We start from the raw sequence: 72,089 nt of genomic DNA on the forward strand, positions 1-72,089 counted from the left end.
TTTTTACTCACATTTACTAATTAATTAATTATTTAATTAATTAATTTCACGGGTCTTACAACAATCGCCTTATGTGAGAAGACAAAGGCACATTCCTCCACACCCTAAAGAAGTTAGGATAAAATTGCCTCACTTTCATGGTAGGGATAATGCAAAGACATATCTTGATTACGTTGCAACAGTTGAACAACTTTTTTAGAGCCATGTTGCAGAGGAAGAAAGGCATGTCTCCTTAGCTACCCTTAGCTTTCAAGGACATGCTTTAAATTGGTATACTTCCTTAGTCCTCCAAAGAAGGAGAAAAAGGCTTCCTGCAATTAACTATTGGTTTGATCTTAAAGAAGCCCTTCATGCCCATCATGGAAAAACTCTAAAGGCTCCAACAAAGGTCTATGGCAATAGAAGAATATAGACAAAAATTGGAGTTATACATTTTGAGAGCTAGGATTGAAGAAAATTGGGATCTTACCATTGCTAGATTCTTGAGTGGTCTCAATTATGTAATATGAGATAAAGTTGAGTTGTTCCCCTACAATAATTTGAATGATCTTATGCAAATGTGCATTAGGGTTGAGCAATAACTTTTAAGAAGACCTTCTTGCAAGGATTCTTCTCCCTCTTATCCCAAAAGTGAGCCACAAAAGGATTTCAAAAAGGATTTTTCAAAAGCAAAGGAGTCTACTCCTAAGAATCCAGCAAAGGTAAGTGACAAAGGTGAAACCTCTAACAAAAGAGGTAGTGAAATTAAGTGCTTTAAGTGCTTAGGCCGAGGTCATGTGACTGCCCAATGCCCTGCAAAAAATCTATTATGTTAAAGGGCAATGACCTCTATAGTAGTCAAGGTGAGTCTTCTTCTTCTAGTGATTTTGAGGGTAGCCATTCATAAGCATCTTCCAAAGAAGATGCTTATCCTAATGAAGGTCGTTTTGTCATGATTATGAGGCTTCTTATTAATCAACCTAGTGCTCCTCTCAATGATCAAAGAGAAAACATTTTCCACACTATATGTGATGTTTGGAAAAACACATGTTCTCTTATCATTGATAGTGGATCGTGTTGCAATTACTGTAGTACAAGGTTGGTTGAGAAGTTGAACTTAGCCTTGATACCTCATCCCAAACCTTATAAACTTTATTGGCTTAATGAAGATGGAGATATTAAAGTTAAGCATCAAGTGGATATTAAGTTTTCCATTGGAAAATACAAAGATAGGGTTTTATGTGATGTTATTCCAATGGAAGCTTGTCATATTCTCTTGGGAAGGTCATGACAATTTGATCGCAAAACCACCCACAATGGCCATACCAGTGAGATCACCCTTCTACATAAGGCTAAAAAGTTTGTTCTTCACCCTCTCACTCCTACTTAAGTTGCTAGTGATCAAGATCAAGCTCAAATGTGAGCTACGAGAGAGGAATAGAGTTCCAAGAAATCTACTTTAAGTCCAAAGAGTGAGGTAGGGGATTCATAAAGTTAAAATCCTAAGGTCATTTCTCATGAAGTACTTTTTACTCAAAAGTCTTTATTCCATGTGCTTCATGAAGAACAACCTTCCTATCTCCTTGTGTCACTCTTCACTCACTTGTATTCCAAGTTCTTCACTTCAAGATCTCCCTCCTTCCATAGTTGTTATTCTTCAGGATCTTGTCATGTTTATTTGATTTTAGGCCTGAAATTATAAATTTGTGATTAAGTCTGAAAAAAGCAAGTTAAAATGACATTTAGAGTTGGATTGTCACTACTTTGGTAGGGGTGTGTGTAACACCCGTAGAATTTAATTAATTAATTAAATAATTAATTAATAAAATGCGGGAGGGGAAATAATTATGACATTAAATTATGGTTGGTATGACGTGGAAAGGTGCTAGCTCATGTGGTTGAGAGCACTTTGATTGTGTGAGAGGACTTTGGTTCGAGTCCTATGTATGCTAACTTTTGTGTTATTATTTTATTATTTAAATCTATGAAAACAAGTTCTGGTATGTTATGATGTCTGAATTATGATTGTTAGCATGAAACATGATTAGTTGAATTGGTTATGCACTTGAATGGTGACTAAGTGGTTATGGGTTCAAACCTTGGTAATTCTAAATGAAACTTATTTTTTTTTATTTTGCTAATGTTAACTTTGGAGGGAATTGGAAAGGTTAACAGAAACCTACTGGAATCAGCACGGCCAAGGGGGGGCTGCAATCATCATTCATGATGAGATATGAATGGCTATTAAGAGTTAATAAGTTGAATTTTCGTTTTTAATTCTTGGGTTAACCTAAAGCACTAGTTTAAAAGGCAAAAGTGAGAGTTTAGGCAAGGTTTTGCAAGGCTGAACTTAGACCTAGAAAACAGAGACAAAAGTGAGTGAGAGGGGTCTGGCGTGAGTGAGTTTGGAGGCGGGGTTGAGGATATTCAAGGGTGGCCATTGGTGATCAAAGGAGAGAGCTTGAGGATTTCAAGTATAGCAAAGGAGATCAGGTTAGGGGAGCTGGACTCTGTAATTTTTTATGCATATGATTAATAATGTGTAACTGTATGGTATATTGGTTGTTTTTGCACTGTTAAATCCTTTATAATTATGCGTTTCTGGAATTTTCCAGAAACCACCTGGCGGGTGATAGAACCACCGCCAGGCAACTCATACAATTGCGTGTGTTCTGGGTTCTTGGAAGAGGAGTTGCCTGGCGGCACACTCCCGGCCACCAGGCAATGCAAAGCGTCTTGGCTATTTTCTAGGTTTGCTGATGAAGCACCTGGCGGGACTGGTTGAGCCGCTAGGCGGCGCGGGGTAATTTGACCTGTTTTTGGGTTCTTGGAGTTCTGGGCTAAATCTAATCGGGGCATAAGTCAGTGGTGAATTGTACAGAGTGATATTGTTAACCAACAGTAGGTATGGTCATCTAATTAATGGCTTAAATGAATGGAACAATGTGTGTAAGCTTAGGGTTGAAGGTGTGGTAACTTTGATTGCTCGTTGAACTGAATTATCGTGAATTGCATATAGAAATAAGGATCAGTGTAATTAAAATATGGAGTCATTGTGATTGTGCTAGAACTGGTAACTTTGATTGCTCGTTGAATTGAATTATCGTGAATTGCATATAGAAATAAGGATCAGTGTAATTAAAATATGGAGTCGTTGTGATTGTGCTAGAACCGGATGGCATTGTAGTGGGAATTCACAAAGATGGAAAAATGGTGGGGTTTTGAGTGCGGGAAAAATCTGGAAAATACCCAGATGGTAAGCACCGCCTGGCGGCACGGGGGCTGGCCGCCAGGCGCCAGCATAGTGACAGAGATGCTGCAAGCTGAAGTGTTGTGCGCTGAGGTTGGGTACTGTTTCCTTTGGGTTAGAATCAACATATGGGAATTGTGATGGTTGGGGTGGTTGACGAGGGAGTTGTGTATGAACCACAAGGGTGAGAAATTCCTTAGGTGGCGGTGATGTCGAATATTGGAGGTCTTTCTATCTTATGGCACAATAGAGATTGTGCATACTAGTTAAGTTGGGTACGAGGGGGTTTAGCAATTGATCAATTATGGTGAATGAGAGTCCAAACAGTGGAAGAGGTTTGATAACAACTTAGTGGTAAAGAATCTAAGAGTACTAATAGGTTAAGAAGGAAGGAGTTTAATATCATTACTGAATGAGTTCTGTTATCAAGCTAGGGAGTGGGGATTTGACCTCACCATTGTTAGTAACCATTTAAGTAATAAATCGGGGATTGATCAAATGGAAATGTGGTAAGAAACTATGTTAAACTTGAACAATAAAACTAGTGTGTGCTGTACTGTCATGGCGCCTGGCGGTGGGATTTGGATCGCCAAGCAGTAGCGGGATCACAGAGGGGTCTCGGGGCTTGGTGCGCCTGGCGGCAGAGGCAGTTCCGCCAGGCGGTCGCTGTTGCGAGAGAAATTTAAAGGCGTTGTGCGCCTGGCGGTACGAGACACCCGTCAGGCGGTCTGGAAGCTGGCAGCGCCTGGCGGCACGTGTCCCCCGCCAAGCAATTTGCACTGCTGCAGCTTTGAAACTTTGATTGTGTATTTGTGATCTACAAGGCGTCTAGTGGTGCTTTAAAGATGGGGTTGCTGGTGTTCCTTGAGTTGTGGCTTAGAGTATCCCTTGAGTTGTGGCTCGGGATAAGGGTTAAGCACATGGTATTCCTTGAGTTGTGGCTCGTAATAGCATTTATTGAGTTATGGCTCGGGATGGTGGATGAGCACGAGGAACCCTTGAGTTGTGGCTCAGGTTGGCGAGTGTTGCCGGTGTGAGTGTGTTGGTTGTGGCCAGTACGAATGGGTCCAGATAGATTGCCCTCCTCAGTTGTTGGCTGACGAGTTTGGTAGTCTTGGGACGATATAGACTATGTTCGTATATGGGAACTCTACTTGGCGTTGCGGTGTATGGTCCGTAACATGTTTTCCCGCACGTGCTCTATCGATTGTGGCCGATGGGTATGGCAGCAAGTCACCTTGAAGTAATCCTTAGACGATGTAGAACACGAATGAGCTGATTGGGGGTCAGATACTAGGAATTAAAGGATAGAATAATGTAGAAAACTTCAAGTTATGTATGGTAATATGTGTGTATGTGAACATGTACATATTTGTAATATATACATGATTTATCTGTTAAGCTCACCCTATCTACGTGTGTTTGGCGATGATCGTGTACGCGGTACACGGGAGCAGATGTTGTTGATGCAGGTGGCTTAGGTGGAGCTTAGTTGCGAAGAGGGGTTCGACTTGGGAAATTTTATGTTTCTTTATTTCTTTTGAAACAGTTGTAAACCCATGATGGGTGATTTTGTAATATTGTTCTTAAATTTTGGAACAGATGGATTATGAACTTTTTATGCTCATTTAGTAAAGTTTAAATTTTCCCGCGTTTTGGGAAAATGAGGTATTATTAAATGCGTTGTTATTTATTTATTTATTTTATTATTTATAAATCTGTAATATCCTGACGGGATGTTACAGTGTGTCAATTTACTCTCCGTTTTCCAAAATGTTTCAATTGCATCCCAACTTTTGTAAAAGTGTCTCAATTAGGCCCCTTTTGAGAAAAAAATTACTAACATCGTGAACTATGTGTCATGTGTCAATATGTGATTTTTTTTTTTTATTTTCTCTTAATTTTTAAATTTTTCTTTTTTTAAAAAAATTTCAGGTCCCTGATGTGACATGTGGTATGATTGTCTTGATTTCAATTTAGTCCTTATTTATGTGCCTTTAATTCAATTTAGTCCCTATTTATGTTTATTTGATTCAATTTTGTCCCAATTTTTTTTAATAATTGAAATATATTTTTTAATCTATGTTTTATTATAAGATTAAAACTAATTTAAGTATAAATATTTTAAAAAAATTAAGTATTGATATTTATATTAAAATTTAGTAATAAAATAAATTATTAACAAAATATAGGTTAATAATATACAACTATGTAATATGTTAAAAAGTCATTTTTAATAAATATTATTAGTATAACATTTATACAAATAATAAATTCGGTCTTAAATTGGAGAGGAACAATATTATTCTATTTTGAAAAAAAAATTTGGATGATTAACGAAACATGAGTTAACAACATATAATGATGTAATATGTTAGAAAGTTGTTTTTAATAAAAAATAATAGTATAACATTTCTACAAATAATAAATTGTCTCAAATTGAAGAAAAATAAAATTGCTCTATTTACAAAAAATAAAATTAGGACCAATTTGAATGAAAAAGACATAAGTATGGACTAGATTGAATCAAATAGACATATATGAAGACTAATTTAAAAACAAGATAATGACATTTGATAGTTATATTGACATGTCATATTATATAGTCACATGAGACTAAGGACCTGACACATTGTAACAAATTTTAAAAAAGTATTACAAAATTAAAAAAAATTAAATTTAAAAAAGAAAATTAAATAAAAAAAATCATATAGTTAACATATGACAGTCGGATAATAAGCTAAAAAAACAATTAATTAAAATACTTTTTTTTCGAAAGACGCAATTAAAACTTATTTTGGAACGGGACCAAATTAAAACCCACCAAAGTCGACAACATCCAAATAATTAACCTAGTCCATAAAAGGCAAATATCTACTGGAAATGAGTGAAAAAATGACGCTGGTAAGGAATATTTGTAGGTTGTAGGTTGAGAATCCTTTGACAAGGAAGGTGAGATCAAAGAATCAACAACGAAGTTTCTGGTTGTCTTGAAGTCATTATATTATCGTAATCATACCAACATTTCTTTCTCTTCTGGAGACTCTTCCTTTCGCATTCGTCTTTCTCACTCAACAAATGAGGTTTTTTCTTTGCTTCTTTTTCTGTTCTCATTTCATTGTTTGACTTACTAGTAATTTTCTAAAGCTTTTTCTGATATCTGCTGCGACACGAAATGAGAAAACTTCATCACTTGTAAGATAACTTAATTTTACCAGTACCCCATTTCTATATTGCCTTTGCCGCTTCTGTTTCACATCTTTTGCGGCAAAAACATTGTAATACAGTTGATCCATTTGGTTGTAACTTGTAACAGGTTAATATTCTGAGCAATTTACCCATTTATTTGTAATGTTGTTGAAAAGTTGTGTCTTTTTTTCTTTTTGTGAGATTAGTCGCCATCCTGAAGTTTTGTGGGCTCAACGTTCTGATAAGATTTACCTTACTGTTGCTCTGCCTGATGCCAAGGATGTTTCTGTGAAGTGTGAGCCTCAGGGTTTGTTTAGTTTCTCTGCTTCGGGCACTCAAGATGAATCCTACAGCTTTAGCTTAGAACTTTATGGATCTATTGAACCTGAGGTGAGGGAGATTATGGTTGTTTTATTAAATTCTTCACATTAGAAAAATGCCACACTGTTATTTGATTCTGTCCATACTTTGTGTGAAGTCGTGTTTTGTGGCTATGTAAGGATAACGGTGATTGTAGTGACGAGTATGATGATTTTTGAAGGATTTGGGATTTGGGGCTGGCTATATGTTTTCTAATTACAATTCTTTTGTACTTTCTTTTGAATTTGATATCTCCTTTTCTTTTTCTCCATCAAATACCGTTCAGCTTTTGATATTAATTTAACCTCTTGGGCCGAAAGTAGTTGTGCCCTTCTTAGCTTTTGGGATTGTTGGACATATTATCGTTTGAAATTGATGCTGTGCTGGAAAAAATATTTGATGAAATGATTCCTTTTAATCATGTTATGTTAAAACTGTTCCAACCTTTGGGTTTGGGGTTTCCCTATTGTCTAATCCCACATTGAGCTGTACAAAATCTCTATGGTAATTTGGTGGACAATGGTCATTTGTGGTTAAGGCATTATGGAAAGCTTGTAAATCCTGAATACTATTCCTTATGTATTTTTGTGTATGTGTGTCTGAAATTTGAATATTTCTGCAGCATTAATGCATGCAGCTCATGTTGTAGTACACTTTTCAGTTAACATAGTTATGTACAGGATCAGAGATGTTAAACTATTGCCGTTTCTCCACCTAATAACTTAAGCATTTAACCTTGATACATAGGAAGAATTATTTGCATCTGAAGTGTGGGCAACTTATTCTTTTGAGAAGTGTCCGTTCTTTGTCATTGATTCACTGTTATGATTTCACTATACTCAAATATCATCCAAAATTTGGTCGATGGTTCCAACTAAAACCAATCATTGCCACCTCGTTCCCAATCATCTCCTACATCACATTGTTGCTATTCTTGTTTCTTTTACCTGCTGTTTCTTAAGAGTTTAGTGCCTGTAGCTCTGATCCCCATTGTCTTTTCTTTTGTTGAGTCTTTATCACTCTCAAGAAAAATTGTTATGATATATGTAACAGCTTGTGGAATTTTTTTTCATATGCATATATGAAGCATGCAATGCTTTTATGTTTACATTAATAGCGTTTTCTTTTAAGATTCTATTGAAGTTGAATGAATATGAAACTACTCAAATATTATGCTAAAAGTTAGAGATCTGGTGGTGAAATAAATTTCTCAAGAGAATCTTACTCAATACTTTTTGTTTTTGCCTCTTATTTTGTTCTTTTCCATGTCAAACATTTTAAAAGAAAAGTTTTGGTGGTCATATACTTAAATTTTTCATTATGGTGTGTAGGGTTGTAAAACTAAATCTAGCTTAAGAAACATACTATGCTCAATTCAGAAAGGAGAAAAAGGTTGGTGGAAGAGGCTATTGAAGTCTGAAGAGAAACCTGCTCCGTACTTGAAGGTTGATTGGAATAGATGGTGTGATGAAGATGAAGAGTCAACTTGTAAGCTTCTATAAATCATAACTATTAAATATAGTGAAACTAGGTTTGAGTTAATCTTCCTTGTGTAGAAAATACACATAGGGGTTGTATTTATAATAAAGAAAATGTGGGCTGAGCTCAAAATATATACTGTTAAGAATAAATAAAATAGGATTTGAGATTAATCTCCCTTATGTATAAACCACACATAGGGTAATCTATATATGATAGAGAGAGAAACAATTAAAAAGAGTAACTAAAAATATATAAAGTAAATAGAAGATATTGTTTGATATTGTGATTAACAATATCTAACAATATCTTAATAATATCATACAATATCTAAATAATATCTAACACTCCCCCTCAAGCTGGAGCATACAAATCGTATGTGCCAAGCCTGTTACAAATATAATCAATTCTAGGTCCCTGTAAAGATTTAGTAAAAATATCTGCTAACTGATGAGTTAACAAACTCAATTTTGATGTCTCCAGACATGATCTTTTCCCAAATGAAATGAATCAATCTCAATGTGTTTGGTCCTATCATGAAAGACATGATTAGAGCTAATATGAAGAGCAGCCTTATTGTCACACACAAGTGTCAGTTAAATAACATCTCCAAATTGTAACTCTCTAAGGAATTGCTTGAGCCAAACAAGTTCACAGGCAGCTGAGGCCATAGTTCTATATTCTACTTCTGCACTGGATCTTGCTACAACACTCTATTTCTTACTTTTCCACGAGATCAAGTTACCACCAATGGAGATACAATACCCAGATGTAGATCTTCTATCAAAAGGAGATTCTGCCCAATCAACATCTGAGTAGCAAACAACTCTTGTACGGTTATTAGAACCATATAACAATCCTTTTCCAGGGGATCTTTTAATATACTTCAAAATACGAATGACTGCATTCCAATGATCTTCACATGGGGAATTAAGAAATTGGCTTACCGCACTGACTGCAAAGGAAATGTCAGGACGAGTAACGGTAAGATAATTCAATTTCCCAACCAATCTTCTATACTATTCAGGATCAGATATAGGCTCCCTCTAATTTGGTAGAAGTTTAGTATTGGGATCCATGGGTATATCAACAAACTTTGAACTCACCAACCCTATTTCCTCTAGAATATCCATGACATACTTTCTCTAAGATATAACAATACCATCATTGGACTGTGCTACCTCAATACTCAAGAAATATCTGAGTTTGCCAAGATCTTTGGTGTGAAAATGGTGATAGAGATGTTTCAACTGAAAGATGCCATGGTTGTTACTCAAAGTAAGAATGATGTCATCAACATATACTATCAAGTAAACACATCCAGCACTCGAGAGTTGATAAAAGACAGAATGATCTGCTTCACATCGAGTCATACCAAATTGCTGAACAACATTGCTAAACTTTCCAAACGAGGCCGTAGGAGATTGTTTTAGGCCTTATAGGGATTTGTGAAGACGACATACCATCCCAGAAAACCCCCCTGAGCAACAAACCCAGGAGGTTGCTCCATATAGATTTCTTCTTGCAAAGCATTTTGAACATCCAGTTGATAAAGAGACCATTGTTGAAGAGCAGTCATGACGATAAATAAACGAACAAAAGCCATCTTTGCCGGGGGAAAATGTATCTCCATAATCCAACCCAAAAATTTAAGTATAACCTTTGGCCAAAAGACGAGCTTTGAGGCGATCAATAGTACCATCAGGTCCAACTTTGATAGCAAACACCCACCGACAACCAACAACAAATTTCCGAGACGGTAACGAGACCAGTTCCCAAGTTCCATTGTTTTGAAGAGCACTTAGTTCATCTGTCATGGCCTGACGCCAACCAGGATGGGCTAAAGCTTCACAGACAGTTTTTGGAATGGTCACAAAAGGAGAGAAAAGACATGTATAAAAAGGTAATGACAATCGATGATAACTCAAAGCAATATAATGGGGAGAGGGATTATGGGTAGAACGCATACCTTTTCGGAGGGCAATGGGAAGGTCAGACTCAGGTGTCAGAGCTGGAGGAGACAAAGTAGTTGGCACTTGAGTGGAGTCACATGGTGGTGGTTGTGATCGATTTCGGCGACTATAAACCTGAATAGGTGGTGGAGGAGAAGCTGACTGTGGAGCAGGAATCGATGGTGAAGAAGACAATAAGGGAGTCACAAACAATAGGAACATTAAAGGTACTGGGAGAGTTGTCAGGATTGGATGGTGTCAGAGGTGAAGTTTGACTCTTAAAATAAAGAGAGAACTCATCAAAGGTGACATCTACAGATACAAAATAATGGTTAAGGAAAGGAAAAAAACATTTGTATCCTTTTTGTGATCTTGTAAACCCTAAGAAAATACACTTATGTGATCTAGAAGAAAACTTGTCAAGACCAGGACTGAAATTATGAACAAAACATGTAGACTCGAAAACTCTTAGAGGCAAGGGATGAAGATGTTCATGAGGGAATAAAATGGAATGAGGTATGTTATTTTTTAAAATCAAAGAAGGCATGCGATTAATGAGATAACAGACAGTAAGATTAACATCACGTCAAAAATGTTCAGGAACCTCTCCACGAATTAAAAGAGTGCGAGTTGTTTCAATAAGATGTCTATTTTTACGTTCAGCTACACCATTTTGTTGAGGGGTATAAGCACAAGAAGTTTGATGCAGAATATCGTGAGAAGTCATAAATTGTTTAAAAGAATGAGAAAGATATTCACGACCATTATCACTGTGCAAAATTCTAATAGAAACAACGAACTGAGTTTTAATTTCATTAAAAAAAGATTGAAAGATATAAAATAATTTTGGACGATGTTTCATTAAAAATAACCAAGTACATATGAAATAATTATCAATGAAAGTAACAAAGTATTGAAAACCTAAAGTAGACTTAATGCGACTAGGACTCCAAATGTCAGAGTGAACCAAGGCAAAAGGGGACGAAGCATCACGTGTGACACTACGAGGAAAGGAAGTACGACAATGCTTGCCTAATTGACACGACTCACACCAAGCGAGATAACTTGGACAAGGCAGACAAGCTGCTATAACTTTGCAAGGCTTGGATGACCTAACTGAGCATGAAGAAGAGAGGGAGACTCCATAACTGCACTAACGTGTGTAGAGGGACGGAGATGAGAAAGACCATGAGACTCACATCTTGTGCCAATCACTTGTTTCGAACTCCGGTCCTGTAAACACACAAAATTGTTGGTAAAAGAAACAATATACTCAAGAGAATGAGTTAGACGACTGATGGACAACATGTTAAAAGGAGACCCAGGGACATAAAGAACATTATCAATGGTTAAAGAAGGGAAAAGTTTAACAGTGCCAACACCATGAGATGAGACTCTTGAACCATCAGCCAATGTAACAGAAGGTAAAGGATTATGAGAGGATAAAGAAGAAAACAAAGATTTGTTACCAGTAATATGATCAATGGCTCTTGAATAAAAAACCCAAGGACCAGGAGAAGAAGATCGAGTCAGACCAACAAAAGATGTACCTGTGTGAGTGACAAATGCAGTGGAACTAGAAGACTGTTGATCCTTATACCATTTGAGAAATTTGTTGAACATAGTAGGTGTATCGGATGAAACAGAAGGAGGATCCCCAATAGACGAAGGTGGGGAAAGGTTGGTCTGAGTAGTTGCAGCAGAGCGAGGAGGACGACCATGCAATGCATAACACCTATCAATCTTGTGACCTGGCTTGCCATAATGTTCACACTTATGTAATGCATAACACTTGTCAATCTTGTGACCGAGCTTGCCACAATGCTCACACTTAGGACGCCCTTTCCCTGTTTGCGAGGGCGAGTGAGATGCCAACGCAGAAGAATCATCAACAAAAGCAGGTGTATCAGTGTTGGGTTGTTTTGGTACATGCAAAAGAGTAGAGCAGGTTGAAGTCAAGGTGGGGACAACTGGGGAACCCAAAATTTGATCACGAATATGTGAATATTTATCAGCAAGCTTGTATAATGCTCCGAGCATTAAAAACTTTTAGCGTTGCTCGATTTCTGTGGCAGGGTCGGGGGAAGGGGGTAATAACTCATTGAACTCATGAAAAAGAGCATGAATTTTGTCCATATAATCAGTCATAGAGTCTTGATGTTTAGAGGAAATAAGATCTGCAAATTTAGAACAAACACCATAGAGACGTTGAGTATCATTGGTGTATAATAACTTGGCATGCTCCCATATTTGAGCACATGTTTCGTAGGAACGAAAAAGTTGCTTTAACAAAGGATCAAGAGTACCCTTGAGATCCACACATAATTGAGCATCAATGGTTTCCCAACGGTCTTCCTAAACAAGAGTGAGAGTAGGTGCTTTCGGAGTAAGATGATCAAGATACTTCTAACTCTGAAGCTATAATCGGACGTCTAATGACCATGTGGCATAATTAGGGCCAATTAACTTGTCAATGAATAAGTGTACATTAACATAGTTAGTGTAGATGGACGGGTCAAACAGACCAGAAGAGATTTTAGAACTGGAAGAGGCAGCGGAAGACGCCATGGAGGAAGGGAAGAGAGAAAAAAACTGTAAAATACCAAAGAGGTCGCTTGGCCAGGGCAATCAGAACCGTGTGGTCGCCGGTTGGAACTAACACTCCGGCGGTGACGGCGACAAACAATGTTTGAGATTAATCTCCCTTGTGTATAAATCACACATAGGGTAATCTATTTATAATAGAGAGAGGTACAATTAAAAAGAGTAACTGAAAATAAATAGAGTAAATAGAAGATATTGTTTGATATTGTGATTAACAATATCTTAATAATATCAAACAATATCTAAACAATATCTATGACATACGGAAAACAATAATAATAGAAGCTAAAAATAAGATAGAGATAAGATATTAATGATATCTTAACACTCCCCCTCAAGCAGGTGCATACAAATCGTATGTATCAAGCTTGTTACAAATATAACAAATTCTTGGTCCCTGTAAAGACTTAGTGAAAACATTTGCTAATTGATAACTTAAGTTAAAAAGCTCAGTCTTGATGTCTCCAGACCAGTGTTATTGAATTTCGGCCATGGCAGCGCCATGGCGGAAACCGGTAGCGGTTTCCCGGCCTGCCGCCACAATAAGGCGGAGGCGAATCGGATTTCCCGTGGCGGTCCATGGCGGCCGCTTTAGACATGGCGGGTGGCGGTGGCGGAACGGTCATGGCGTAAAAATCGGGTTTTTAAAAGGAAAAAGCAAGGAACTTGAACAGAAAGAGAAGAAATGGTAGATGGAAGTGCAGCAGCGGCGGCGCGGGAGAATGTGGAAGAAAGGAGGGCGTGGAAAGTGAGAGAAAGAAGGATACACTGATCCCTAATTGCATTGAGGCTTTAAAAAAATGGGCCAGGCCCATTAAAGCTTTATTTAATTAATCTTACCTACTTTTTCACTCTTCTTTTCTTTTTTATCCTAAATTTTTTACCCTGAGTTACTGCAACAGTAAAATTTTCTTAACTTAAAACACATTCTTTTACCCAAACTTACTACAGAAGTAAATCTTCTTTTAACCTTTTCCTTCTCAACATTACTTTCTAACATCTAAGTATTAACTCTTGTAACTGTCAGCCACCATTGTCAGCCGCTGTTGTCCCCATTGCCGGCCGCTGCCACCACCAAACACCGCCAACAGCTGCTGCCACTGGCCACTGCCAATTCTTTTTCTTTTTTCAATATTTTTTTCTACTTCTCTATTTTCACTATAATTATTTTGCAAAAAAAAAACATACTAATTTTTCAACAAAAATAATTGTCAATGATCATAATACTTCAATATCATTATTTTTGTATTAAAATTATATGTGGGGTATTATATTTTCTTTACCGCATTATTTCCGCCATAACCCGTTATAACGTCCGTTATAACTTTATAAAGGTTTTTGGGATCACCGATATAATCCGTTATCCGATATCAATAACACTGCTCCAGACACAATCTTTTCTTGAATGAAATGACAGTCAATCTCAATGTGTTTAGTCCTCTCATGAAAGACAAGATTAGAACTGATATGAAGGGCAACTTGATTGTCACGTATAAGTGTCATTTAATTAACGTCTCCAAACTATAACCCCTTAAGCAATTGCTTAAGCCAAACAAGCTCACAAGTGGCTAAAGTCTTGACTCCATATTCTATTTCTGCACTAGATCTTGCCACAACACTTTGTTTCTTGCTTTTCCAAGAGATCAAGTTACCTCCAATTGAGACACACTATCCGGATGTAGACCTTCTATCAGTAGGAGATCCTGCCCAATCAACATTTGAATAACAAACAACTTTTGTATGGTTATTAAAAACCATATAACAACTTTTTTCTAGGAGATTCGTTAATGTACTTTAATATACAAATAACTGCATTCCAATGATCTTCACACGGAGAATTAAGAAATTGGCTTACCTCACTGACTGCAAAGGAAATGTCAGGACGAGTAATTGTAAGATAATTCAATATCCTAACTAATCTTCTATACTGTTGGGGATCTGACATAGGCTCCCCCTGATTCGGTAGAAGTTTAATATTGGGATCTATGAGTGTGTCAATAGATTTGGAATTCATCAACCTAGTTTCTTCCAAAATATCCAATGTATACTTCCTTTGAGAAATAACAATATCGTATTTGTTGGACTGTGCCACCTCAATACTCAAGAAATATCTGAGTTTTCCAAGATCTTTGTTCTGAAAATGATCATAAAGATGTCGTTTCATCTGAGAGATGCCATGGTTATCACTGTCGGTAAGAACGATGTGTCATCAACATACACTATCAAGTAGACACATCCAACACCTGAATGACGATAAAAGACTGAATGATCTGCCTCACATCGAGTCATACTAAATTGTTGAACAACATTGCTAAATTTTGCAAACCGGGCCCTTGGCAACTGTTTTAGGACATATAACGATTTGCGAAGACGACATACCAACTTAGAAGACTCCCCCTAAGCAACAAATCCATGAGGTTGCTCCATATAAATCTCTTCTTGCAAATCGCCATTGAGGAATGTGTCTTTAACGTCTAGTTGATAAAGAGGTCATTGTTGAAGAGCCTCCATTGCAATAAATAAACGAACACAAGCCATCTTCGCCACAGGAGAAAAATTATCACCATAGTCCAACTTAAAGATTTGGGTATAACTTTTGGCCACCGGACGTGCTTTGAGACAATCAATAGTACCATTAGGTCCAACTTTAATAGCAAAAATCCACCTGCAACCAACAACAAATTTCTTAGATAGTAATGGGACAAGCTCCCAAGTTTCACTATTATAAAGAACACTCAGTTCATCAAGCATGGCCTCATGCCAACCAGGATGGGTTAAGACACCACGAACAAATTTTGGAATGGTCACAGAAGAAATAGACAAAAGATAAGTATAAAAAGGTGAAGACAATCTATGGTAATTTAAAACAATATAATGAGGAGAGGGATTACATGTAGAACAAATACCTTTTCTGAGGGCAATTGGAAGGTCACTTGGTGGAAGGGGAGACTCAATTGTTGGATCCGGAGGAGACACATTCGTTGGCACTTGAGGTGAGTCACTTGATGGTTGTTGAGGACGATGGCGACGACTATAAACTTGAAGTGATGGTGGAGCAGAAACTAACGGTGTACAAGGCACACCTAGAAGATCACAAATCATAGGAATATTGACTATATTAGATGGAGACTCAGTGGAATGAGAAGAACTTTTAAAGTAAATGGAAGACTTATTGAAGGTGACATTTGTAGAAACAAAATAGCGGTTAAGAGAAGGAGAAAAACACTTATATCCTTTTTGTGATATTATAAACCCTAAAAAGACACATTTGTCTGATCGAGGAGAAAATTTATCTAGACTAGAACTAAAATTGTGCACAAAACATGTAGACCAGAAAACCTTGAAAGGTAAGGGATGAAGAGGTTCATGAGGAAATAAAATGGAATGATGTATTTTATAATTTAAAACCGAAGAATGCATGCGATTAATAAGATAACAATAAGAACAACGTCACCCCAAAAAGATTGAGGAACCTCGCCATGAATTAAAAGTGTGCAAGCGGTGTCAATAAGATGTCTATTTTTGTGTTCAGCCACCCCATTTATTGACGTGTATTTGGACAAGAAGTTTGATGCAGAATGCCACGCGAAGCCATAAATTGTTTAAAAGAATTAGAAAGCTATTTACGACCATCATGACTTTGCATAAATTTTAATAGGAACACCAAATTGAGTTTGAATTTCATTAAAAAAAGATTGGAAGATATGAAATAATTCAGAACGATTATTCATTAAAAATAACCAAGTACACCGTTAATAATTATTAATAAATGTAACAAAGTATTGAAAACCTAGATTAGACCAGTGTTATTGATATCGGATAACGGATTATATCGGTGACCCCAAAAACCTTTATAAAGTTATAACGAAAGTTATAACGGGTTATGGCGGAAATAATACGGTAAAGAAAATATAATACCTCACATATAATTTTAATACAAAAATAATGATATTGAAGTATTATGATCATTGGCAATTATTTTTGTTGAAAAATTGGTATGTTTTTTTTTTGCAAAATAATTATAGTGAAAATAGAGAAGTAGAAAAAAATATTTAGAAAAGAAAAAGAATTGGCGGTGGCCAGTGGCGGCAGCTGTTGGCGGTGTTTGGTGGTGGCAGCGGCGGGCAATGGGGACAGCAGCGGCTGGCAATGGTGGCTGATAGTTACAAGAGTTAATACTTAGATGTTAGAAAGTAATGTTGAGAAGGAAAAGGTTAAAAGAAGATTTACTTCTGTAGTAAGTTTGGGTAAAAGAATGTGTTTTAAGTTAAGAGAATTTTACTGCTGCAGTAACTCAAGGTAAAAAATTTAGGGTAAAAAAAGAAAAGAAGAGTGAAAGAGTAGGTAAGATTAATAAATAAAGTTTTAGTGGGTCTGGCCCATTTTTTTAAAGCCTCAAAACCTCAATGCAATTAGGGTTCAGTATCCTTCTTTCTCTCACTTTCTCCCACGCCCTCCTTTCTTCCACATTCTCCCGCGCCGCCACTGTTGCACTTCCATCTGCCATTTCTTCTCTTTCTGTTCAAGTTCATTGCTTTTTCCTTTTTTCAACCCGATTTTTACGCCATGACCGTTCCGCCACCGCCACCCGCCATGTCTAAAGCGGCCGCCATGGACCGCCACAAGAAATCCGATTCGCCTCCGCCTTATTGTGGCGGCAGGCCGGGAAACCGCTACCGGTTTCCGCCATGGTGCCGCCATGGCCGAAATTCAATAACACTGGATTAGACGTAACACGACTAGGTCCTCAAATGTTAGAGTGAACTAAAGCAAAAAGGGGACGAAGCACCGTGTGCGAAACTACGATTATGCTTGCCTAATTGACACGACTCACACACCAACATGGACAACTTGGATAAGCTAGGAACAAGCTGCTGCAACTTAGTAAGACTAGGATGACCTAACTGAGCATGAAGAAGAAGAGGTGGAGACTCCATAATTATGCCAACATGAGAAGAAGGGCGAAGATTGTAAAAACCATGGGACTCAATCTGGTGTCCATCACCTATTTCGAACTTTGGTCCTATAAACAAACAAAAGTTTGGGTAAAGGAAAGAACTCAATCAAGATAACATCTTAGACGACTTACGGATGATAAGTTAAAAGGAGACCTATGGATCAAAAAGAAAAAAAGATTGACAATCCCAACACCATGAGCTAAAACACGAGATCCATTAGTCATTGTAACAGAGGGTAAATTATCCGGAGAGGACAAAGAGGAAAACAAAGAATTTTTACTAGTAATGTGATAGGTGGCTCCTGAGTCGAACACCCAAGGACCAATAGGTGAAGATTGATTCAAACCAGCAAAAGTTGTACCTGTGTGAGCAACAAAAGTCATGGAACTAGAAAGCTTACGATCCTCACTCCATTTGCGAAATTCATTGATGATAGCAGATTTGTCGGTGGCAGAAACAAATGAAGGAGGATTCGTAGTAGATGGTTGTAACGGAGGATCAGTGTGAGCAACAACATCAGATAGAGGAGGACAACCATGTAAGACATAACAACAATCAATTTTGTGGCCGAACTTGCCATAGTGATTACACTTGTGATGCCCTTTTTCTGGCTTGCGTGAGTGGTGGCAATCATCATGTTGAGACCAAAGCAGAGGAATTATTGGCAGTGACATGTGGATCAGTGGAAGGTTGACAAGGCACACACAAAAGAGTGGAACAAGTAGAGGTAAAATTGGGTATAATAGGAGAATCCAAAATCTGATTACGGACATGAGAATATTTTTCAGCAAGTTCGTGTAAAATCACAACAATGAAGAACCTTGACTGTTGCTCGATTTCTTTAGCAGGATTAAAGGCAGCAGGTAATACTTCATTAAATTCATGGAAAAGAACATTCACCTTACCCAAATAATCTGCCACAGGGTCCTGAGTACGAGGAGCAACAACATTAAGTAGGTTGTGACAAACACCATATAGACATTGAGTGTCATTGGTGTACAATAATTTGACCTGTTCCAAGACTTCGTAAAATGTGTCGTTTGTTGTTACAAAGTTTCGAGGAGAGACTAATTTTAATTTTCACCAAAAGTTAATAGACCAAAAACATTTAACCCAATCTAAATTTAATGGCAGAACAGGTAGAAACTTTCTCTAATCCAGAAAGATATAAAAGACTAGTTGGAACAATTATTTATCTCACTATTACAAGACCCGACTTGTCCTATGTAGTTGGTGGAGTCAATTTATGCAAAAACCATGTATTGATCACTGGAATGCTGTCATTCATATTCTAAGATAAAGGGAATACCCAAATTATTGAATATTGTGATGCTGATTGGGTTGGTTCTACTAAGGGTAGACGCTATACTACAAGATATTGTGTTTTGCCTGGAGGAAATAATTGTCTTTTAGAAAAGTAAGAAGCAAAATGTTGTCGATCGATCATGTGTTGAAGCTGAGTATAGAGCAATGACATCTCTTGCTTGTAGACTTATATGGTGTTAGATTTATCATTAGATATCTTATCTCTATCTTTATCTTCACTTTATATATTATTTTTTACATGTATTTTGGGCTTAGCCCATACTTCTTTTATTATAAATATAGTGCCCTATGTGTATTTTTTACACAAGGGAGATTAATCTCAAACCTATCTTCAGTATATTTAATAAGGTATCTAGAGCCCAGGTTCGTATAGAAAAAAATTTCGTTGCCTCTGTCACTGCTCCACCGCCGCAACTCTCATTGTCGTCACCATTGTTGGAGTTCCAACCATCAACCTCACGGTTTTGATCGTCTTGGCCAGGCGACCATCGTGCTGTCAATGACGTCTTCAATGGAGTTCCCACACGTTCAGGGCTTCTCTCTAGCAGCGATTCCCTTCATTGGACTCACCTCAGTCTTGTCTTTTAGGATTTATGCTTGGTTCCTTCATTGGAGCACTGTGGATTTTTAAGGTTTCCTCTCCCTTCATGGCGTCTTCCACTGCTTCTTCCACTTCTACTGTTTCTTCTACCTTTACCTCCGCTATGTTTGACCCATTGGTCTTTTGTACCCAGGAAAATGTGCACTTGCCCATTGATAAGTTAGGTAGCAAGAATTATGTGACTTGAGCAACAAACTTAAACTTTGGCTTGAGAGTCAGGGGTATGTTGATCATCTTACTCTCAAAGGGACTGATATTGCTTCCGGTGATTTTCCCCATTGGAAGAGGATTGATGCTCACTTATGCATGGTTCTCAAGAATACCATGCAATCTTCTATCAAACAAATGTTGCATGCCTATGATACATGTTATGAAGTTTGGAAACATGCCAAATTATTGTACACCAATGATACTCAACGTCTCTATGGTATTTGTCACGACCTTTTTGACGTTGCTCCTCGTACTCAGGACCCTATGGTTGATTATTTGGGTAAGATGAATGTTCTTTTTCATGAATTTAATGAAGTATTACCTCCTGCCTCTACTCTTGCAGAAGAAATTGAGCAACGATCAAACTTCTTCATGGTTTTGACTTTACATGGACTTGTTGATAAATACTCCCATGTCCGTGATCAGATTTAAGGTTCTCTTGTTATACCCAATTTCATTTCTACTTGTTCCACCCTTTTGTGTGTGCGTGTAAACCTTCCATTGATACACCTATTTTTTCCGATGATTCCTCTGCTTTGGCATCTCATCATGATGATCGTAACTACTCTCGCAAGCCAGAAAAATTGCGTCACAACTGTGACCATTGTGGCATGTTTGGCCACAAAATTGACAAGTGTTATGCATTACTTAGTCGTCCTCCTCGATCTAATGCTATTGCTCAAACTGATATTCTCTCATAGCCATCTACTTTGGATTCTCCTTCATATGCTCCTGTTGACAAATCTGCTATCATCAATGAGTTTCTAAAATGGTGTAAGGATCATAAGCCCTCTAGTTTCAATGCTTCTATTGCATGCCAAGGTACATTTTTTGCTGGTCTACTTAATCTTCATCTATTGGTCCTTGGGTGCTTGACTTAGGAGTCACTGGTCATGTTACCTTCTGTTACAATGGCTAATGGGTCTAGTGTTTTAGCTCTTGGTGTTGGGATTGTTAATCTTTTTCCTTTTTTATCCATTGATAATGTTCTTTATGTCCTTGGCCTCCTTTTAACTTATTATCCATTAGTCGTCTAACCCGTTCTTTTGATTGTGTTATTTCCTTTACCCAAACTTTTGTTTGTTTACAGGACCGTAGTTCGAGATAGGTGATTGGAACTGTGAGTTTCATGGTCTTTATCATCTCCGCCCTTCTTCACATGTTGGTACAATTATGGACTCTCCATCTCTTCTTAATGCTCAGTTAAGTCATCATGGTCTTGCCAAATTGTAGTAGCCTGTTCTTGCCATATCCAAGTTGTTAAATTTAGTGTATGATTTGTGTCAATTAGGCAATGCATAATCCTAGTTCCTTTCCTCGTAGTGTCACACACGGTGCTTTGTCTCCTTTTGCCTTAGTTCATGCTGACATTTGAGGACCTAGTCGCGTTACGTCTACTTTAGGTTTTCAATACTTTGTTACTTTTATTGATGATTATTCAAGGTGTACTTAGTTATTTTTAATGAAAAATCATTATGAATAATTTCATATATTCCAATCTTTTTTTCATGAAATTAAAATTTAGTTTGGTGTTTCTATTAGAATTTTGCATAATGATAACGACCGTGAATATTTTTCTCATTCTTTTAAACAATTTATGGTTTCTCATGACATTCTACATCAAACTTCCTGTGCGTATATATCTCAACAAAATGGAGTGGTTGAGCGCAAAATTAGACATCTTATTGAAACAACTCGCACTCTTTTAATCCATGATGAGGTTCCTCAATATTTTGTGGTGATGTAGTTCTTACTGTTTGTTATCTCATTAATCAATTGCCTTCTTCGATTTTATATAATAAAATACCTGATTCCATTTTATTTCCTCATGACCCTCTTCATCCCTTCTAAAAGTTTTTGGTCTACATGGTCTTGATAAGATGTCCCCTCGCTCACACATGTGTTTTTTTAGGGTTTACCATATCACAAAAAGGATACTAGTATTTTTCTCATTCTCTTAACCGCTATTTTGTTTCTGCAGATGTCACCTTCAATGAGTCTTTTTACTTTCGTTTATTTCTTTTGTGACTATTCCAAAGTCTGCTTGTGATGCCTTAGCCCATCTTGGTTGGTGTTTGGCCATGCTAGATGAACTAAGTGCCCTTCATAATAGTGGAACTTGGGGGTTTGTCCCATTACTGTCTGGTAGATCTGTTGTTGGTTGCAGTTGGGTCTTTGCTATTAAAGTTTGTCCTCATGGTACTATTGATTGTCTCAAAGCATGTCTTGTTGCCAAAGGTTATACACAAATATTTGGGTTGAATTATGGTGATACTTTTTCTCATGTGGCAAAGATGAGTTATGTTTGTTTGTTTGTTTATAGCCATGGTTTCTATTCAAAAGTGGCCTCTTTATCAACTGGATGTTAAAAACGTGTTTCTCAATGGAGATTTGCAAGAAGAGATTTATATGGAGCAACCTCCTGAATTTGTTTCTTAGGGGGGAGTCTAGGTTGGTACGTCGTCTTCACAAATCCTTTTATGGCCTAAACTAGTCTTTTAGCGCCTAGTTTGAAAAATTTAGCAATGTTGTTCAACAATTTGATATGACTTGGTGTAAGGCATGTCATTCAGTCTTTTATCATCACTCAAATGTTGGATGTGTCTACTTGATAGTATGTGTTGATGATATTGTTTTGAGTGACAACCATGACATCTCCTAGATTAAATAACATCTTTGTGATCATTTTCAATTCAAAAATCTTGGAAAACTCAGATCTTTCTTGGGTATTCAAGTGGCACAATCCAACAACTATGGTATTGTTATTTCTTAAAGAAAGTATGCATTAGATATTTTTTGAGGAAATTAGGATGAATTCAAAATTTGTTGACACATCCATAGATCCTAATACTAAACTTCTACCAAATCAGGGAGAGCTTATGTCAGATATGTAACAATATAGAATATTAGATGTGAAATTGAATTATCTTATAGTTACTTGTCCTGACATTTCTTTTGTTGTCATCGTGATAAGTCAATTTCTTAATTTCCCATATCAAGGTAATTGGAATGCAGTCATTTGTATACTAAAGTACATTAAAGGATCTCCTGGAAAAGGATTGTTACATGGTTCTAATAACCATACAAGAGTTTTTTGTTATTCAGATGCTGATTGGATAAGGTCTCCTTTTGATAGAAGATCTACATCTGGATATTGTGTCTCTATTGGTGGTAACTTGATCTCTTGGAAAAGCAAGAAACAAAGTTTTGTGGCAAGCTCTAAAGCAGAAGCAGAATATAGAGCTATGACCTAAGCTACTTGTGAGCTTATCTAGCTTAAGCAATTACTTAGAGAGTTACAATTTGGAGATGTTACTCAAATGACACTTATATGTGACAATCAAGTTGCTTTTCATATTAGTTCTAATCTTGTTTTTCATAAGAGGACTAAACACATTGAGATTAACTATCATTTCATTTGAGAAAAGATTGTATATAGAGACATCAAAACTGAGTTCGTTAACTCAAATAATTAGTTAGTCTCATAATTTAGGGTAGAATTGTTCAATGTATTATTATGAGAATACAATTCCTATATATAAGGCTAGAAACCTATTTTAGGAAGTATAATAATAGCACCTAGACAATCAAATCCCTATGATTCAGGGATACCATCATACACTGCAATTATAATCTGCTAAATAAGGAAATAATAAAACACAAATCATGACAGAATTAATACAAATAATAAAACAAATTCTAACAGTTAGCAGATATTTTCACTAAGTCTTGACGGGGATCGAGAATTAATTATATTTGTAACAAGCTTAGTACATACGATTTGTATGTACCAACTTGAGGGGGAGTGTTAAATATATAATTAAATATCTTATCTCTATTTTTATCTTTTAGTTTATTTGTTATTATTCTTTATGTGTATTTTAGGCTTAGCCCATACTTCCTTTACTATAAATACAATGCCCTATGTGTATTTTCTACACAAGGGAGATTAATCCCAAATTGATAGATTCAGTGGTAAGGTGTATACTAGGAAGAATAGACATTAGGAGGTAGTTATAACCTCCGGTGGTTGTAAAGGGTTTTTAGAAGACTATTATATATAGTCAGGGAGGGGTTGTGTTGGGGAAGGTAGGAAGATTGTTAATGGGAAAAAAAGGTGTTTAGGAGAGTGGGTCCTCTCGAAAGACTTGGGCTATTGTAATTGTTGTGGAAGAAGTTCATACCACATTGGTACATATGATTTGTACGTACTAGAAAGATATAGAAGACTAGTTGGAAAACTTATTTATCTCACTATTACTAAACCAGACTTGTGCTATGTAGTTGGTATTGTGAGTCAATTTATGCAAAAACCATGTATTGATCATTGGAATGGAATGTCATCATTCGTATTCTAAGATATCTCAAAATTGCTCTAGGATAAGGTTTACTTTTTGATGATAAAGGAATACTCAAATTATTGGATACTGTGATGTTGATTGGGTTTGTTCTACTATGGATAGATGTTCTATTACATGATATTGTGTTTTTCTTGGAGGAAATATTGTCTCTTGGAAAAGTAAGAAGCAAAGTGTTGTCACTCGATCATGTGTTGAAGCTGAGTATAGAATAATGGCATCTTTTGCTTATGAACTTATATGGGTAAAACAATTCTTACAAGAATTATACTTTTGTAATATTCAGCTGATGAAGATGTATTTTGATAATCAAGCTGCTCTCGACATTGCTTCCAATCCAGTGTTCCATTAGAGAAAAATTGTTGTCCAAAGATATTTGTACAGAGTTTGTTGGATCAAATGATCAACTTGTAGATGTATTAACCAAATCATTGAGAAGTCCCCGGATTGAATTTATTTGCTCCAAGTTTGGTACATATAATTTGTATGCCCTAGCTTGAGTGGGAGTTTTAGAATAAATGACCTTCAATATGGTTTATTATTATGTGTTTTGTACTTTGTTGATCTTAGTTCCTGGAAATGTCTTCTAGAATTTTCTTATGTTCATTGTATTTGATGTATCTGAAGATATTATAAATATGAAAGTCTTGAGAGGGGTTTACACACTCTCTCATATTCACGTCATCTCTCTATTATTATTTCAAGTGCAAGAGAAGTATTATAATTATAGAAATAAGGCTTAGATCCTTTTTAACTAAGAATATCTAAATTATATATGTATTATTACGAATGTTGTTGTTTTTATTCCCGAATCATATCTTTATTATTAGATGTAAAATCTCCTTTATTTATTTTATTGATTTCATTTTCTCAATATAAATGAAGTACTTTTGTGTTTCAGAAATACATGGTTTGAGCTTAATGTCTCTCTCTCTTTTTTTTTTATATAGTTTAACAGTATTTGTATGTTGTTTTCATGTTATTGCATTATTTGTAACTAGTTGAGAGCTTAATGAAATTCTGCTTGAACAGCAGGGGAGGGTGGTTAGAATATTAGCATTTTATTTTTGTTTCGAATCTAATTATGATAGCACTGTTAGATGAGTTTGTATTAATTCTATTCAACTTGGTATATTGATAGATGTTTGAGTATAAGATCAGTATTATACATCATTCTACTCCCTTGGCCACAAGTATGATGATGACAACTTACCTATACCTCCCTCTTCTGTTTCATCAGTATTTTACATATTATACTTTTCCAGTATCTTCGTCTGGTCTTCCCCTTTCCCCAACCACCATGTTTGGGGGGAACCAGTAAGCTGTTGTGATTGGCACTACTGCTTTCAGGCATCCTGATTAACTGTTGCCTATCTCATTCACTTGTTCTTCTTTGCTGATTTACCTAGTTCTATAAAATCATTTTTTATTCTCAATTCTCAATTCACATTTCTCACCATTGTCATTATTCTTAATTCCATTTGTAGCATCCTGATTTTTTTTAAGTTGCTTGAGGATTATGATAGAATTTATTACTTTTTGTGAGTATTGCTCTAATCTGATTAAAGCTTTTGTTGGGACTTTTGCAGCTGATTTGGTGTCTGATGATGATTCTCGGGTAAAATAGTTCTTTTCACTTGCCACATGGGTTACAAAATTTAGTAACTCAGTACCTAATCTCAATCAATGGCATCTTGTTCTTTTGCAGTTTGTTGGTCAAGATGAGGGAAGCAGTGATGATGATGGAATGTTGTGTGAGTGATCCCGTTGTACCTCTAATTAAATTACAGTGATTCTTTCAATTGCTTAGTGACAATGAGATCCTTTAGATTTTAGAAAAGCTTCTCAATAAACACTTGTAGGAGAGATAAATCAACATGTATACTTCAACTTAAAGGGAAAGTAGATGACAAGATTTCTGCAGAAGTTGAAGTGCATACAACATTTTGTTTTATTAAAATGTTATGCATTATTATGAACTATGACATCTTAATTAGGCTAACCCTCCATAATTCATTTTATCTCATTCTCTTCTCTTGTGGTTACTGTTAGTGTGCCATGCATGGCACGAGCTCTATATCTCTCTATCAGTCCGTAAAATGAATGTCTATATTTCCTCAAAATTGACAATTTATTTATTGAATATTTAATTATTTGTAATTATTTTCCATATTTATTGTGCTCTACCCCTCCTGACATGAATAATTATCATTTGCAGATCTTCCAGACTTGGAAAAGGCTAGGGGATAGTAACTGTTATAGTACTGTGAAAGATATAAGAAGCATGGGAACATGGAATCACGTTGAACTATTTTCATAGGGGCAGAATCAGACTACTTTATGAGATGCACTGTGATATGATTGTGTGGCTGCCTTGTATATAGAATCTAAGTAGTGCTTTGGAACTCGATCTTTTGTTACTACTTTGAACCAATTCTGATGAGGGTTTCTTTGAAGGGAGTTCTGGTTGCATCATATAATCAATCTAACATTGTTCTGAACAACATTGTTTTAAGATTAGACAACCCTAACTTTGATTACGTGTCTTTCAAGCTTGCAACTTTTATCTCAATTAAAGGCCATTCTTCCATACTTTATTTCATTTTTATGGGATTTAACGTTTCTGAGAAGTACTAAGATGGAAATGACTCCAATCTGGGATCTTTTGATTTGATGAATTGCATATTTTAACTTCTTGACATAAAATTTTAATGAAGGCATGGGTTATGGTTTTGGTTATCAAGGTGGTAGGGTGTGGACTCATCGATATTTTCGTTTTTGGAATCGAAGTTTATTTTTTTTGGAAATTTCTTTTCACATCCTTTCCTTTCCTTATGCACTCCATAAATCTTGAAATTACTACTTTGTCCTAATAAGAAGGCTTGTGTGATAAAAATCCATCTTCATTTTAAGCTTATATGATGGTAATTAAGCAAGTTCAAGGAAAATTTCCATTAGACATCAAGATAATCAACGTTATCTAGATGTAAAGGTTCATTTCGAATACTATAAAAAAGAAGAGAAGTTTAATTTATGGAAACTAAAAGAAGAAATACAAAATGAAGCACAATAGTCGAATAGAAATGGACAAGTAAATAGTCAAAGAGAAGAAATATAACGAAATGATGGAAGACATGAAAGGGGAAGAGGAAACAAAGGGAAGCACGCCACTTGAGGGGGACTCTAAAGCTCACCAACCTAAGATAATTGGGGATGCCATGCCACATGAGCTCTAGACTCAAGGTAAGACTAGAGAATGCGCACCTTCAAAGAGCATTCTCACAAATGGTCAAGTATATGGTAATTTTACTTAAAATATTCAACCTTCACATCAGTATAGAAGAACTCCTTTTATATTTGATGATGAGGGGTCTCTTAGTAAAAAAAACAAAGCTTAAGGATGTATAAGCAAAATCACAAACTAAGTTTCTAGACGCTTGGTAAAAAAGATGGTGTCTTGAAAATGAGGCAATGCTAGCTTCCAAGCCTTCATATGTGGTGCCTTTGACCTTTTAGAATGAAGATCAACTCCAAGCTTTTCCACTCTCCAAAATGTCTCCAATTTGGCTTTAAGTCCATTTATCTTCTCCATTTCAAGTAGTGTTATTATCCTCCAAGTTGACAATAGCTTGATTTACAAAACAAATAACCAGAGTCAAAGGTCAACAAGTCAACTCAACTTAAGATAATACAGGAAAAGTCAGCATAAAGAAATGAAAAATAAAGACAAAGAAGATGGTTAGAGGCCTCCTATCTAGTAAATGCTTGTTATGATCCTTCTAGGAAGGTCTTCTAAGCTTTCATGATGACTCATGAACTCATAATCTTCCCCTTCCTAGAGAGAATGTGACTCATGATGTTATAGCTAGGGGGAAATCTAACTCATGCATTGTTATTTATTTTCCTCAATACTTGGGCAATCCCCCTAGGGTGGAGCTTGGACTTCCTTTGAGTATGAACCTCTTCTTTCTCAAGTGAAGTCATACCCAATGACCCTCCTTGAAGGTGACTTCTTTCCTTCCTTTATTGGCAAACCTTTGGTATTGTCCAACCCTCCTTTCTATATTATCCTTAACTTAAGCATGCAAGTCTTAGATCACCTTAGCATGTTCCTCTCCATCTTGGCAAGTTCATGCCTCATGAGTAGTTAAGGTTTTGGTCTCACCTAATCCACTCGTCCAGACCCACTAAGTGAAGGTGAAAAACGTGTTTCAATATACAATTAAGCAATGCATACATCCATTCATCTGTGACAGTTAATCCAATTCATTAAGCATGAACGAAATCAATATGAACAGCCAACCCAATCTAAAGGTAAGCATTAGCAGATTAAAAGTAACCATTCACCACAAATTCAAGATGAAGAGAGACAAAACACGAATTCAAAATAGAACCTCAAAGTTCAAATGCATCTCCTTCAAGGAGTCAATACACGAATTTAGCTAGACATGGAAATGGGGCAATTAAACACTTTAAATCTGAATTCAATTAAACAGAACATCATAAACCCTAACTTACGAATTCTTAAACGAAAACTCAAGAACAAAACAGGTTTTGAAAGCTTTAAATGAACCAAAATCGTTGTTATCATATAAAAACCGAAAACCCCATCAATGGGTGTTGTTCCAAGTCAAAAAAATCCACAAAATGAGCTGCCCAATCTACCAAATGCATTGAAAACGTAATTCCTACAATGAATTCTTTTAAATGTGCATAGAAAAGGCAAAAACTAATGCAAAAACATTAAAAACGAGGGGAACACCTCCATGGACACACACCAAAGCTTGGAGAACGAAAATGGAGGTTGGAGAGAATGGAGAAGAAGAAGTGTGCGGCTGGTGGATGGAAAAGAGACCTAATGATGAAGGATTGACCCCAACCAAGGATGGAGGCACATGCTTAAGAAGACTAAGCATGTTTAGAAAGGAAGTTCACTAATCTTTCATCCCTTTCATTTGTGTTTGTTATTTTTGATTCTCTAAGTTGACTTAGTTGAATCAACTTTAGTTGACTTGTTGACCTTTGACTAGGTTTGACTTGTTGACCATAGTTGAGTTGACTTAAGCCAACATGCTAATCTATGTTTATTTGCTTTGTAGGTTAATTAGGAGTAAGAAAGCAATGCTAGGTGGCACATGGTGATTAAGGAGCATAAATGATGTGGAGGAGAGAGTAAAACAAAGACATAAAACATAAAGTAAAAGGCATAAAGCAAGTGTACCTATGTACCTTTGGTCTCCTTTGTTTTTAGCACAATTTGACCTCTTTTGGAGACATATGAGACACCTTCTTGGTCTCCTTTAGTGCTAGAACGAAATTAGCCTTGCACACACCATAGTTAGCTCTTTTGTCTCTCATTTTGTAACCTTATTTGACCTAGTTTCTAGAAGCTAGGGTTAGGTTTTTGTAGAGACATCCTTAAGTATCTTTTATTTTCTTAGAGGCCCCGAAACTCTTCTATTTAAGGGGTGCTCTATCATTTGTACAAGGGTTGAACATTTTGAAGTAAAAACACTCTTGTGTCTCAACCATTTGTGAGAGTTTCCTCCCTTGGGAGTGAATACTTTTAAGCCTTATCTTGCATAGCAAGTGGCGGCACACATCCACTCATCTTCAAGGTTGCCATGGCTTCTAGCCTAGCCTTGTAGTGGCGTGCTTCTCACATTTTTACCATTTTATTCCTTTCCATTTTATGTTTTCGTATTCCTTTAATTGTTCTTGGTTTTCTATGGTTTATGTGCTTTCCATTTCCTTTTTGTTTTGAATCAATCCATCATCTTCTTCTCTTGAGCTTTGTGAAAGGAATCTTCACTTCTAGATAGCTTGCTATCTTAATGTCCAGTGGGAATTTCACTTAGCTTTCTTAATCAACTCACACCATATTCAATAATCTTAAAAGGGGACAAGATTATCCTTCATCACCTAATTCTCGTGGACCCATCACCCCATGCCATAGTATTAACAAAAATGCCATTCTACCACTCAGAATTACAAAAGTACCACTCTTGGGCCTCTAATGTTGGCCCATTCACTCAGATGACGTGGAAATGATGATAGACATCGTACCCCACCAAATTAAAACACTTAAAATGCAGTATATGACAGTTGAACCTAGTCGTCTCTCAACGACCAATGTTCTTGTTCAAAGCTTCAATTTCTAGATTCAAACACAATACAATAACAGAGAGGAGGGAGGGGTTTGGCAGATTTATATCGTACAATTATGAACAGTTTGCAATTATTAATAGAGACCTAATTCTCGTGGTTCCATCACCCCTTGCAACAGTATTTACAAAAATGCCATTTTGCCACTCAAAATTACAAACATGTCACTCTTGGGCTGATGAGTTCAAATTTTTGCCCTCATTTAATATTTAAATTTCGAGATTTAATTGAATTTTTTGCACTTAAAGATTGATTTAATTAGGATTTGTGATTATTGGATTTATTGAGTAAGTTTGGTAAAAGTGGCGTAAAAATTGATTTTAGTTGCATTAAATATTATTGGATATTCTAACGTTTGTTAATCAGCTGGATTTTATTTTTGGTTATTAATAGTGTGATATTGAAATATTCAAAGTTACAAAATAAGTCCAAAATCAAGAAATTCTGGAAAAGAATAAATCAGCAGCTAAATGCACCCCTAGATTTTATTTGCACACTCCTTCAAAAGTGGACCACCAAAAACCTTGTTCTGCACCCCCAGTTTTCACTAAGTTGCACCCCTCCTACCACTAAACTCCACTCAATTAGATTATGCCATGTGGCAATCCCCACCTTTCAAATCAGGCCAACCATAACCTGACACGTGTCATAATCCTTCACTCTCCAAATTGACCAATCAAATCTTGCCACGTCACCATCTCCCAAAATGAAACCCTAACCCTAATTTTCTCCTCTCCTTCCATCACCATGGCAGCTGTCGCCGCCATCTCCTCGCCAGCCACCACCAATCTGCAGCAGCGGCGGCGCCACCATCTTCCTCCATCAAATCGCGACGCGCGCCTGCACCTTGCGGAAATCGGCAGCCACCATCAACACCACGTTCGCACCATCTCTGCAGCAGCCATGGCAACCACCACAACTCCATCCAAATGCAGCAACGCAGCCGACCACCATCTTCGTAGCAACATCCATGCAACTTCGAACCATTCTGCGCAAGCCACCACGCTAGAAAATGCTGATGGAGCGAACACCTTTAGATTCACGGCCACCGCGAGTTCTTCTTCCTCGCGCACAACCATGGCAGCAACTTCCGCACCACCACTACACCTGCAACGCGCATCCAGCGGCGCCACCATCTGCCTCACCATGACAACCACCATCTTCAATCTTCATTAGCTCGTTGGCAGCAACACGCACCAGCAGATTCGCACCTGCGAGCCATAACGCGAAGCGCCGTCCGCACCAGCGACCACCATCCAGACCTGTCGGACCACCATGAGCCACCACGCCAATCGCCGGAACAACGCCTTCGCACCACCGCGCCGTCAGCCGCGCCATTGCAGCAGCCACAGGCCTCTATGAAACCCTAAACGCAGCAAACCTTAGTCTGGAGAGAGAAAGTGCACTCTACGCCACGTGTCAGGCTGCTACTGGACAATCAACTGGTCAACTCTGGTCAACTGGTCAAAGTCAGTAGTCAACTCTGGTCAAAACTGCAAAAATGGTTAAATAAGAGGGGCATAATTGGAAATTGAACAGGTATTAAGTTGCTAATTAATTAAATAAAAATATAAGATTTTAGCAACTGATAGATAAAGCCCAAAGTCCAGTAGAAGCATATATAAAGAGACTTAAGGGAGCAGAAGCGGTAGAACGGACAACTTTGACACTTAGAACTCTCTGGTTTTGGCAGATACCGTCTCCACCACATCTCTCATTCTTTCTTTTATTTTCTTTCCTTCATATCATCATGTATTCCATCAAAGCCATGGAGGGCTAAGCTTTTAGGGTTGATTCCACTATAATTTCTTAACTGGATTCTGAGGTTAGATGAATTTATGTGTTTGTTATTTTGATTATTGTTGTGGTTTTTGTTTATCTATGTCCTTTGCTTCTTAATCGAATAGAAAATAATGATTTTAAATCTACATGCATGCTAATCATATGAGTTAAAAGGTTTTTAAATTAAATTGAGACTTTACTTTGATTTTATTTAGAAACTTTCATTTGATTAAATAAGTTTTTGCCAATAATTAAGACTTTACTTTGATTAGTGGTAATTACTTTAACTAAAATTAGTCAAGACTTTACTTTGATTAATTAAGTTTTCTATTTGGTGAAGAAACAAAGGAATAGACATGATTAGGCATAGTAAAATTAATTGAGACTGTACTTTGATTGAATTTATTATGGACAATCTAACAATTCTCACTTTTAATTGAGATTGTACTTTGATTAAAAGTGAGGATGCCAACAAATGAATTGAGTCTTTACATTGATTGATTTGTAAATCAACAACAATAATTAATTTAACAATAATCTCTAGATAAACAATGAAGAATCTTATTTAGAAAAAGCAGTGGAATTGACCTATTTACTATTACTGTGTTTACAATCTTCCGTGTCATTTTCTTTGCATATCAAAACCCCCCTATTTTTATAGTTTCTAGTTTTAATTGCATTTTTAAGAATCAAATATTTGAGATTAATTCCATATTCGTTGTGAGACGACTCAGGGTTATCTTAACCCTAACTATTTTGTTCACTACTAACTGGCAATGCTGAAGTTGCTAAAGTTGTGGTAATTTGATCGCCTAACGACAGCGATATCAAATTTGGCGCCGCTGCCGGGGAATACGGTTAGTATTTCTTTTATTTTGATTCTGTTTTTATTTATTTATTTTATTTTATTTATTTATTTATTTTTATTTATTTACTTATTTACTTATTTATTTTACGCATATACGTTTAATAGAGTTTGTTATTTTGTAGTCTTTAGTTTTCTTTTAATATATTCCAAGCAAAGTTCTATTTTTGTTTTGATTAAGAATTTCTTTTAAGAAATTTTTTGAGACTAGTTTGGAAAACTCTGTCTAGGAAAGACTTGGTATTTAAGTTGTCTGCATAGTGTATGACTCGGGCCAATCTGGGTCAATTTTATCAACTTGATTCAGAACTTGAAAGAAACTTGCGTAAATCACGCAGGAGACTTGAACTCAGGTGTTCTACTGAAGGAGCACCGTCATCATCTGAACCTACCACTGAAAGTGTACCGCTAGAATCACCTCCGGTGATTAACATATCTTCTGATCCATCACTTGAACCAGAAATTCAAGAACATAGAATGGAAGAAAGAATAATAAGAGAGTTGGCTTCACCGGATGCAGCAATTACACAAAACATGTGCATCCAATATCCAGATGGAGAATGTGAGCTTAAGTCTGGGTTAATCCATCTTCTACCCAAATTTCATGGATTAGCAAGAGAAGACCCGTACCATCATTTGAAGGAATTTCATGTTGTTTGTTCATCCATGAGACCTACAACAGTGACAGAGGAACATATCAAGCTTAAGGCTTTTCCATTCTCATTGCAAGATGCCGCTAAGAATTGGTTATACTGCCTTCCTCTAGGATCCATCAATACTTGGGAGACTCTGAAAAGATTATTTCTGGAAAAGTTTTTTCCAGCATCTAGAGTTGCTGCTATTCGTAAAGATATTTATGGGATAAGGCAACAAGAAAGAGAAAATCTTCACGAGTATTGGGAAAGATTCAAAAAGGTATGTGCTTCCTATCCTCATCACCAAATAAACGAGCATCTCCTCATTCAATACTTTTATGAGGGATTGAGTATCATGGACAGACAAATGATAGATGCTGCAAGTGGAGGGTCATTGGTGGACAAAACGCCAACAAATCCAAGACAATTTATTGAAAATATTGCGTCGAACCATCAACAATTTTCCACCAGGAGTAATTCTATAACTATTGAAAGGAACCCATGGAGTAGAAGCTTCATATGTTGCAGATCACAAGAAAATAGAAGGGAAGTTGGATGACTTAGTGACCATGGTAAGGACCTTGACAGACTTACAGAAAAAGCCTATCCCTTCTACTTTATGTGGAATTTGTGCTTCTACTAATCATCCTACAGAGGCTTATTCTATGTTAAAAGAGACAGGGACGTTAGACAATGAACAACCTCAAGCATATGCTGCAAACATCTATGGCAATAATAGACCACCTCGGCAGCAATACAACCATGATTTGTCCTCCAACAAGTACAACCCATATTGGAAGGAATATCCCAGCCAGAAATGGGGAAATCAACAACCTCAACACCAACAAGTCTATGTTCCACCTCAACAGAGGCAACAACCACAACCAGCTGCAACCTCTGGTGATTCAAGCATGGAAGCAATGATGAAAATGATGGCTGACATGATGAAGGGACAAATCAATGAGTTGAAATAGACGATGGAAGCAACTAATCAAAACTTGCAGAACCAGATTGGACAAATGGCAAATGAGTTAAATCAGATGAAATCTCAACAAGGCTCGAGCAATTTGCCTGCACAAACTGTAATCAACTCGCAAAATGTAAGTGCTATTACTTTAAGATCGGGTAAGAAAATACAAGGTCTTGGGGATGCCCAAGAAGATGAAGATAAGGACAATGAAGTTGTACCTAATGATGAAAGAGGAAGATCAGATGAAGCAACACAAGCAACATTTGAAATGCCTGCACCCAGTGATAACTCCAAGTTGGTATCCCCTAATACTTCCTTTGAAAATCCTTCTCCTTATTCTCCTCCTCCTCCCTATCCAAACCATTTGAAACCAAAAACTAAAAAGATGGAGGAGTTAGAAAAAGAAATCTTGAATACTTTCAAGAAAGTGGAGATAAACATCCCTTTGTTGGATGCTGTAAGACAAATTCCTAAATACGCCAAGTTTCTCAAAGAATTATGTACACATAAAAGGCGTATTATGGACAAAGAGGTAGTGAACATGGGAAGAAATGTTTCTAGCTTAATTAAGAAGCCTGTAGTCAGAATGCCACAAAAGTGTAAGGATCCAGGTATGTTTTCTATTCCCTGCATTATAGGAAGTACTAAGTTTGATAATGCTATGTTAGATTTAGGAGCTTCCATTAATGTAATGCCTTTATCAGTTTTTACTTCACTTCATCTTGGACCTCTTAAGTCTACTGGTGTGGTCATTCAATTGGCCAACCGTAGCACAGTTAACCCTGCAGGTGTGCTAGAAGATGTGCTTGTCCGTGTGGACAAGTTAATTTTCCCTGCAGATTTCTACATCTTGGACATGAAGGATGATGAAGGAATGAGTTCAACCACAATTATCTTGGGAAGACCATTCATGATGACAGCACGTACCAAGATAGATGTGCATGCAGGATCCTTGACTATGGAGATAGGAGATGAGAAGGTGCAGTTCAACGTGCTAGAAGCCATGAAACACCCAATTGAAGACCATTCTTTGTTTTGTATTGATTTATTGAGTAATGTAGTGAACAATTATGCTTTTGGACTTTTAGACGTTTTATCTGGTTTTTCTTCTTCTTTGGATTTCTCTCTTTCGAATATTTCGGGCTCAATTTTAGACGAAAGAGAAAATTGTAAAACAGGTGATATTGAGGACGCGGTGTCACTATTTGATACCTCTGTGGCATCCAAGTGTGATGCTGAGGTGGCTGAAATTACCTTAGGCAGTAAAATGTTGCCATTTGTGGAACAACCACCCATTTTGGAGTTAAAACCTTTACCATCTCATTTGAAATATGTTTATCTTGAGAGGGATGGGAAACTCCCTGTTATTATATCTGCCTTGCTTACTGACGAGTAGGAACAAAAGCTATTGCAGGTTATCAAAGATCACAAGCGAGCAATAGGCTGGACTTTTACAGATATTCCTGGTATTAGTCTTTCTTTCTGCATGCACAAAATACTCTTGGAGGAGGATGCTAAGCCAGTAAGGAAACCTCAGAGGAGACTGAATCCTCAACTGATGGAGGTTGTGAAGAAAGAGGTCACCAAGTTGCTACAAGCAGGTATTATATATCCCATTTCTGACAACACTTGGGTGAGTCCTATACATGTGGTCACCAAGAAATCTGGGATCACCGTGGTCAAGAATGAGAAGAACGAGTTGATTCCTACTCGTATTCAGAATAGCTGGAGGGTCTGTATTGATTATAAAAGACTAAACCAGGCCACCAGGAAGGACCACTTTCCTTTACCATTCATGGACCAGATGTTAGATCGATTGGCAGGTAAGTCTCATTACTGTTTTCTTGATGGATTCTCTAGGTATTTTCAGATTTGTATTGCCCTAGAGGATCAACATAAGACTACCTTTACTTGTCCATTCGGTACATATGCTTATAGGAAAATGCCATTTGGCCTTTACAATGCTCCTGGAACATTTCAACGATGTATGATGAGTATTTTTACAGATTTGTTGGAGCATTGTATTGAGGTTTTTATGGATGATTTTAGTGTATATGGTTCATCTTTTGACCACTGCTTATCTAATCTTGCTAGAGTCTTGGAGAGATGTGAAGAAACTAACCTTGTTCTAAATTTTGAAAAATGTCATTTTATGGTGGAACAAGGTATAGTTTTAGGTCACGTTATTTCCAAGAATGGTATATCTGTAGATCCTGCTAAAATTGATATTATTTCACAATTGCCTTACCCCTCTTATGTGAAAGAGGTTCGATCTTTTCTTGGACATGCAAAATTTTACAAGAGGTTTATCAAGGACTTCAGCAAGATAGCCAACCCTCTTTCCAACTTGTTGCAAAAGGATTTAGTATTTGACTTTGGAGAGAGGTGCAAAGATGCGTTTGATACATTGAAAAAGGCGCTTACCACCACTCCTATCATCCAGCCACCTGACTGGACATTACCATTCGAGTTGATGTGTGATGCATCAAACTTTGCAGTAGGAGCGGTGCTTGCACAAAAAGATGAGAAGCTATCACATGTGATATATTATGCTTCCAGAACGTTGGACACAGCGCAGGCTAACTACACAACGACCGAGAAGGAATTATTGGCTGTTGTGTTTGCCTTGGACAAATTCAGACCGTATATAGTTGGTTCCAAGGTAATTGTTTATACTGATCATGCAGCATTAAAATTCCTTCTGAAGAAAGCAGATTCGAAACCAAGGTTGATCAGATGGATGCTACTGCTCCAAGAGTTTGACATTGAGATTCTAGACAGAAGTGGGGCACATAACTTAGTAGCTGATCATCTTAGCAGGATTGAAAATGGAGAATATAACATTCCTATGAAGCATGACTTTCCTGATGAAGTCCTCCTAACGTTGACTGATGTGAAAGGTATGTTTCCTGAACCTTGGTTTGCTGACATTGTTAACTATTTGGTTGTTTTTGCTATTCCTCCTTCCTTCTCCAAATATGAAAGAACCAAGCTAAAAAGTGAGGCAAAGTACTATATCTGGGAAGACCCAATCTTATGGCGCATTGGTAGTGACCAAGTCATAAGGTGGTGTGTTCTAGATATCGAGATACCTCATGTGCTTGAGTTCTGTCATTCGTCTCCCTTTGGTGGACATTATGGCACACAAAGAACAGGTAGGAAGGTGTTGGATTGTGGATTATATTGGCCTACTATCTTTAAAGATGCACAGAGGGTATATGAAAATTGTGAGCAATGCCAAAGGGCAGCCAGATCCATTACAAGAAGGGATGAAATGCCTCAACAACCCATGTTATATTGTGAGGTATTTGATATTTGGGGTATTGATTTTATGGGTCCTTTTCCTCCTTCTTTTGGGTTTTCTTATATTTTACTTGTTGTAGACTATGTCTCCTAATGGGTGGAAGCCATAGCTACAAGGACTAATGATTCTCGAGTTGTTATGAGTTTTGTCAGGTCTAACATTTTCTGCAGATTTGGGATACCACGAGCCATCATCAGTGACCAGGGGACTCATTTCTGTAATAGGCTACTTGAGAACATGTTGAAGAAGTATGGGGTGGCACATCGCATTGCTACACCATGTCACCCCCAAACTAATGGGCAAGCAGAGATCTCTAACAGGGAGATTAAAAAGATATTAGAGAAAGTAGTGAAGCCTAGTCGAAAGAATTGGGCCACAAGATTGGAAGATGCACTTTGGGCACACAGGACAGCCTACAAAACACCTATAGGTATGTCGCCTTTCAGGGTGGTTTTTGGAAAGGCTTGTCATCTACCTGTGGAGATTGAACATCGGGCCTATTGGGCCGTGAAAGCATGCAACTTGGATTTGGAAGAAGCAGGAAATGAGCGAAAAATTCAGTTGCAAGAATTAGAGGAGATTAGGCTTGCAGCCTATGAAAACTCAAAGTTCTACAAAGAGAAAACCAAGAAGTTCCATGACCAAAAGCTTGTGGCTAGAAAGGATTTCAAGGTAGACCAGAAGGTGTTACTATACAAATCCAAGCTTGGTCACATGAGTGGTAAGTTGCGCTCTACTTGGGAAGGACCATACATTGTTACAGAAGTCTTCCCTTATGGAGCAGTGGAGATCAAGGAAGAACCCTCAGCAAGAACTTTTAAAGTTAATGGGCATCGTCTTTGGATATTCAATGATAATCAAGATATGCTGAATAAGACGATAGATGGGATGAACTTGACTTCTCCCTCACACCTTCCACCTTGAAGAGGTAAGTACACTTCATACTTTTTCTTTGCATTTTATACATATTGAATACATTAAGGACAATGCATGGATAAAGTGTGGGGGTGTGGGGAGATTTCCCCCTTTTCTGATTTTGTTTTCTATTTGTTTTGTTTTTCCTTTTCTAATTTTGTTTTCTTTTTGTTTTGATTAAAAAAAATTTTGATTAAAAAAAAACAAAAAATAAATAAAAAAATAAAATTCTGCTTTCAATAAAACATATTGACATTGGATTTTGGGATTTGATTTACTAATTGGAACGATCATAATTCTGGGAAAATAAAAGTCATGTGCTATGAGAGGATTGTTGTCTGTGATTTACTAATTGAGTTGATTTGAGAGTTTTTGGAATAAATCTTTTGTGAAAGAGTTTTTGACCTTGTGAGTTTTGAGCTTTATTGTAAGGATGAACTATCATGTGTCATTCCTATTTTTCTTGTGTGACTTGCTCATGTTTTGGTGGCACTCAAATGTTTAGCTTGATTCTATTGTTTTGCATCTTAGGTGAACATGCATGATTTGATATGACTGAGGCAATTCTTGTCTTTAGCTATTTGGCCAAATAAGCTAACCATGACATTGATCCATTGGCAGCCCCTTGAGCTTAAACCTCTTTTTCTTGTTTTGAGCATATTGCTAAACCTTAAAAAGAAAAAGACCATTTTTTCCCTTACCTTAGGGAGAAAGAAGGAGTTAGTGGATTATGTTGAGATTGGTTGAGCAATAAAGTGTGGGGGTGAGTATTTCCCCCACAAAGTTATAAAAATGGCAAAAGGAAAATAATTGTTGATGACAGAGTGTTGAAATGACAAATGATTGCTGTCTAAAAAAGAGCAACAAAGGAGAAAAGAGAAAAAAAGTAAGGATTGTTTTTGAAACTATTCTCCATAATTCTTTCTTCCTTACTATTTCAAAAACACACAAATCCTAAAGTTTTTCCTATCTTTGCCTTGGCCTCATTATAACTTGTGAAAAGTCCTCATGATTTTTGAATGCATGTTTTCTGAAAGTTGTGAATATTAGAGTCTTGCTAAGCATTGAGAGTGTTTACTTGCATAGGTATTTTGAGTGAAAACACAAGCCAAAACACTTGAGCGAATTTTGGTGAGAAAATATACATTTAGCTTGAGTGTTTCTCTTTCATATTTGATTATCCTGTAAACTCAAAACATTAACTCATGTGTGAAAAAAAAAGTAGAATTTTATCCATTTGTATGTGCATGACAACATGATTTCTAGAAGATTGATCTTTTCCATTTGTATTCATTTCTTTAATCCACTGAAAATATGGAATAAAAGACCTCGGAATAAAAGTTTTGAAATTGTTCAATTTTGCCCAGGAGTGCAAAAGGAGTACAAAAATGTCACTCTTGGCCCTCTAATGTTGGCCCATTCACTCAGATGACTTGTAAATGATGATAGAGGTCGTACCCAACCAAATTAAAACACTTAAAATGCAGTATGTGACAGTTAAATACATGAATTTATCTAGACTTGGAAATGCGACAATTAAACACTTAAAATCTGAATTCAATAAAACAAAACATCATAAACCCTAACTTACGAATTCTTCAACGAAAACTTAAGAATAAAACAGATTTTGAAAGCTTTAAATGAACCAAAATCGCTGCTATCATATAAAAACCGAAAACCCCATTAATCGGTGTTGTTCAAAGTCAATAAAATCCACAAAATGAGCTGCCCAATCTACAAAATGAATTCAAAACGTAAATCCTAATCTGGGTTCTGTTAAATGTGCATAGAAATGGCAAAAACTAGTACAAAAACATAAAAAACGAGTCGAACACCTCCATGGACACATACCAAAGCTTGGAGAACGAAAATGGAGGTTCGTGAGAATGAAGAAGAAGAAGTGTGCGGCTGGTGCACGGAAAGGAGACCTAATTCTAGTGGTCCCGTCACCCCTTGCCATAGTATTTACAAAAATGCCATTTTGTCACTCAGAATTACAAAAATGCCACTCCTGGACCTCTAATGTTGGCCCATTCACTTAGATGACGTGGAAATGATGATAGACATCGTACCCCACCAAATTAAAACACTTAAAATGCAGTATGTGACAGTTGAACCTAGTCGTCTCCCAACGACCAATGTTCTTGTTCAAAGCTTCAATTTCCATATTCAAACACGATACAATAACAGAGATGGGGGAGGGGTTTGGCAGAGTTAAATCGTACAATTATGAATAGTTTGCAATTATTAATAGAACGAATTAAAATCAGTATTGAATCCTTGAATTTGAATGCAATTTTACTCTTCTGAGGTCACACAATTAAGGTTTCTGTCTTACCTAATCCACTCGTCTAGACCCACTAAGTTAGTGTGAAAAACGTGTTTCAATATGCAATTAAGCAATGCATACATCCATTCATCAGTGACAATTAATCCAATTCATTAAGCATGAACGAAATCAACATGAACAACCAACCCAATCTGAAATTAAGAATTAACAGATTAAAATTAACCATTCACCAGAAATTCAAGATGAAGAGAGACGAAACACGAACTCAAAACAGAACCTCAAAGTTTAATTGTATCTCCTTCAAAGAGTCAATACACGAATTTAGCTAGACATGAAAATAGGGCAATTAAACACTTCAAATCTGAATTCAATAAAATATAACATCATAAACCCTAACTTACGAATTCTTCAACGAAAACTCAAGAACAAAACAGATTTTGAAAGCTTTAAATGAACCAAAATCGCTGTTATCATAGAAAAACTAAAAACCCCATTAATGGGTGTTGTTCCAAGTCAACAAAATCCACAAAAATGAGCTGCTAATATACCAAATGCATTCAAAACGTAAATAGCACAATGGGTTATGTTAAATGTTCACAAAAATGACAAAAACTAGTGCAAAAACATCAAAAACAAGTGGAACACCTCCATGAACACCCACCAAAGCATCGAGAACGAAAATGGAGGTTGGACAGCACGGAGAAGAAGAAGTGTGCGGTTGGTGTATCGAAAAGAGACCTAATTCTCGTGGTCCCATCACCCCTTGCCACAATATTTACAAAAATGTCATTCTGCCACCTAAAATTACAAAAATGCCACTCTTGGGCCTCTAATGTTGGCCCATTCACTCAAATGAAGTGGAAATGACGATAGAGGTCGTACCCCACCAAATTAAAACACTTAAAATGTAGTATGTGACAGCTGAACCAAGTCGTCTCCCAACGACCAATGTTCTTGTTCAAAGCTTCAATTTCCAGATTCAAACACAATATAATAACAGAGAGGGGGGAGGGGTTTGGCAGATGAGTGATGGTGCCGCCACTTGCAAGCAAGATAAGGCAAAGGTGAGTTCACTTCTAGGAAGGAGAGCTCACAAAAATTGGTGGTTGAATGCACAAAGTTTATAACAAAATGATCAACCCTTTTACAAGACAAGGAGCACCCTTTAAATAGGAGTTCATAGGGGTTCTTTAGCAAATACAAAAACATGAAAAAGGATTAACTAGCAAACCCTAAACCTAATGTGAGAGTGAGTCTTGGCCAAGTGAAGGGAGATGATTGGTGGAGGCATTCCCATGAGGATTCTAGGCCAAAAGAGGAAGGAGACCAAGTGACCTTCTAAGACATAAACCACAAAGGCAAAAGGAGACAAGGTACATGTCTACTTTTGCTTTTGCTTTATGCTTTTTGCTTTCCCCTCTCTTCCACTTCATCCAAGTGCTCCAATCACCAAGTGCCACCTAGCCATGCTCTACTTTCTCTTTATTACCTACAAAACAAGACAAACAAGGATTAACATGTTGGTTTAAGTTAATCTAATCTTGGTCAAAGGTCAACTTTGGATCAAAGTCAACAAGTCAACCAAAATAAATCAACTAGAAACCAACTTAGGGAATTCAAACTAAAGTAATGCAAAACAAAGATAAAGGTGATGGAATAGAAGACTCCCCTCTAGACATGCTTCTAGTGATCCTCCTTAAGGGAGCTTCTAAGGAGGTGGTCATGCCTTCATCATTGTCTCACCTAATCCACTTGTCCAGACCCACTAAGTGAGGGTTAGAAACGTGTTTCAATATGCAATTAAGCAATGCGTACATCCATTCATCTGTGACAGTTAATCCAATTCATTAAGCATGAACGAAATCAACAGGAACAACCAACCCAATCTGAAATTAAGCATTAAATGATTAAAAGTAAGCATTCACCACAAATTCCAGATGAAGAGAGACAAAACACGAATTCAAAACAGAACCTCAAATTCAAATGCATCTCCTTCAAGGAGTTAATACACAAATTTAGCTAGACATGGAAATGGGGTAATTAAACACTTCAAATCTGAATTCAATAAAATAAAACATCATAAACCCTAACTTATAAATTTTGCAATGAAAACTAAAAAAAAACTAGATTTTGAAAGCTTTAAATCAACCAGAATTGTTGTTATGCTATAAAAACCGAAAACCCCATCAATGGATTTTATTCCAAGTTAATAAAATCCACAAAATGAGCTGCCCAATCTAACAAATGCATTCAAAACGTAAATCCCAATATGGGTTCTGTTAAATGTGCATAGAAATGGCAAAAACTAGTGCAAAAAAGTAAAAAACGAGTGGAACATCTCCATGGACACCCACCAAAGCATGGAGAACGAAATGCAGGTTAGAGAGAATAGAGAAGAACAAGTGTGCGGCTGGTGCATGAAAAAGAGACCTAATTGTCGTGGTCCCATCACCCCTTGGAACAGTATTTACAGAAATATCATTCTGCCACTAAAAAATTACAAAGATGCTACTCTTGGGCCACTAATGTTAGCCCATTCACTCAGATGACGTGGAAATGACGATAGAGGTCGGACCCCACCAAATTAAAGTACTTAAAATGCAGTACGTGACAGTTGAACCAAGTCGTCTCACAACAACCAATGTTCTTGTTCTAAGCTTCAATTTCCAGATTTAAACACAACACAATAACAAAGGGGGGGTTGGCAGATTTAGATTGTACAATTTTGAACAGTTTGCAATTATTAATAGAACGAATTAAAATTAGTATTGACTCCTTGAATTTGAATGTAATTTTACTCATCACAATTCACGTAATTAAGGTTTTTCTCTCACCTAAATCATTCATCCAGACCCATTAAGTGAGGGTTAAAAACGTGTTTCCATATGCAATTAAGCAATGCATACATCCATTCATTTGTGATAGTTAATCCAATTCATTTAGCATGAATGTAATCAACATGAACAGCCAACCCAATCTAGAATGAAGCATTAAGAGATTAAAAGTAACCATTCACCACAAATTCAAGATGAAGAGAGACAAAACACAAATTCAAAACAAAACCTCAAACTTCAATTGCATCTCCTTCAAGGAGTCAATACACGAATTTAGCTAGACATGGAAATGGGGCAATTAAACACTTCAAATCTGAATTCAATAAAACAGAAGATCATAAAGCCTAACTTACGAATTCTTCAACGAAAACTCAAGAACAAAACAGATTTTGAAAGCTTTAAATGAACCAAAATCGTTGTTATCATATAAAAACCAAAAACCCCATCAATGAGTGTTGTTCCAAGTCAATAAAATCCATAAAAGTAGCTGCCCAATCTACCAAATGCATTCAAAACATGAATCCCATAATGGGATATGTTAAATGTGCATAGAAATAGCAAAAACTAGTGCAAAAACATAAAAAACGAGTGGAACACCTCCATGGACACCCACCAAAGATGAGAGAACAAAAATGGAGGTTGGAGAGAATGGAGAAGAAGTGTGCGACTAGTGCATCGAAAAGAGACCTAAATCTCGTGGTCCCATCACCTCTTGCCATAGTATTTACAAAAATGCCATTCTGCCACTCAGAATTACAAAAATGCCACTCTTGGACCTCTAATGTTGGCTCATTCACTCAGATGACATGGAAATGAGGATAGACACCCTACCCCACCAAATTAAAACCCTTAAAATGCAGTATGTGATAGTTGAACCTAGTCGTCTCCCAATGACCAATGTTCTTGTTCAAAGCTTCAATTTCCAGATTCAAACACAATACAATAACAAAGAGAGGGGAGGAGTTTGGCAGAGTTAAATCGTACAATTATGAACAGTTTGCAATTATTAATAGAAAGAGTGCGTAAAAATGGCAAAAACTAGTGCAAAAACATCAAAAACGAGTGGAACATCTCAACGGACACCCAACAAAGATTGGAGAACGAAAATGTAGGTTGGAGACAATGGAGAAGAAGTTGCAGCTAGTGTATGGAAAAGATACCTAATTCTCGTGGTCCCATCACCCCTTGCCACAATATTTACAAAAATGTCATTCTGCCACTTAAAATTACAAAAATGCCACTCCTGGGCCTCTAATGTTGGCCCATTCACTCAGATGACGTGGAAACGACGATAGAGGCCGTACGCCACCAATTTAAAACATTTAAAATGCAGTATGTGACAGTTGAACCAAGTCGTCTCCCAACGACTACTGTTCTTGTTCAAAGCTTCAATTTCCAGATTAAAACACAACACAATAACATAAGGGGGTTTGGCAGATTTAGATTGTACAATTATGAAAAATTTGCAATTATTAATAGAACGAATTAAAATCAATATTGACTCCTTGAATTTGAATGCAATTTTACGCATCACAGGGCACGGAATTAAGGTTTTTGTCTCACCTAATCCACTCGTCCAGACCCACTATGTGAGGGTTAAAAACGTGTTTCAATATGCAATTAAGCAATGCATACATCCATTCCTCTGTGACAGTTAATCCAATTCATTAAGCATGAACGAAATCAACATGCACAGCCAACCCAATCTGAAATTAAGCATTAATAGATTAAAAGTAATCATTCACGACAAATTCAAGATGAAGAGAGACAAAACACAAATTCAAAACAAAACCTCAAACTTCAATTGCATCTCCTTCAAGGAGTCAATACACGAATTTAGCTAGACATGGAAATGGGGCAATTAAACACTTCAAATCGAAATTCAATCAAATAGAACATCATAAACCCGAACATACAAATTCTTCAACGGAAACTCATAAACAAAACAAATTTTGAAAGCTTTAAATGAACCAAAATCGTTGTTATCATATAAAAACCGAAAACGCCATTAATGGGTGTTGTTCCAAGTCAACAAAATCCACAAAATGAGCTGCCAAATCTACCAAATGCATGCAAAACGTAAATCCCACATTGGGTTCTGTTAAATGTGCACAAAAATGGCAAAAACTAGTGCAAAAACATCAAAAACGAGTGGAACACCTCCATGAACACCCACCAAAGCATCGAGAACGAAAATGGAGGTTGGAGAGGAAGGAGAAGAAGAAATGTGCGGCTGGTATATGGAAAAGAGACCTAATTCTCGTGGTCCCATCACCCCGTGCCACAATATTTACAAAAATGTCATTCTGCCACTCAAAATTATAAAAATGCCACACTTGGGCCTCTAATGTTGGCCCATTCACTCAAATGAAGTGGAAATGATGATAGAGGTTGTACCCCACCAAATTAAAACACTTAAAATGCAGTATGTGACAGTTGAACCAAGTCGTCTCTCAACGACTAATGTTCTTGTTCGAAATTTCAATTTCCAGATTCAAACACAATACAATAACAGAGAGGGGGGGAGGGGTTTGGCATATTTAAATCGTATAATTATGAACAGTTTGCAATTACTAATTGAACGAATTAAAATCAGTATTGCATCCTTTAATTTGAATGCAATTTTACTCATCATAGTTCGCATAATTAAGGTTTTTGTCTCACCTAATCCACTCGGCCAGATCCACTAAGTGAGGGTTAAAAACGTTTTTCGATATGCAACTAAGCAATGCATACATCCATTAATTTGTGACAGTTAATCCAATTCATTAAGCATGAACAACATCAACATGAACAGCCAACCCAATCTGAAATTAAGCATGAACAGATTAAAAGTAACCATTCACCACAAATTCAAGATGAAGAGAGACAAAACACGAATTTAAAACAGAACCTCAAAGTTCAAATGCATCTCCTTCCAGGAGTCAATACACGAATTTAGCTAGACATGGAAATGGGGTGATTAAACACTTCAAATCTGAATTCAATAAAATAGAACATCATAAACCCTAACTTACGAATTCTTCACCGAAAACTCAAGAACTGAACAGATTTTGAAAGATTTAAATGAACCAAAATTGGTGTTATCATATAAAAACTAAAAACCCCATTAATAAGAGTAATTCCAAGTTAACAAAATCCGCAAAATGAGCTGCCCAATCTACCAAATGCATTCAAAACGTAAATCCCACAATGGGTTCTGTTAAATGTGTACAAAAATGGCAAAAACTAGTGCAAAAACATAAAAAACAAGTGGAATACCTCCATGAACACCCATCAAAGCATCGATAACAAAAATGGAGGTTGAAGAGAACAGAGAAGAAGAAGTGTGCGGCTGGTGTATGGAAAAGAGACCTAATTCTCGTGGTCCCATCACACCTTGTCACAATATTTACAAAAATGTCATTCTGCCACTTAAAATTACAAAAATGCCACTCTTGGGCCTCTAATGTTGGCCCATTCACTCAGATGACGTGGAAATGACGATAGAGGCCGTACGCCACCAATTTAAAACATTTAAAAAGCAGTAAGTGACAGTTGAACCAACGACCAATGTTCTTGTTCAAAGGTTCAATTTCAAGATTCAAACACAACACAATAACGTAGGGGGGGTTGGCAGATTTAGATTGTACAATTATGAACAGTTTGCAATTATTAATAGAATGAATTAAAATCAGTATTGACTCCTGCAATTTGAATGCAATTTTACTCATCACAGGTCATGTAATTAAGGTTTTTGTCTTACCTAATCCACTCGTCCAGACCCACTAAGTGAGGGTTAAAAACGTTTTTCGATATGCAATTAAGCAATGCATACATCCAGTCATATGTGATAGTTAATACAATTCATTAAGCATGAACGAAATCAACATGAACAACTAACCCAATATGAAATTAAGCATTAACAAATTAAAAGTAACCATTCACCACAAATTCAAGATGAAGAGAGACAAAACACGAATTTAAAACAGAACCTCAAAGTTCAAATGCATCTCCTTCAAGGAGTCATTACACGAATTTATCTAGACATGAAAATGGGGCAATTAAACACTTCAAATCTGAATTCAATAAAACGGAACATCATAAACACTAACTTACGAATTTTGCAACGAAAACTCAAGAACAAAACAGATTTGGAAACTTTTAAATCAACCAAAATCACTATTATCATAAAGTAGTGCAAAAACATCAAAAACGAGTGGAACAACTCCATGGACACACACCAAAGCTTGGAGAACGATAATGGAGGTTCGAGAGAATGAAGAAGAAGAAGTGTGCGCCTGGTGCATGGAAAAGAGACCTAATTATAGTGGTCCCGTGACCCCTTGCCATAGTATTTACAAAAATGCCATTTGGCCACAAAGAATTACAAAAATGCCACTCCTTGGCCTCTAATGTTGGCCCATTCACTCAGATGACGTGGAAATGATGATAGACACCGTACCCCACCAAATGAAACACTTAAAATGCAGTATGTGACAATTGAACCTAGTCGTCTCCCAATGACCAACGTTCTTGTTCAAAACTTCAATTTCCAGATTCAAACACAATACAATAACAGAGAGTGGGAGGGATTTGGCAGATTTAGATCGTACAATTATGAACAGTTTGCAATTATTAATAGAAGGAATTAAAATCAGTATTGAATCCTTGAATTTGAATGCAATTTTACTCATCACAGGTCACATAATTAAGGTTTTTGTCTCACCTAATCCACTCGTCCAGACCCACTAAGTGAAGGTTAAAAACGTGTTTCAATATGCAATTAAGCAATGCATACATCCATTCATCTGTGACAGTTATTCCAATTCATTAAGCATGAACGAATTCAACAAGAACAGCCAACCCAATCTGAAATTAAGCATTAACAGATTAAAAGTAACCATCCATTACAAATTCAAGATGAAGAGAGATAAAACACGAATTGAAAACAAAACCTCAAAGTTCAATTGCATCTCCTTCAAGGAGTCAATACACGAATTTAGCTAGACATGGAAATGGGGCAATTAAACACTTCAACTCTGAATTCAATAAAATAGAATATCATAACCCCTAACTTACGAATTCTTCACCGAAAACTTAAGAACAAAACAGATTTTGAAAGCTTTAAATTAACCAAAATCGTTGTTATCATATAAAAACCGAAAACCCAAAAAATAGGTGTTGTTCCAAGTCAACAAAATCCACAAAATGAGCTGTCCAATCTACTAAATGCATTCCAAACGTAAATCCCACAATGGGTTCTTCTAAATGTGCATAGATATTGCAAAAACTAGTGCAAAAACATCAAAAACAAGTGGATCACCTCCATGGACACACACCAAACCTTGGAGAATGAAAATGGAGGTTGGAGAGAATGAAGAAGAAGAAGTATGCGCCTGGTGCATGGAAAAGAGACCTAATTCTAGTGGTCCCGTCACGCCTTGCCATAGTATTTAGAAAAATGCCATTTCTGCCACTTAGGTACAAAAATGCCACTCCTAGGCCTCTAATGTTGGCCCATTCACTTAGATGACGTGGAAATGATGATAGACACCGTACCCCACCAAATTAAAACACTTAAAATGCAGTATGTGACAGTTGAACCTAGTCGTCTCCCCCAACAACTAATGTTCTTGTTCAAAGCTTCGATTTCCAGATTCAAACACAATACAATAACAGAGAGGGGGGGTTTGGCAGATTTAAATCGCACAATTATGAACAGTTTGCAATTATTAATAGAATGAATTAAAATCAGTATTGAATCCTTGAATTTGAATGCCATTTTACTCATCACAGGTCACATAATTAAGGTTTTTGTCTCACCTAATTCACTCGTCCAGACCCACTAAGTGAGGGTTAAAAACGTGTTTCAATATGCAATTAAGCAATGCATACATCCATTCAACTGTGAAAGTTAACCCAATTCATTAAGCATGAACGAAATCAACATGAACAGCCAACCCAATATGAAATTAAGCATTAACAGATTAAAAGTAACCATCCACTACAAATTCAAGATGAAGAGAGATAAAACACGAATTGAAAACAAAACCTCAAAGTTCAATTGCATCTCCTTCAAGGAGTCAATACACAAATTTAGCTAGACATGGAAATGGGGCAATTAAACACTTCAACTCTGAATTCAATAAAATAGAATATCATAACCCCTAACTTACGAATTCTTCACCGAAAACTCAAGAACAAAACAGATTTTGAAAGCTTTAAATGAACCAAAATCGTTGTTATCATATAAAAACCGAAAACCCCAAAAATGGGTGTTCTTCCAAGTCAAGAAAATCCACAAAATGAGCTGCCCAATCTACCAAATGCATTCCAAACGTAAATGCCACAATGGGTTCTATTAAATGTGCACAAAAATGGCAAAAACTAGTGCAAAAACATCAAAAACGAGTGGAACACCTCCATGGACACACACCAATGCTTGGAGAACGAAAATGGAGGTTGGAGAGAATGAAGAAGAAGAAGTGTGCGCCTGGTGCAGGGGAAAGAGACCTAATTCTAGTGGTCCCGTCACCCCTTGCCATAGTATTTACAGAAATGTCATTCTGCCACTCAGAATTACAAAAAGGCCACACCTAGGCCTCTTATGTTGGCCCATTCACTCAGATGACGTGGAAATGATGATAGACACCGTACCCCACCAAATTAAAACACTTAAAATGAAGTAGATGACAGTTGAACATTCTCGTCTCCCCCAACGACCAATGTTCTTGTTCAAAGCTTTGATTTGTAGATTGGAACACAATACAATAACAAAGAGGGGGAGGGGTTTGGCAAATTTAAATCGCACAATTATGAACAGTTTGCAATTATTAATAGAACGCATTAAAATCAGTATTGAATCCTTGAATTTGAATGCAATTTTACTCATCACAGATCATATAATTAAGGTTTTTGTCCCGCGTAATCCACTCTTCCAGACCCACTAAGTGAGGGTTAAAAACGTGTTTCAATATGCAATTAAGCAATGCATACATCCATTCATCTGTGACAGTTAATCCAATTCATTAAGCATGAACGAAATCAACATGAATAGCCAACCCAATCTAAAATTAAGGATTAACAGATTCAAAGTAACCATCCACCACAAATTCAAGATGAAGAGACACAAAACTCGAATTCAAAACAGAACCTCAAAGTTCAATTGCATTTCCTTCAAGGAGTCAATACACGAATTTAGCTAGACATGGAAATGGGGCAATTAAACACTTCAAATCTGAATTCAATAAAATAGAACATCATAAACACTAACTTTCGAATTCTTCACCCAAAACTCAAGAACAAAACAGATTTTGAAAACTTTAAATCAACCATTATCGCTATTATCATATAAAACCGAAAAACCCCAATAATGGGTGTTGTTCCAAGTCAACAAAATCCACAAAATGAGCTGCCCAATCTACCAAATGCATTCCAAACGTAAATCCCACAATGGGTTCTGTTAAATGTGCACAAAAATGGCAAAAACTAGTGCAAAAACATAAAAAACGAGTAGAATGCCTCCGTGAACACCCACCAAAGCATCGAGAACGAAAATGGAGGTTGGAGAGAACGGATAAGAAGAAGTGTGCGGCTGGTGTATGGAAAAGAGACCTAATTCTCGTGGTCCCATCACCCTGGCCACAATATTTACAAAAATGCCATTCTGCCACTCAAAATTATAAAAATGCCAGTCTTGGGCCTCTAATGTTGGCCCATTCACTAAGATGACGTGGAAATGATGATAGAGGTCGTACGCCACCAAATTAAAACACTTAAAATGCAGTATGTGACAGTTGAACAAAGTCGTCTCCAACGACCAATGTTCTTGTTCAAAGGTTCAATTTGCAGATTCAAACACAGCACAATAACATAGAGGGGTTGGCAGATTTAGATTGTACAAATATGAACAGTTTGCAATTAGTAATAGAATGAATTAAAATCAGTATTGACTCCTACAATTTGAATGCAATTTTACTCATCACAGGTCATGCAATTAAGGTTTTTGTCTCACCTAACCAGACCCACTAAGTGAGGGTTAAAAACGTTTTTCGATATGCAACTAAGCAATGCATACATCCATTAATATGTGACAGTTAATCCAATTCATTAAGCATGAACGACATCAACATGAACAGCCAACCCAATCTGAAATTAAGCATGAACAGATTAAAAGTAACCATTCACCACAAATTCAAGATGAAGAGAGACAAAACACGAATTTAAAACAGAACCTCAAAGTTCAAATGCATCTCCTTCCAGGAGTCAATACACGAATTTAGCTAGACATGGAAATGGGGTGATTAAACACTTCAAATCTGAATTCAATAAAATAGAACATCATAAACCCTAACTTATGAATTCTTCACCGAAAACTCAAGAACAAAATAGATTTTGAAAGCTTTAAATGAACCAAAATCGTTGTTATCATATAAAAACCGAAAACCCCATTAATGGGTGTTGTTCCAAGTCAACAAAATCCACAAAATGAGCTGCCAAATCTACCAAATGCATTCAAAACGTAAATCCCACATTGGATTCTGTTAAATGTGCACAAAAATGGCAAAAAGTAGTGCAAAAACATCAAAAACGAGTGGAACGCCTCCATGAACACCCACCAAAGCATCGAGAACGAAAATGGAGGTTGGAGAGGAAGGAGAAGAAGAAGTGTGCGGCTGGTGTATGGAAAAGACACCTAATTCTCGTGGTCCCATCACCCCGTGGCACAATATTTACAAAAATGTCATTCTGCCACTCAAAATTACAAAAGTGCCAGTTTTGGGCCTCTAATGTTGGCCCATTCACTAAGATGACGTGGAAATGACGATAGAGGCCGTACGCCACCAAATTAAAACACTTAAAATGCAGTATGTGACAGTTGAACCAAGTCGTCTCCCAACGACCAATGTTTTTTTTCAAAGGTTCAATTTCCAGATTCAAACACAACACAATAACATAGGGGGGTATGCAAATTTAGATTGTACAAATATGAACAGTTTGCAATTAGTAATAGAATGAATTAAAATCAGTATTGACTCCTACAATTTGAATGCAATTTTACTCATCACAGGTCATGTAATTAAGGTTTTTGTCTCACCTAACCAGACCCACTAAGTGAGGGTTAAAAACGTTTTTTGATATGCAATTAAGCAATGCATACATCCATTAATCTGTGATAGTTAATCCAATTCATTAAGCATGAACGACATCAACATGAACAGCCAACCCAATCTAAAATTAAGCATTAACAGATTAAAAGTAACCATTCACCACAAATTCAAGATGAAGAGAGACAAAACACGAATTTAAAACAGAATCTCAAAGTTCAAATGCATCTCCTTCAAGGAGTCAATAAACCAATTTAGCTAGACATGGAAATGGGGCAATTAAACACATCAAATCTGAATTCAATAAAACGGAACATCATAAACCCTAACTTACGAATTTTGTAACGAAAACTCAAGAACAGAACAGATTTTGAAACCTTAAAATCAACCGAAATCGTTGTTATCATATAAAAACCGAAAGCCCCATCAATGAGAAATGTTCTAGGTCAAAAAAATCCACAAATCGAGTTGCCCAATCTACCAAATGCATTGAAAATGTAATTCCCACAATGGGTTCTGTTAAATGTGCATAAAAATGGCAAAAACTAGTGCAAAAACAACAAAAACGAGTGGAACACCTCCATGGACACACACCAAAGCTTGGAGAACGAAAATGGAGGTTGGAGAGAATGAAGAAGAAGAAGTGATGAAGGATTGACCCCAACCAAGGATGAAGGCACATGTTTAAGAAAACTAAGCATGTTTAGAAAGGACTTTCACTAATCCTTCATCCCTTTCATTTGTGTTTGTTATTTTTGATTCCCTAAGTTGACTTAGTTGAATCAACTTTAGTTGACTTGTTGACCTTTTACTAGGTTTGACTTGTTGACTATTGTTGACTTGACTTAAGCCAACATGCTAATCTATGTTTATTTACTTTGTAGGTTAATTAGGAGTAAGAAAGCAATGCTAGGTGGCGCATGGTGATTGGGGAGCATAAGTGATGTGGATGAGAGAGTAAAGCAAAGGCATAAAGCATAAAGTAAAAGGCATAAAACATGTGTACCTATGTACCTTTGGTCTCCTTTGTTTTTAGCACACTTTGGCCACTTTTTGGAGACATATGAGACACATTCTTTGTCTCCTTTTGTGCTAAAACGAAATTAGCCTTGCACACACCATAGTTGGCTCTTTTGTCTCTTATTTTTGTAACCTTATTTGACTTAGTTTCTAGAAGCTAGGGTTAGGTTTTTGTAGAGACATCCTTAGGTATCTTTTATTTGCTTAGAGACCCCTAAACTCTTCTATATAAGGGGTGCTCCTAGACATGTAAAAGGTTGAACATTTTGAAGTAAAAACACTTTTGTGTCCCAACCATTTGTGAGAGTTTCCTCCCTATGGAGTGAATACTTTTAAGCCTTATCTTGCATAGCAAGTGGCGGCACACATCCACTCATCTTCAAGGTTGCCATGGCTTCTAGCCTAGCCTTGTAGTGGCGTGCTTGTCACATTTTTACCATTTCTTTCCTTTCCATTTTATGTTTTCTTTTTCCTTTAATTGTTCTTGGTTTTCTATGGTTTATGTGCTTTTCATTTCCTTTTTGTTTTGAATCAATCCATCATATTCTTCTCTTGAGATTTTTGAAAGGAACCTTCACATCTAGATAGCTTGCTATCTTAATGTCACTTAGCTTTCTTAATCAACTCACACCATATTCAATAATATTAAAAAGGAACAAGATAATCCTTCATCAAGAAGTGTGCGGCTGGTGCATGGAAAAGAGACCTAATTCTAGTGGTCCTATCACCCATTGCCATAGTATTTACAAAAATGTCATTCTGCCACTCAGAATTACTGAAATGCCACTCTTGGGCCTCTAATGTTGGCTCATTCACTCAGATGACGTGGAAATGATGATAGACACCGTACCCCACCAAATTAAAACACTTAAAATGCAGTGTGTGACAGTTGAACCTAGTCGTCCCCCAACGACCAATGTTCTTGTTCAAAGCTTCAATTTCCAGAATCAAACACAATACAATAACAGAGAGGGGGAAGGGTTTGGCAGATTTAGATCGTACAATTATGAACAGTTTGCAATTATTAATAGAACGAATTAAAATCAATATTGAATCCTTGAATTTGAATGCAATTTTACTCATCACAGGTCACATAGTTAAGGTTTTTGTCTCACTTAATCTACTCGTCCAGACCCACTAAGTAAAGGTTAAAAACGTGTTTCAGTATGCAATTAAGAAATGCATACATCCATTCATTTGTGACAGTTATTCCAATTCATTAAGCATGAACGAATTCAACAAGAACAACCAACTCAATCTGAAATTAAGCATTAACAGATTAAAAGTAACCATCCACCACAAATTCAAGATCAAGAGAGACAAAACACGATTCCAAATTAGAACCTCAAAGTTCAATTGCATCTCCTTCAAGGAGTCAGTACACGAATTTAGCTAGACATAGAAATGGGGCAATTAAACACTTCAAATTTGAATTCAATAAAATGGAACATCATAAATCATAACTTACGAATTTTGCAACGAAAACTCAAGAACAAAACAGATTTTGAAACCTTTAAATCAACCAAAATCATTGTTATCACATAAAAACCGAAAACCCCATCAATGAGAGTTGTTCCAAGTCAAAAAAATCCAAAAACCGAGCTGCCCAATCTTCCAAATGCATTGAAAACGTAATTCCCACAATGGGTTCTGTTAAAAGTGCATAGAAATGGCACAAACTAGTGCAAAAACATCAAAAACGAGTGGAACACCTCAATGGACACAGACCAAAGCTTGGAGAACGATAATGGAGGTTGGAGAGGAAGGAGAACAAGAAGTGTGCGGCTGGTGTATGGAAAAGAGACCAAATTCTCGTGGTCCCATCACCCCGTGCCACAATATTTACAAAAATGTCATTCTGCCACTCAAAATTACAAAAATGCCAGTCTTGGGCCTCTAATGTTGGCCCATTAGCTAAGATGACGTGGAAATGACGACAGAGGCCGTACATACCAAATTAAAACACTTAAAATGCAATATGTGACAATTGAACCAAGTCGTCTCCCAACGACCAATGTTTTTGTTCAAAGGTTCAATTTCCAGATTCAAACACAACACAATAACATAGGGGGGTTGGCAGATTTAGATTTTACAATTATGAACAGTTTGCAATTAGTAATAGAATGAATTAAAATCAGTATTGACTCCTATAATTTGAATGCAATTTTACTCATCACGTGTCATGTAATTAAGGTTTTTGTCTCACCCAACAAGACCCACTAAGTGAGGGTTAAAAACGTTTTTCGATATGCAATTAAGCAATGCATACATCCATTCATCTATGATAGTTAATACAATTCATTAAGCATGAACGAAATCAACATGAACAACTAAACCAATATGAAATTAAGCATTAATAGATTAAAAGTAACCATTCACCACAAATTGACGATGAAGAGAGACACAACACGAATTCAAAACAGAACCTCAAAGTTGAAATGCATCTCTTTCAAGGAGTCAATACACGAATTTAGCTAGACATAGAAATGGGGAAATTAAACACTTCAAATTTGAATTCAATAAAATGGAACATCATAAACCTTAACTTACGAATTTTGCAACGAAAACTCAAGAACAAAATAGATTTTGAAACCTTTAAATCAACCAAAATTGCTGTTATCACATAAAAACTGAAAACCCCATCAATGAGAGTTGTTCGAAGTCAAAAAAATCCAAAAACCGAGCTGCCCAATCTTTCAAATGCATTGAAAACGTAATTCCCACAATGGGTTCTGATAAAAGTGCATAGAAATGGCAAAAGCTAGTGCAAAAACATCAAAAACGAGTGGAACACCTTAATGGACACACACCAAAGCTTGGAGAATGATAATGGAGGTTCGAGAGAATGAAGAAGAAGAAGTGTGCGCCTGGTGCATGGAAAAGAGACCTAATTATAGTGGTCCCGTCACCCATTGCCATAGTATTTACAAAAATGCCATTTTGCCACTAAGAATTACAAAAATGTCACTCCTGGGCCTCTAATGTTGGCCCATTCACTCAGATGACGTGGAAATGATGATAGACATCGTACCCCACCAAATGAAAACACTTAAAATGCAATATGTGACAATTGAACCAAGTCGTCTCCCAACGACCAATGTTCTTGTCCAAAGCTTCAATTTCCATATTCAAACACAATACAATAACAGAGAGTGGGAAGGGTTTGACAGATTTAAATCATACAATTATGAACAGCTTGCAATTATTAATAGAACGAATTAAAATCAGTATTGAATCCTTCAATTTGAATGCAATTTTACTCATCACAGGTCACATAATTAAGGTTTTTGTCTCACCTAATCCACTCGTTCAGACCCACTAACTGAAGGTTAAAAACGTGTTTCAATATGCAATAAAGCAATGCATACATCCATTCATCTGTGACAGTTAATCCAATTCATTAAGCATGAACGAAATCAACGTGAAAAGCCAACCCAATCTGAAATTAAGCATTAACAGATTAAAAGTAACCATCCACCACAAATTCAAGATGAAGAGAGACAAAACACGAATTCAAAACAGAACCTCAATTGCATCTCCTTCAAGGAGTCAATACACGAATTTAACTAGACATGGAAATGGGGATATTAAACACTTCAAATCTGAGTTCAATAAAATAGAACATCATAAACCCTAACTTACGAATTCTTTACCGAAAACTCAAGAACAAACAGATTTTCAAAGGTTTAAATGAACCAAAGTCGATGTTATCATATAAAGACCGAAAACCCCAATAATGGGTGTTGTTCCAAGTTAACAAAATCCACAAAATAAGCTGCCCAATCTACCAAATGCATTCAAAACGTAAATCCCACAATGGGTTCTATTAAATGTGCACAAAAATGGCAAAAACTAGTGCAAAAACATCAAAAACGAGTGGAACACCTCCCTGAACACCCACCAAAGCATCGAGAATGAAAATAGAGGTTGGAGAGGAAGGAGAAAAAGAAGTGTGCGGCTGGTGTATGGAAAAGAGACCTAATTCTCATGGTCCCATCACCCCGTGCCACAATATTTACAAAAATGTCATTCTGCCACTCAAAATTACAAAAATGCCAGTCTTGGGCCTCTAATGTTGGTTCATTCACTCAAATGACGTGGAAATGATGATAGAGGTCGTACGCCACCAAATTAAAAAACTTAAAATGCAGTATGTGACAGTTGAACCAAGTCGTCTCCCAACGACCAATGTTCTTGTTCAAAGGTTCAATTTCCATATTCAAACATAACACAATAACATAGGGGGGTTGGTAGATTTAGATTGTACACTTATGTACAGATTGCAATTATTAATAGAATGAATTAAAATCAGTATTGACTCCTACAATTTTAATGCAATTTTACTCATCACAGGTCATGTAATTAAGGTTTTTGTCTCACCTAATCCACCCGTCCAGACCCACTAAGTGAGGGTTGAAAACATTTTTCGATATGTAATTAAGAAATGCATACATCCATTCATCTGTTACAGTTAATCCAAGTCATTAAGCATGAACGAAATCAACATGAACAGCCAACCCAATATGAAATTAAGCATTAACAGATTTAAAGTAACCATCCACCACAAATTCAAGATGAAGAGAGACAAAACTCGAATTCAAAACAGAACCTCAAAGTTCAATTGCATCTCCTTCAAGGAGTCAATACACGAATTTAGCTAGACATGGAAATGGGGTAATTAAACACTTCAAATCTGAATTCAATAAAATAGAACATCATAAACCCTAACTTATGAATTCTTCACCGAAAAATCAATAACAAAATAGATTTTGAAAGCTTTAAATGAACCAAAATCGTTGTTATCATATAAAAACCGAAAACCCTATTAATGGGTGTTGTTCCAAGTCAACAAAATCCACAAAATGAGCTGCCCAATCTACCAAATGCATTCAAAACGTAAATCCCACATTGGGTTCTGTTAAATGTGCACAAAAATGGCAAAAACTAGTGCAAAAACATAAAAAACGAGTGGAACACCTCCCTGAACACCCACCAAAGCATCGAGAATGAAAATAGAGGTTGGAGAGGAAGGAGAAGAAGAAGTGTGCGGCTGGTGTATGGAAAAGAGACCTAATTCTCATGGTCCCATCACCCCATGCCACAATATTTACAAAAATGCCATTCTGCCACTCAAAATTATAAAAATGCCAGTCTTGGGCCTCTAATGTTGGCCCATTAGCTAAGATGACGAGGAAATGACGATAGAGGCCGTACGCACCAAAATAAAACACTTAAAATGCATTATGTGACAGTTGAACCAAGTTGTCTCCCAACGACCAATGTTTTTGTTCAAAGGTTCAATTTCCAGATTCAAACACAACACAATAACATAGGGGGGTTGGCAGATTTAGATTTTACATTATGAACAGATTGCAATTATTAATAGAATGAATTAAAATCAGTATTGACTCCTACAATTTTAATGCAATTTTACTCATCACAGGTCATGAAATTAAGGTATTTGTCTCACCTAATCCACTCGTTCAGACCCACTAAGTGAGGGTTAAAAACGTTTTTCGATATTCAATTTAATAATGCATACATCCATTCATCTCTGACAATTAATCCAATTCATTAAGCATGAACAAAATCAACATGAACAGCCAACCCAATCTAAAATTAAGGATTAACAGATTAAAAGTAACCATCCACCACAAATTCAAGATGGAGACAAAACACGAATTCAAAACAGAACCTCAATGTTCAACTGCATCTCCTTCAAAAAGTCAATACACGAATTTAGCTAGACATGGAAATGGGGCAATTAAACACTTCAAATATAAATTCAATAAAATAGAACATCATAAACCCTAACTTACGAATTCTTCACCGAAAACTCAAGAACAAAATAGATTTTCAAAGCATTAAATGAACCAAAATCGATGTTATCATATAAAGACCGAAAACCCCAAGAATGGGTGTTGTTCCAAGTTAACAAAATCCACAAAATGAGCTGCCCAATCTACCAAATGCATTCAAAACGTAAATCCCAAAATGGGTTCTGTTAAATGTGCACAAAAATGGCAAAAACTAGTGCAAAAACATAAAAAATGAGTACAATGCCTCCATGAACACCCACCAAAGCATCGAGAACGAAAATGGAGGTTGGAGAGAACGAAGAAGAAGAAATGTGCGGCTGGTGTATGGAAAAGAGACCTAACTCTAGTGGTCCCATCACCCCTTGCCACAATATTTACAAAAATGTCATTCTGCCACTCAAAATTATAAAAATGCCAGTTTTGGGCCTCTAATGTTGGCCCATTCACTCAGATGACGTGGAAATGACGATAGAGGTCGTACGCCACCAAATTAAAACACTTAAAATGCAGTATGTGACAGTTGAACCAAGTCGTCTCCCAACGACCAATGTTCTTGTTCAAAGGTTCAATTTCCATATTCAAACACAACACAATAACATAGGGGGGTTGGCAGATTTAGATTGTACAATTATGTACAGATTGCAATTATTAATAGAATGAATTAAAATCAGTATTGACTCCTACAATTTTAATGCAATTTTACTCATCACAGGTCATGTAATTAAGGTTTTTGTCTCACCTAATCCACCCGTCCAGACCCACTAAGTGAGGGTTGAAAACATTTTTCGATATGTAATTAAGAAATGCATACATCCATTCATCTCTGACAGTTATTCCAATTCATTAAGCATGAACGAATTCAACAAGAACAACCAACTGAATTTGAAATTAAGCATTAACAAATTAAAAGTAACCATCCACCACAAATTCAAGATGAAAAGAGACAAAACACGATTTCAAAATAGAACCTCAAAGTTCAATTGCATCTCTTTCAAGGAGTCAATACACGAATTTAGCTAGACATGGAAATGGGGCAATTAAACACTTCAAATCTGATTTCAATAAAATAGAACAATAAAACCCTAGCTTACGAATTATTCACCGAAAACTCAAGAACAAAACTGATTTTCAAAGCTTTAAATGAACCAAAATCGTTGTTATCATATAAAAGACGAAAACCCCATTAATGGGTGTTGTTTCAAGTCAACAAAATCCACAAAATGAGCTACCCAATCTACCAAATGCATTCAAAACGTAAATCCCACAATGGGTTCTGTTAAATGTGCACAAAAATGGCAAAAACTAGTGCAAAAACATAAAAAACGAGTGGAACACCTCGATGAACACCCACTAAAGCATCGAGAACAAAAATGGAGGTTGGAGAGAACGGAGAAGAAGAAGTATACGGCTGATGCATGGAAAAGAGACCTAATTATCGTGGTCCCATTACACCGTGCCACAATATTTACAAAAGTGTCATTCTGCAATTCAAAATTACAAAAATGCCACTCCTGGGCCTCTAATGTTGACCCATTCACTCAGATGACGTGGAAATGACGATAGAGGTCGTACGCCACCAAATTAAAACACTTGAAATGTAGTATGTGACAGTCGAACCAAGTCGTCTCCCAACGACCAATGTTGTTGTTCAAAGGTTCAATTTCCATATTCAAACACAACACAATAACATAGAGGAGGGGTTTGGCAGATTTTAATTGTACAATTATGATCAGTTTGCAATTATTAATAGAACGAATTAAAATCAGTATGGAATTCTTGCGTTTGAAAGCAATTTTACTTATCACAGGTCACATAATTAAGGTTTTGGTCTTACCTAATCCACTCGTCCAGACCCACTAAGTTAGGGTGAAAAACATGTTTCAATATGCAATTAAGCAATGCATACATCCATTCATCTGTGACAGTTAATCCAATTCATTAAGCATGAACGAAGTCAACATGAACAGCCAACCCAATCTGAAATTAAGCATTAACAGATTAAAACTAACCATCCACCTCAAAATCTAGATGAAGAGAGATGAAACACGAATTCAAAACAGGACCTCAAAGTTCAGTTGCATTTCATTCAAGGAGTCAATACATGAATTTAGCCAGACATGGAAATGGGGGAATTAAATACTTCAAATCTGAATTCAATAAAACAAAACATCATAAACCCTAACTTAGGAATTTTGCAACGAAAATTCAAGAACAAAAAAAATTTTGAAAGCTTTAAATCAACAAAAATCGCTATTATCATATAAAAACCGAAAACCCCATTAATGGGTGTTATTTCAAGTCAATAAAATCCACAAAATTGGTTGCCCAATCTACCAAATGAATTCAAAACGTAAATCCCAAAATGGGTTCTGTTAAATATGCATAGAAATTGCAAAAACTAGTGCAAAAACATCAAAAACGAGTAGAACACATCCATGGAATCCCACCAAAGCATGGAGAACGAAAATGGAGGCTGGAGGGAAAGGAGAAGAAGAAGTGTGTGGTTGGTGCGTGGAAAAGAGACCTAATTCTCATGGTTCCATCACCCCTTGCAATAGTATTTACGAAAATGTCATTCTGCCACTCAAAATTACAAAAATGCAACTTTGGGCCTCTAATCTTGGCCCATTCACTCAGATGACGTGGAAATGATGATAGATGTCGTACCCTACCAAATTAAAACACTTAAAATGCAGTATGTGACAGTTGAACCAAGTCGTCTCCCAACGACCAATATTCTTGTTCAAAGCTTTAATTTCCATATTCAAACACAATAGAATAACAAAAAGGGGGGAGGGGTTTGACAGATTTAGATTGTACAAGTACTATCAGATTGCAATTATTAATAGAATGAATTAAAATCAATATGGAATTCTTGCATTTGAATGCAATTTTACTCATCACATGTCACGTAATTAAGGTTTTGGTCTTACCTAATCCACTCGTCCCGAGCCACTAAGTTAGGGTGAAAAACGTGTTTCAATATGCAATTAAGCAATGCATACAACCATTCATCTGTGACAGTTAATCCAATTCATTAAGCATGAACGAAATCAACTTGAACAGCCGACCCAATCTGAAATTAAGCATTAACAACTTAAAAGTAACGATCCTCCACAAATTGAAGATGAAGAGAGACGAAACACGAATTCAAAACAAAACCTCAAAGTTCAAATGCACTTCCAATCTGAATTCAATAAAACAAAACATCATAAACACTAACTTACGAATTTTGCAACGAAAACTCAAGACAAAACAGATTTTGAAAGCTTTAAATTAATAAAATGAGCTGCCCAAACTACCAAATGCATTCAAAACATAAATCCGACAATGGGTTCTGTTAAATGTGCATAAAAATGGCAAAAACTAGTTCAAAAACATCAAAAACGAGTGGAACACCTCCATGGACTCCCACCAAAGCATGGAGAACGAAAATGGAGGCTGGAGGGAATTGAGAAGAAGAAGTGTGCGGTTGGTGCATGGAAAAGAGACCTACTTCTCATGGTTCCATCCCCCCTTACAACAGTATTTACACAAATGCCATTTTGCCACTCAAAATTACAAAAATGCTACTCCTTGGCCACTAATGTTAGCCCATTCACTCAAATGACGTGGAAATGACGATAGAGGCCGTACCCTACCAAATTAAAACACTTAAAATGCAGTATGTGACAGTTGAACCAAGTCTTCTCCCAACGACCAATGTTCTTGTTCAAAGCTTCAATTTACAGATTGAAACACAACACAATAACAACTGGGGGGTTGGTAGATTTAGATTGTACAATTATGAACAGTTTGCAATTATTAATAGAACGAATTAAAATCAGTATTGACTCCTTGAATTTGAATGCAATTTTACTCTTCACAGGTACTGTAATTAAGGTTTTTGTCTCACCTAATCTGCTCGTCCAAACCACTAAGTGAGGGTTAGAAAGGTATTTCAATATGCAATTAAGCAATGCGTACATTCATTCATCTGTGACACTTAATCCATTTTATTAAGCATGAATGAAATCAACATGAACAACCAACCCAATCTGAAATTAAGCATTAACAGATTAAAAGTAACCATTCACCACAAATTCAAGATGAAGAGCGACAAAACACGAATTCAAAACAGAACCTCAAAGTTCAAATGCATCCCCTTCAAGGAGTCAATACACGAATTTAACTAGACATAGAAATGGGGCAATTAAACACTTCAAATCTAAATTCAATAAAACAAAACATCATAAACCCTAACTTACGAATTTTGCAATGAAAACTCAAGAACAAAACAAATTTTGAAAGCTTTAAATCAACGAAAATCGTTTTTATCATATAAAAACTGGAAACCCCATCAGTGGGTGTTGTTCCAAGTCAATAAAATCCACAAAAATGCACTGCCCAATCTACCAAATGCATTCAAAATGTAAATCCCATAATGGGTTCTGTTAAATGTGCATAAAAATGGCAAAAACTAGTTCAAAAACATCAAAAACGAGTGGAACACCTCCATGGACTCCCACCAAAGCATGGAGAACGAAAATGGAGGCTGGAGGGAATGGAGAAGAAGAAGTGTGCGGTTGGTGCATGGAAAAGAGACCTAATTCTCATAGTTCCATCACCCCTTGCAACAATATTTACACAAATGCCATTCTGCCACTCAAAATTACAAAAATGCTACTCTTGAGCCACTAATGTTGGCCCATTCACTCAGATGACGTGGAAATGACGATAGAGGTCGTACCCCACCAAATCTCTTTCAGTTCACAATGGAGACAAGCTATCATAAGATGAAATTTTAGTTTAAAAGCATGCGCTCATTTATTGATGGATTAAAGCTATCGAAAACAAAACCATTATCGACGGATATTATCGACAAAAAATTTTATCAACAAATTTAGCATGGAAATCTCTTGGTAATTTCTTTAGAAATGATAACTTACCAAAGAATATTAATCTGTTGGTAATCTTTCATCGCTAATTTTAAGATTTGTTGTAGTGGAAGGTGATTGTATGAATTAAAACAATATCATAGACAATGGTTTAAGAGGTTTGATTTGGTCATTGTCTCTTAAAGGTAAAATAGAAGTTCTTATGACCTATGTGTATATCATAAGAAGATGAAAATTGGTGAGTTTGTCTACCTTTGTTGTAAGTATATGTTATGTTGATCACATCTTAAATTGTGGCTAGAGCTAGATGGTTGAAGTCATTACTACATAGTGAATTCAAGATGAAAGATATTGACACAACAAGTGATTTTGAGGATGAATATCAAGAGGTATTGAGTCCAAAAGAAGCTCTTTTTTTTTCTAAGATAAATTACATCCAAAAGGTTCTGAGAAGTTTTGGGATGGAATGTTCAAAATTCATACACCTTTGACAAACTCTATACATCTTTCAAAGTTTAATACTACTTAGATTGATGAAGAGAAGGAATACATGTCTTACACTCCTTTTGATAATCTAATGGGAAGTTTAATGTATGTGATTGCTTACAATAGATCATATGTTGCCCAAGTTGTTAGTTTGGTGAGTAGGTATCTGAGTGAACCTGGGAATGAGCATTGCTAGATTGTAATATGGATCCTGAGATACCTTAATGGGAAATGAGGGTCATGGAATTCTCTTCAAGGATAATTCATAATGTAAATTAGGAAAGGCCCTCTAACTCTTACTTTGTTGAATACTTAGATGTTAAATGGTCCACATAGGCTACTTTTTCATGATTGGCGATTCTTTAATTAGTTTAAAAGCTTGAAAAGAATCAAACCATTTTGAATACTTTAATCAACATGGTTCTTAGGGCTAGATTTAATCATGTGAAGAAAATGATGGAAGTCATCATTTATCCACATGGGTTTGTGAAGATCATCCAAGAAGAAGAAATTTGGTACAAATAAAATCATACAAAGCCTATTTTCTTCAAAAAGGTTGTAAGGAAACGTATTTGACACAACATTATGTCTTATAGTTGTATATTGAATCATGTAATTTTAACCTAACAACTTGGACAAATAACCTTTTTTTTAGGTTTAGATAGTTTAAGGAATCAAATCTTTCAAACTTTTGTTATCTACAAGGATCATGAAATTGTGATTTAAGAGGTTCAGTCAACATTTGTTAACTACATAATTGCTAGTGTAGAGTTTCAAATGTATGTAGAAGCTTGAAGGAGACAAAAAAAAGATATCTTATTGAAATAAGATATATGATGGTCTTATTACTTTAACATAACTCCTATGACCAGTCTAGATGCATTTTTTTCCAAAACAAATGGTAGTGAGATATTTTTGAGCACTAAATTCTAGTAGGGGTATTCTTTTGGTGCAAAATCCTTGAATGAACTTCAAAGGTTGATAATTTTCATAAGACCATTGAAGCTCAAAATGATTTTTATTTACATTAAAAGGACAATGAACCATAAATTGAATGTTGGAGGGTTCAAGCGCAACAGATCCAAATCCTATCGTAACATGTAAGGTATTTGTGGGCTATGTAGGAAGGCCTAAAAACTTGATAATTGCATCCTAGACAAAACTATGAAGGATTCTTCTTTTTGCACCTTAATATCTCACACCTGCGCCTCATATGAGTATGTAAAGGAGGAAATGAACATATCATGCCTTGTTATCATTCCAAAACCTATTTTTGTAAATCCCAACATTTATATGAACACTATCCCAGTAGCATTGCCTCAAAATTTGGGTCACAAAAGAATCATTCTTAGCATTCCAACATTCATTGCCATTGGTTTGTCTACTATTATTGTAATTCATCTTAATAGTATATTTCTCATTAATCTTTTTGCTTGCTACTCTATATTTTGAGATGAAAATATTTTATAGTAGATGAATTCAAACATTCCTCATATCATTGAGAAAAACATCATCCAGTTACTCAATTTGGTTACAAGAAATTGCAACAAGACAAAATACTTCAAAATTGTAGAATTCAAAAAGTATTTTCTTCCTAAAAATTGTGTCTAGATTGTAGAATCTAGAAAGTATTTTTTTTTCTGAAAAAAATACTTTCAAATTTTACAACCCATAATCAAATTTCAAAAAAATAACTTTGAGATTATGTAATATGAAAGTCAATGTCATATTTAGAATCACATAATCCAAAAACTCTTTATTTTTATGCAAAAAAAAAAAAAAAAAGCTTCCAAATTTGTTCATTCAAGAAATCACTTTTGATTCCAAATTACATGATCTAGAAGTCATTTTTTACATAAAATGATGAGCCTTTAGGTTGTGATTTGGAATACAATATTGATTTTTGAATTACTATTTGATTGTGTAATTAAGTAGACATTTTTTTTAGTTTCAAATTGCATATTTCGAATGGTTTTCAAATTGCAAAATTCAAAACAAACTTTAAATTGAAGGACAAAATGAATATTTTAATATTAATAGGGTGTAGAAGAAAATTATAGGGTGCAAAAGGAAATGACCAACTATGAATACTCGCACTATCAACAAATATGGTGATTGGATGTTAGCCCAATTGGCCCATTAAAGTCAAGGCTTCTTGAGATTAGTTTCTTTGAAGCTATTTGGGCCAATTTGTGCCTTTATAGGTATAATTGGATTTATCTAAAAGATTTAGGTAAGATCAGAATAAATGGTTTATATAAAATCTTCAAAATCGAACACAATAAGAAAGAGGAAGAAATAAGTCTTTTATATATTTATAAGCCTAAACTTATCATCACAATAATTAGATAAGCTTTTTTTTTATAATGATTCACAATCATGGCTTAGAAAGGTCTTTACCCAAAGATGAAAAGATAGTTAAAGATAGAGAGCACATGTCAATAGAGTGACATCAATTGTCAATTTTTTTTCTTCCTATAGTTTTGCTATATCAGTTAATTGGGGAAATGAGATTGATTAATGCATTTGAACTTCTACTCTAATTTTTGGGAAGAAACAATATATGAATTAGCTAAAAAGAAAAGAGTGAGACATCCCCCATGATGTGGTTATTACTTGTTTTGTCTAACTTAAAAATTTGTCACGGTGCAATGAGATAAGAATTCTTCAAATAAAAACATAAAAAGGGACCAGAATATTACATAGTAATAAACTATGTAATCATATTATTGATTATCCTCCTATTCTATTGACATGTATAAAAGAATTTACATAGAGTTGTGTAAAAGAAAGCCAAGAGAAGAACCTTAAGTGGAGGGGTTCAATTGATAAACTCTAATGTCTTTCTTCTATCTATAAGAAAAGATTATATAATCTTATTTCCATTCCATTCATAATCATTCAATTGTGAATTGGTTCTTTTAGGTATGGAGTTGTAGTTGATTGTTGTGTCACACAAATTGTTTAACATGTGGTCCCTACTATCTATATTTCCAAATTCCTCGACCACCTTTCATTCCTTTATGTTCATTACATTTCCTCCCCCATTAAAAGCGATCTTGAATCCAAGGTTGAGATAACGGAAAGTTGATTTGAAAGTTGCATGGTCTTCCTAAATTTGATTCAATATAGGTAAGGGTTGAAGCAAACTTAAAGGTAGAGTATTGAGAAACTTCACTTGTTAACATATTAAAAAATTTTGAACATAATATTTGATAGTAATGTTCATGTTAGTGTAATAAAATTAAAAAGGTAATACTTCTTTGAGTAAGGGTATCATCTATATTTGAGGTTTAGATAACGACTTATACAAAAATCTTGAGAGGGAATTAATAACTTTAATCTTTATACTAGACTTATATTTAATGATCAAATCATAACCCAAGGCCTTATGCAACTTGTTCTATTGCTATGAGATTTGTATTGCCTAATCCATGAGACTTTGCAAACTTTTTTGATATATTTTAACTATGAAATGATGTCCTGATAAATAATGCCCAAAATCCTCCTTTAGAAGTCCATTGGCTTTAAATCCTAACACCCAATTATTTTGAGATAGAAAAATAGTAGATGACCATTTAGACTTTTTACAATACTTACACATGATTTTAAAAAGGAATGACATGATTTTAACATCTATTATGAGGCAAACCTAAGGGAACAAACACTTCCTTAAAAGTATTTAACAACAAGACTAGTTCTGGTTCCATAGTGGTAAGCAAGTCTAGCCAGTGATCCGAAGGAGATATAGAGCGAGTGTAATGCATTTTAAGCAACTAATGAAACTAGGCTTGGACTAGTAGTTTACTTTTCTCCCGATGTAAGATAATAAAGAGATTATCAAGCAAAAACTTTAAAGTCTACAATGTTATAATTTGCAATGTGTTGTAGTATTGTTGCTAACCAAGCAAGCCCAAAACCAAGTCAACACTTGGAACTAGAAGCAAGTAGACAAGTACATTCAAGGTATGATCTTGAATCTTTATTTTAATTCTTTGACCAATCCTGCAGCTACTACAACCTTACCATTTCCTATAAGCACTTGAATAGGAATTGGTTCCACTGAAAGCTAAGGCTATAAACAATTATCAAAACTCACACCGTTCAACAACAACTAAATTTTCATGCCATTGATAGTGCTTTAGAATCTTGTTAATACCAATCCAGATGAACCTTTTAATGCATTATCGGACAAAGGATGTTCTTGTAGTGTGAATGTTTCCATATTTTCAATAATAGGGTCAAATGTACGATTATCCATGTAATCTTCTTCCATCTTTAGAAGCAAATAATGCTTATTAGGACATCTATTTACTAGATAAAACTTTTCATCACAAATAAAATATAATCCTTTCTCTCTACACAGTTGCATTTTAGTAGGGGACGTTATGTTTTGAGTTCTCTTGTTTAAGGTTGTGTTGGGATTTGTAGGATTCAAAAGCAATAGTGATAAGTTAAAAGATTTTAATTTTTAGAGTAAAGTATAAGGTAGAGTTTGGGGTTTGTGTTTTGGATTAGTGAGAGTTAGTGTGAGTCTGGGGCTTAGCCATGTATTTCTACTCATATAGTTTGGATAAAGACAAAAAGCAAAAGACACAAAGCGAACCAAGGAGGTTATTGAGCAATAACATCATAATGAATGTTTGTTTTAAGTTTCCCTAGAAAATAATATAATAGAGTTGAACATCATGCACATAACATATTTGAGTAAGCTTGAAAAAGTTAGATCATGGATATTTATATGGAGAGGGGCTAAATTAAAGCTCTAGTTTCCAAGTGAAAGCCACCCATATTAAAAATATATCCCTAAATATCACTTGAAACCAAGGGATGACTTCTTTCGCTATGTGATTGGCAAGTATTGTCAATATTTGCTCATATGTGTATGATAATTATTATCCAAAAAAAAAAAATTCTTAGCCTTAAAAATTCGTCACAACACATTTGTACCATTAAATATTACAAAATCCACTTAGAAAATCCAATTTTACTTTCCTCACCTAGAAAGGAGAATGAATATTCGTGTTAGATGAGAATGATTCCACATGCTTGGGATGTTGATAGTTAATCAATGGTTGATTCCATTGTCTCAAACTGAGTAAAATACTATTTCTCTTTTGTTTCCATCAATTTCTAGCAAGCGGATAATGTCATACGAGAGCTCGTTGAGGTATGTTTTTTATCATGACTCAATGAAGGCACTAGTGTAATGGGATAAGAACAAAAATGGAAAAGGAGAATAAGAAGCTAGTAATGGACTGTGTAAATGTTATTATTGATTATCCTTCAATGCTATTGCATGCATTGAAGAATTTATAGTTATGTAAAAAGGATGAAATGGAAAAAGTAGAATGGAGAATGGAGTGATAAGACAATTGGGTGAGAATTACATAATCTTAGTCAATCTTAATGGAGACCTATTAGGATAAATTGATTTTGGATAAATAAGTTCATATTCTCTCAAAAGGTTCTAAAATAAGTATTATTTATCATAACAAGACCCAATTGATATAAGCATACTAAATCGCCTTGACAAAATCTCCAAAATACAAACACGTAAATTGACAATTCACTTGCCACTTTATTCATTATGTATATGTAAAAGATGGCTCAATATATCATCAATAGTAATACATGAAAGCATGAATAGAATAAGGAAAATAATTTTTTAATAACTAAATTTTAACAACTTTTTCTTACAATGTGAGGTGACATCTTCTAAGTGGTTTTCCATTTTCCCATTTTCTTATTTTTCTATATTCCAAAACCACTTAGAAGATACCACCTCTGGTTGTAAGAGAAAGTTGTCATAATTTAGTTGTTAAAATATCATTGTCCATAGAATAACAAAACATTGCAATGATGCAATAAAAAAGGTCTGTGCTAGAATAACAAACTAAATAAATAATTAGATTGAGAAATGTATATTGTATTATGATTGAGATTTGGATCTTCAAACCATATAACGAATGGGCTTTACCATTCTCATTTCATTTTCTTTTCTTCACCTAAATGCTTCTTGTTATTACGTGTATTCATCTCTTTGTCATTTTGATCATAAAGCTAAGCATTGATGTCATCTAATAAACTATCGGTATGTGCAAACTATAAGTATTAATTTTAATACTAAATTATTAAATATGTTTTTAATCTTTAATTTTTGAAATTTTGTTCCAATTTAGACCATAACTTTAGAAATACGTGAATTTAATTTCTTTAACCAAATTTTGTTAAGTTAATTTGACGTTTCAAAAAAATTTTCATGATAGCATGTGACTTGTTTACACTATTTGACATATTTCCGCTTCAATATTAGCTGAGCAACGCAAGTTTGAAATGACGAATAAACTTATAAAATTTGGTTAAAAGGACTAAATCGACCATTTTTTTAAGATGAAAGATTAAATTAATCTAAAATTTCGAAGATGGACTAATTCTAATTCACACTACAAGCGACAAAAACATATTTTTCCCTTATTTTGAATGTCCCTTGAACTTGAAGATATACCTATAATACAGCTTAAAAAATAAAACAAAGTTTACAAATGTTTGGAATAATATAAAGTGTCTTGATATAATGAGTATTTTTTACTTTATTTTTTGGAGTATTATTTTAAGAATGTAAAAAGTAATTATCATTATTTCGTTCACAAATAATTTAAAGGAAACAAAATTGAGAAGATTTCATTAATTATATAAAAGAATAATCGATTATTTTATTTTATTTGTTTTAGAAACTACATCAATAGGTAATTAATTATTTGTCAGATAA

The 72,089-nt window shown here is 35.9% G+C and overlaps 1 protein-coding gene across 2 annotated transcripts; it reads left to right on the top strand.

Moving 5' to 3' along the window:
• Nucleotides 1-6,041: 6,041 nt before the first annotated feature.
• Nucleotides 6,042-26,868, top strand: LOC114182280 (co-chaperone protein p23-2). Of its 2 annotated transcripts, XM_028069114.1 has the most exons (6): nt 6,042-6,312; nt 6,625-6,808; nt 8,110-8,266; nt 25,856-25,884; nt 25,975-26,020; nt 26,485-26,812. In XM_028069114.1, exons 1-6 carry the CDS (start codon nt 6,308-6,310, stop codon nt 26,514-26,516), a joined length of 453 nt encoding a protein of 150 aa, XP_027924915.1. In that variant the 5' UTR covers nt 6,042-6,307; the 3' UTR covers nt 26,517-26,812. The 2 variants fall into 2 exon arrangements, with proteins under 2 accessions (XP_027924915.1, XP_027924916.1); XM_028069115.1 differs by lacking the exon at nt 8,110-8,266 and having other exon boundaries at nt 26,485-26,868.
• Nucleotides 26,869-72,089: the final 45,221 nt, after the last annotated feature.

The sequence above is a fragment of the Vigna unguiculata genome, chromosome 4 (genome assembly GCF_004118075.2).
Source record: "Vigna unguiculata cultivar IT97K-499-35 chromosome 4, ASM411807v1, whole genome shotgun sequence".
NCBI lineage: Eukaryota > Viridiplantae > Streptophyta > Magnoliopsida > Fabales > Fabaceae > Vigna > Vigna unguiculata.

Bases quoted from the DNA above. Each gene is read 5' to 3' on its own strand.
- LOC114182280 (XM_028069114.1), top strand. The intron at 25,885-25,974 runs GTAAAATAGTTC...GTTCTTTTGCAG, and splicing joins TGTCTGATGATGATTCTCGG to TTTGTTGGTCAAGATGAGGG. The intron at 26,021-26,484 runs GTGAGTGATCCC...TATCATTTGCAG, and splicing joins TGATGATGATGGAATGTTGT to ATCTTCCAGACTTGGAAAAG.